Source organism: Elephas maximus, chromosome 7 (genome assembly GCF_024166365.1).
Source record: "Elephas maximus indicus isolate mEleMax1 chromosome 7, mEleMax1 primary haplotype, whole genome shotgun sequence".
Classification (NCBI taxonomy): domain Eukaryota; kingdom Metazoa; phylum Chordata; class Mammalia; order Proboscidea; family Elephantidae; genus Elephas; species Elephas maximus.
Genome location: NC_064825.1, coordinates 114637009 through 114709097, shown reverse-complemented (window position 1 = coordinate 114709097; position 72089 = coordinate 114637009). Strand labels below are relative to the sequence as shown.

The 72089-nt window shown below is 37.6% G+C and overlaps 2 protein-coding genes and 2 pseudogenes across 2 annotated transcripts; all 4 read right to left on the bottom strand.

Moving 5' to 3' along the window:
- Positions 1-6024: 6024 nt before the first annotated feature.
- Positions 6025-7013, bottom strand: LOC126080455 (olfactory receptor 1102-like; annotated as a pseudogene).
- Positions 7014-28002: 20989 nt separating this feature from the next.
- Positions 28003-28989, bottom strand: LOC126079459 (olfactory receptor 5T1-like). Its single transcript, XM_049890473.1, has one exon. The coding sequence runs from the start codon at positions 28987-28989 to the stop codon at positions 28003-28005; it is 987 nt and encodes a 328-aa protein (XP_049746430.1).
- A 13953-nt stretch (positions 28990-42942) lies between these two features.
- Positions 42943-43869, bottom strand: LOC126079882 (olfactory receptor 1102-like). Its single transcript, XM_049891241.1, has one exon. It carries the CDS (start codon positions 43867-43869, stop codon positions 42943-42945), a length of 927 nt encoding a protein of 308 aa, XP_049747198.1.
- A 9937-nt stretch (positions 43870-53806) lies between these two features.
- On the bottom strand, positions 53807-54789 carry LOC126080454 (olfactory receptor 1094-like; annotated as a pseudogene).
- Positions 54790-72089: the final 17300 nt, after the last annotated feature.

Genomic DNA, 72089 nt, shown 5'->3' with positions numbered 1-72089 from the left:
CTGACAGGGTGCATGCAGATGAGCCTCCATGCTGCCATTGAACAGAAAGAGGGTCTCCACATTGGGATAGTGACAACTTACTACACTGGGTGATGGGTGACACCAAAATTAGTGAAACCACTGCCGTGTCAGCCCCTCTTGATGAGGTGTCAGCCTGCTTACCACCTCTGCAGACCCTGGAGACATTTTGGAGTCACCCCCTCTGCCAGTGCCAGGGGGTGTGGTTCACACATCACCCACCCAGTTCCCTAGTGATGCTACTAATGTAGAAAATTTTAAAAGGATTTATTTGATTTCTCTAAGAGATTATTTAATGGGTTACCCATTTTTTTTTTTTTTTCTGGCATGAACCTTTTAAGAAGTATCTATTTCATCAAAATTATCAAATATATTAGCAAAAAGGTCATTTATAATATTTTCTTATCATTCCATTAATATGTATGAGGATATTGTGATATCCCTTCTTTCATTCCTGGTAATAGTAATTTGTGTCTTCTCTTTTTTCTTTTTCTTTTTGATCAACCTGATCAATCTATTAACTTCCTCATAGAGAGAAATTTTGGTTTCATTTTTTTCAAATTTATTGATTTCTGCTCTTATTTTCTTCCTTTTGTTTGCTTTTATTTTTAATTTATTATTATTATCTTCTTTTTTTGGTCAAAGCTTAGCCTGTTGATTAAAATCTTCCCTTGTTTTCTAAAATAAGTATTAATTCAATAAATTTTTTTTAAAACAGGAAGGTCAGCTCAACTGGACTGGACCAAAAGCAAAGAAGTTTCCAGGATAAACTGAATGCTTCAAAGGTCAGCAGAGCAAGGGTGGGGGTTTGGGGACTATGGCTTAAGGGGACTTCTAAGTCAATTGGCAAAATAACACTATTATGAAAACATTCTGCATCCCACTTTGAAATGTGGCATCTGGGGCTTAAATGCTAACAAGCGGCCATCTAAGATGCATCAATTGGTCTCAACCCACCTGGATCAAAGGAGAATGAAGAACACCAAGGTCACACGATATCTCTGAGCCCAAGAGACAGAAAGGGCCACATGAACCACAGACTTATATCATCTTGATACCAGAAGAACTAGATGGTATCTGGCCACAACCGATGACTGCCCTGACAGGGAGAACAACAGAGAACTCCTGAGGGAGCAGAAGAATAGTGGGATGCAGACCCCAAATTCTCATAAAAGGACCAGACTTAATGGTCTGACTGAGACTAGAGGAATCCCGGCGGGCATGGTCCCCAAACCTTCTGTAGGCCCAGGACAGGAACCATTCCCAAAGACAACTCATGAGACATGGAAGGGACTGGACAATGGGTAGGAGAGAGATGCTGACGAAGAGTGAGCTACTTGTATCAGGTGTACTCTTGAGACTGTGTTGGCATCTCCTGTCTGGAGGGGAAATAGGAGGGTAGAGAGGGTTAGAAACTGGGAAAATTGTCACGAAAGGAGAGACTGAAAGGAGGGAGCAGACTGACCCATTAGGGGGAGAGTAAGTGGGAGTATGGAGTAAGGTGTATATAAGCTTATATGTGACAGACTGACTTGATTTGTAAACTTTCACTTAAAGCACAACAAATATTATTAAAAAAAAAAAATACAATCAAAAAAAGAAAAAAAAAAAAAACAGGGACTTAACTACATCCCCCAGTTTGAGAAATGTTCTATTTTCATTTTCATTCAAATAAAAATATATTGTAATTTCCCTTAAGATTGCCTCCTTGACGCATGGATGATTTGGAAATGCACTGTTAGCATTAACCATTTGCCCCATCCAGGAACAAATTATAAAATATGCGAAGCAGATTTCAGTAGTGATTTCTTTTATCTGTGGAATTTATCAATTACTGAGAGAAGAATGTGCAAATCTCCAGTTATAGTCGTGTATTTGTATATTGCTCCTTTCCATTCTAACAATGTTTTCCGCATGCCTTCTGAACTTCCATTGTTAGATGTATACAAGTTTCAAAGTTTTAGGTCTTAGGGAAAAACTGAGGTTTTTTGGTCCCTCCCCCCCCACACACAGACACAATGTAACAACTGTGTTTATCCTTATAACATGCCTTTGTCTGGTCTACTTCACTGTTCTCACCAGTACAATATCTACTTGGGATTCTAGTTCTGCACTTTGAAAATGTTAAACAGCATCACCTCAATTGATGATAATCAAAATGTATATTTCAAGGTGCTGTGGCTTCTAATTGCATGATTTTTATAAGATAAAATGTTTCCCATATTGCATCTTTGAAAATTCGTGTTTCAGAGAATATCTTTGCTGTCCAGTGCTGCTATAACAGAAATACCACAAGTGGATGGCTTTAACAAAGAGAAATTTATTCTCTCACAGTCCAGGAGGCTAGAAGTCCAATTTCAGGGTGCCAGCTCTAGGGGAAGGCTTTCCCTCTCTATCGGCTCCGGGAAAGGCACTTGTCATCAGTCTTTCCCGGTGGAGGAGCTTCTCAGTGCACGGATCCCAAGTCCAAAGGACACGCTCTTCTCATGGCTCATGTTTCTTGGTGGTACGAGGTTCCCATGTTTCTCTGCTCTTTTCACTCTTTTATATCTCAAAAGTGATTGGCTTAAGACACAACCTAATCTTGTAGACTGAGTCCTGCCTCATCAACATAACTGCCACTAATTCCGTCTCATTAACATCATCAACATCATAGGGATAGGATTTACAACACACGGGAAAATCACATTAGGTGGCTAAATGGTGGATGATCACACAAAACTAGGAATCATGGACTAACCAAGTTAACACTTATTTTGGGGGACACGATTCAATCCATGACATTCCACACTTTGGTCTACAAAATTCATGTCCTCACCACATGTAAAATGCATTCACTCCATCATATCATAACAAAAGCCTTAAATCAACTCCAAGTCCAAAATCCAAACATTCCTATTCATCTGTGAAATCTAGAATACAAGTTATCTGTTTCCAAAGTACAATTATGGAACAGCCACAAGCTATACATTTCCATTACAAATGGGAGAAATTAGAGGGAAACAAGGGATAACAGGCACCAAGGAAGTCAGCAGAACATATTACATTAGCTCTCAAGGCTTGAAAATATCCTCTGTTCTCCGAGACCATTCACACAATGACCCTGCCCTCAAGACTCTAGGTATTGGCCACACTTTCTGGATTCTGAGTGGAGCCCCCTTGGCCCTGGGTTTCAACTCTGCCTTCCAGACCCACTGGAATGGAAACTGTAGTCCCTTGGCTTTGGGAGGCCCCATTCTCCTACTCCATCTGAGTGGCTACTCCACCCTTTGAGACCTCAGAATTCGTGGTCATACCCTTTGGGATAGAGGTATCTCTGCTTCCTGTGTTCCTTCTCTTTTCAGCATCTGCTTCCTGGTCTCTTGGCCTCTTGGCCCTTTGGGCCTCTCCTCCCAAGTTGCCGTTCTTGGGCAAGTGTTCCAAAGCTCTGTATATCCACCAGTAATCACCTGGAGGCACCCCACTTGGCCAATAAACTTAGTCTGGGAGGCACTCAGCTCTCTTGCTTCATGGATCAGCAAGCCTAGCTCCACCAATAAGTTCTTAGAGGCACCCCACTCCACCAGGAAACCTCCTTCGCAAAGGCACTCAGCACTCTCGCTCCCTGGGTCAGCTCCAGCACCATCACACCCTGGTGTGGTTGTGCCACTTCCAGTTCTCTGTTACGGCTGGTTCTCTACTGCTGCTGGTTTTCACCATCTACAGCTTTAAAACCACTTCCATATTTTAGGTATCTGTTAGAGCAGCACCCCACTGTCTAGGTACCACATTTCGTCTTAGTTATCCAGTGCTGCTATAACAGAAATACCCCAAGTGGATGGCTTTAACAAAGAGAAATTTATTCTCTCACAGTCTAGGAAGCTAGAAGCCCAAATTCAGGGTGTCACTTCTAGGGGAAGGTTTTTTCTCTCTGTTGGCTCTGGGGGAAAGTCTTTGTCATCAGTCTTCCAGTTCAAGTAGTTCTCAACGCAAGGACGCTGGGTCCAAAAGACATACTATTCTCCTGGTTCTTGTTTCTTGGTGTTATGAGGTCCCCAGTCTCTCTGCTCATTTTTCTCTTTTAAATCTCAAAAGAGATTGGCTTAATACACAACCTGATCTTAGTTCAGAACTCAACTTACACTTAAGAATTGACTCTTAAAGGAACATTGTTTTAATTATAATAGTCTGATGACTTTGTTGTGGTTGAGTCACATGTTAGGCACCACAGATGGGAAGAGAGTGACTTTCATTGAGAGAAAAAGAACTCTTCATTCTCAGTGACTCTCTAATAAAAAATCTTGGAACAAAAACCAATAAATAAATGGAACTTAGCATAAGCAGGACAGAGTTGCCGTGATGTGGGATCTATTTTAATTTCCTGGGCCTTGATCATTGGGCTTTTGAGGAACTTTGAGGAACAATGGCCAGTGCAAGACTGTTCTTCACATTTACTGAATAAAGGTAGAACTAAGAATCAACCCAATGGCAACTAACAACAACAACAGAAATTGAACTAAGATCACTAAAGAGTTTCCCAAAGGTGGGCTAGTTTTTCAGATCTTGGAGAAACCACACACAGTAGTCAGTTGTAGGTTATTCTCTAAGTTGTATCTTTGGTTATTCTCTAAGTTATATCTTTGTTTTTCCTGGGCTATAAGTATACTCTCAATAAATATTACTACCTGGTCTCAGTATCAATACAATAACTTGAATTGTGTTGTTGGCAAAGAATATTGAATATACAATGGAAATTCTGAAGAACAGACAAATCCATAATGAAGGAAGTACAGCCATTATGTTCCTTAGAAGTTAAGGTAGCTACACTTTGTCTTGCTTATGTTCGACACATCATAAGAAAAGATCAATCACTAGGAAGGGACAACATGTTCGGTAAAGTAGAGGGTCAGCAAAAACAAGGGAAAACCTTCAAGAGATAGACAAGACACAGTGGCTGCAACAATGGTTCAAACAGACCAAACTGTGAGGATGGCACAGGATCTGACAATATTTCTTTCTGTTATACATAAGGTCACCAAGAGTGGGAGCTGACTTCACAGCGACCTAACAAATAACAATAAAGTCTTAGGATGGGATTCCTGGAAGGTACAAATGTTTAATACACCCAGCTGATAATCAAAAGTTTGGATGTTGAGCTCACCCAGAGATGCCTCAAAAGAAAAGCCTGGTGATCTACTTCCATAAACTCAGCCATTGAATAACCTATGGAGTACAGTTCTACTGTAACATACTTGGGGTCACAAGAGTTGAAGTAGGCTCAATAGCTATTGGTTTGGTTTAGTCTCAGTATATATTTCATATTTTCAAAATGGATAGAGTCAATTGCTGAGACTGGGCAATGTCAATGAAAAACTTTAATAACGGATTAAAAGTTTATGGTATTGAGCCAAACAAGGCAAAAGACATGCTCAGAGGATGCGTGGATTTGAATGTGTGAGGGCACAGAGGGCAAGTAAAGTAACCTTTGGGAGATTCTTCACAGGGATTTCAGGGTGAGGAATTAAACTTCCAAAAAAGTGCTGAGTAATTGTTATAAAAAATGTGAGGGTAAGTTACGTCATAGAGTTTTGAGGGCATCACCATTATACCAAAACCTGTTGCGGTCGAGTCAATTTTGACTTGTAGCAACCCTGTGGGACAGAGTAGAACTGTCATGTAGAGCTTCCGAAGAGCACCGGGCAGATTTGAATTGCAGACCCTTTGGTTAGCAGCCGTTACACTTAGCCACTATGCCACCAGGGTTTCCATCATCATTATAGTAAGTGAAAATACAGTTATACAAATACTAATTCATCAATAAATGTTTAATATGGATCATTTTGAATACAGCCATAGGTATATAGAGGTAAAATTTATTTGCACTTGTAAAATTCTGCATTGAAAGATTAATTAATGGTTTATTTGAAAATGTTCTAGGACATAGGGACACTATTAACTACAAGCAAGACATTTTCTTCGATAGTTTTGAGTAGAAATATGGACTAACATCCAACATTCTTTTTGGTTTTACTCAATGCTAAAAATGTACTTTACAAACCAATTTCTCTCAAACACTTTTTTCATTGCTTCTTTTGCATCTTTGTTCCTCAAACTGTAAAGGATTGGATTCAGCATGGGAATCACAATGGTGTAGAATACAGACACTATCATGTCATGGTCTAAAGCATAGCTGGAACTTGGTCTCATACACATGAAGAGGATTGCTCCATGGTAAACTGACACTCCAGTTAAGTGAGAACCACAAGAGAAAAGACTTTTTGCCTCCCTTCAGGAGAGTGCATCCTCAGAATGGCCAACAAAATGAAGCCATAGAAGATCAGGACAATCACAATGGTGAATACCTCAATATAATCCACAAAGTAGAAGAGCAGAAGCTGGTTGATGTGAGTGTCAGAACAGGAGATAGCAAGGAGTGGAGGGATATCACAAAAGACATGTCTAATTTCATTGCATGCACAGAAGGAGAGGCTAAAAGTCGCAACTGTGTGTAAAGTACCATGCACAATACCACCAACATATGAAGCAGTGATGAGTGGCACATAGACTCTGGGTGACATGTTAACTGAATACAGAAGTGGGTTGTAGATTGCTACATAGCGATCATATGCCATTGCCACCAAGAGAAAGCATTCTGTGGTCCCAAAAGTGACAAAGAGCAGCATCTGTGTTGCACATCCAATGAATGAAATGGCTTTATTGTCTGTCAGGAAATTGACCAACATTTTTGGAGTGACAACTGAAGAATAGCAGGCATCCAAGATGGATAACACGCACAGAAAATAGTACATCGGATTGTGAAGTCGGGCATCTGCTGTGACTAATAAAACCAGCCCCAAATTTCCCAGCAGAGTAAAAACATAAATTGCAAAATATAGCAAAAAAAGGTAGACTTGAATCTCAAAGTCATCTGTGAAGCCCAGCAATGTAAACATGGTGACTTTGGTGATATTCTTCAACTCAGTCCTGTATGGCTCTACTGCTGACAACACCGACATTTCAGTGGCTATGTCTGGGTCCTAAATGCAACATTCGGACATCCTGTGGAAACAGAGTGTACCCAATTACATCTTCATCTTTGTTTTTTGAAGGGAGTAATAACATCCTATAGGCAGCGATGGGATGTTGTTGTTGTTAACAGCCTTTGAGTTGACCTCCAACTCATGGCAACCACATGCACAACAGGATCAGACCTTTGTGATCCACGGAGTTTCTATTAACCGATTTTCGGAAGTAGATCGCCAAGCCTTACTTCCTAGTCCATCCTAATCTGGAAGTTCTGCTGAAGCCTGTTCAGCATCACAGCAAATGCAAGTTCTACTGACAAATGGGCAGTGGCTGCACTTGAGGTGCTTTGGCCAGAGATCAAACCTGGGTTTCCCATATGAAAGGTCAGAATTCTACCATAGGACCACTACTGCCCCCTAGAGATGGGATAGGCAATGACAAAGTGATTGAGCCCCAAGAACACCAAACCCTTTGACATCCAGTACATTCTGAGTCATAGCAACGTTACAAGACAGGGCAGAACTGCTGCACAGTGTTTCCAAGGAGCGGCTGCTGAATTTGAACTGGCGACCTTTTGGTTAGCAGCTGACCTCTTAACCCCGGTACCACCAGGGCTCCATTTGGTCCCATATGGATGCAATTTTCTGATTATATATAAAAGAAATGGTTTCATTGCTTTGTTAGCCAAACCTGATATGTTAAAAGAAACAAACAAAAAAACAACCACAAAAAAAAACTTGACAACTTAAGTGGTTCTCAAAAATGCAAAATCCTGTTATTCTCAAAGACCAATGAATAGAAGAATTTAAAAATCCAAAAACCATACAATTGAAAGTACACACTAGGACACTAGTCCAGAATTTGCTGCAGTGTGCATCAGCACCTTTCCTTAACGTCCTTGATTATAAAATGAGAACAACAGCATTAACCACTTACAAGATTGCATTACATTTAAATGGGAAAAACTTTGTAAAAAAGACCTAATTTTGAAATTTTTTCAGATACTAGAGAATAGGATAATTTAGACTTACATTTCAAGTTGTTTTAAAAGGCAGTCTCTGATGATCCAACCATTTGGTGTGCCGTTTTCTCTTAATTACCCCATTCCATTGTCATTTCTAGAACAGTGGTGAGCAGGACAGCAGACTATTCTGGAGACAGATTCATCTTATATGCAAAGGAAAACAGGACATCATCTTTTTTTTTTTTTTAACTTTTATTGATCTTCAAGTGAACGTTTACAAATCAAGTCAGTCTGTCACATATAAGTGTATATACATCTTACTCCTTACTCCCACTTGCTCTCCCCCTAATGAGTCAGCCCTTCCAGTCTCTCCTTTCGTGACAATTTTGCCAGCTTCCATCTCTCTCTACCCTCCCATCCCCCCTCCAGACAGGAGATGCCAACACAGTCTCAAGTGTCCATCTGATATAATTAGCTCACTCTTCATCAGCATCTCTCTCCTACCCACTGTCCAGTCCCTTTCATGTCTGATGATGGCTCCTGTCCTGTGCCAACAGAAGGTTTGGGGACCATGCCCGCCGGGATTCCTCTAGTCTCAGTCAGACCATTAAGTATGGTCTTTTTATGAGAATTTGGGGTCTGCATCCCAATGATCTCCTGCTCCCTCAGGGGTTCTCTATTGTGCTCCCTGTCAGGGCAGTCATCGATTGTGGCCGGGCACCAACTAGTTCTTCTGGTCTCAGGATGATGTAGGTCTCTGGTTCATGTGGCCCTTTCTGTCTCTTGGGCTCTTAGTTGTCATGTGACCTTGGTGTTCTTCATTCTCCTTTGCTCCAGGTGGGTTGAGACCAATTGATGCATCTTAGATGGCCGCTTGTTAGCATTTAAGACCCCAGACGGCACATTTCAAAGTGGGATGCAGAATGTTTTCATAATAGAATTATTTTGCCAATTGACTTAGAAGTCCCCTTAAACCATGGTTCCCAAACCCCCGCCCTTGCTCCGCTGACCTTTGAAGCATTCATTTTATCCCGGAAACTTCTTTGCTTTTGGTCCAGTCCAATTGAGCTGACCTTCCATGTATTGAGTGTTGTCCTTCCCTTCACCTAAAGCAGTTCTTATCGACAAATTAATCAGTAAAAAACCCTCTCCCTCCCTCCCTCTCTCCCTCCCCGCCTCGTAACCACAAAAGTGTGTGTTCTTCTCAGTTTATACTATTTCTCAAGATCTTATACTTGTGGTCTTATACAATATTTGTCCTTTTGCCTCTGACTGATTTCACTCAACATAATGCCTTCCAGGTTCCTCCATGTTATGAAACGTTTCACAGATTCATCACTGTTCTTTATCGATGCGTAGTATTCCATTGTGTGAATATACCACAATTTATTTACCCATTCATCCGTTGATGGACACCTTGGTTGATTCCAGCTTTTTTGCTATTGTAAACAGAGCTGCAATAAACATGGGTGTGCATATATCTGTTTGTGTGAAGGCTCTTGTTTCTCTAGGGTATATTCCAAGGAGTGGGATATCTGGGTTGTATGGTAGTTCTATTTCTAACTGTTTAAGATAACGCCAGATAGATTTCCAAAGTGGTTGTACCATTTTACATTCCCACCAGCAGTGTATAAGAGTTCCAATCTCTCCGCAGCCTCTCCAACATTTATTATTTTGTGTTTTTTGGATTAATGCCAGCCTTGTTGGAGTGAGATGGAATCTCATCGTAGTTTTAGTTTGCATTTCTCTAATGGCTAATGATCGAGAACATTTTCTCATGTATCTGTTAGCTGCCTGAATATCTTCTTTAGTGAAGTGTGTGTTCATATCCTTTGCCCACTTCTTGATTGGGTTGTTTGTCTTTCTGTGGTTGAGTTTTGACAGAATCATGTAGATTTTAGAGATCAGGCGCTGGTCGGAGATGTCATAGCTGAAAATTCTTTCCCAGTCTGTAGGTGGTCTTTTTACTCTTTTGGTGAAGTCTTTAGATGAGCATAGGTGTTTGATTTTTAGGAGCTCCCAGTTACCTGGTTTCTCTCCGTCATTTTTAGTAATGTTTTGTATTCTGTTTATGCCTTGTATTAGGGCTCCTAGGGTTGTCCCTATTTTTTCTTCGATGATCTTTATCGTTTTAGTCTTTATGTTTAGGTCTTTGATCCACTTGGAGTTAGTTTTTGTGCATGGTGTGAGGTATGGGTCCTGTTTAATTTTTTTGCAAATGGATATCCAGTTATGCCAGCACCATTTGTTAAAAAGACTATCTCTTCCCCAGTTAACTGACACTGGGCCTTTGTCGAATATCAGCTGCTCATATGTGGATGGATTTATATCTGGATTCTCAATTCTGTTCCACTGGTCTATGTGTCTCTTGTACCAATACCAGGCTGTTTTGACTACTGTGGCTGTATAATAGCTTCCGAAATCAGGTAGAGTGAGACCTCCCACTTTCTTCTTCTTTTTCAGTAATGCTTTGCTTATCCGAGGCTTCTTTCCCTTCCATATGAAGTTGGTGATCTGTTTCTCTATCACCTTAAAAAATGACATTGGAATTTGGATCAGAAGTGCATTGTATGTATAGATGGCTTTTGGTAGAATAGACATTTTTACTATGTTAAGTCTTTCTATCCATGAGCAAGGTATGTTTTTCCACTTAAGTATGTCCTTTTTAATTTCTTGTAGTAGAGCTTTGTAGTTTTCTTTGTATAGGTCTTTTACATCTTTGATAAGATTTATTCCTAAGTATTTTATCTTCTTGGGGGCTACTGTGAATGGTATTGATTTGGTTATTTCCTGTTCGAAGTTCTTTTTGTTGATGTAGAGGAATCCAAGTGATTTTTGTATGTTTATCTTATAACCTGAGACTCTGCCAAACTCTTCTATCAGTTTCAGTAGTTTTCTGGAGGATTCCTTAGGGTTTTCTGTGTATCAGATCATGTCATCTGCAAATAGAGATAATTTTACTTCCTCTTTGCCAATCTGGATGCCCTTTATTTCTTTGTCTAGCCTAATTGCCCTGGCTAGGACTTCTAGCACGATGTTGAATAAGAGCGGTGATAAAGGGCATCCTTGTCTGGTTCCCGTTCTCAAGGGAAATGCTTTCAGGTTCTCTCCATTTAGAGTGATGTTGGCTGTTTGCTTTGCATAGATGCCCTTTATTATGTTGAGGAATTTTCCTTCAATTCCTATTTTGGTGAGAGTTTTTATCATAAAAGGGTGTTGGACTTTGTCAAATGCCTTTTCTGCATCAATTGATAAGATCATGTGTTTTTTGTCTTTTGTTTTATTTATGTGGTGGATTGCATTAATGGTTTTTCTGATATTAAACCAGCCTTGCATACTTGGTTTAAATCCCACTTGGTCGTGGTGAATTATTTTTTTATATGTTGTTGAATTCTATTGGCTAGAATTTTGTTGAGGATTTTTGCATCTATGTTCATGAGGGATATAGGTCTGTAATTTTCCTTTTTTGTGATGTCTTTACCGGGTTTTGGTATCAGGGATATGGTGGCTTCATAGAATGAGTTAGGTAGTATTCCGTCATTTTCTATGCTTTGAAATACCTTTAGTAGTAGTGGTGTTAACTCTTCTCTGAAAGTTTGGTAGAACTCTGCAGTGAAGCCGTCTGGGCTAGGGCTTTTTTTTTTGTTGTTGGGAGTTTTTTGATTACCGTTTCAATCTCTTTTTTTGTTATGGGTCTATTTAGTTGTTCTACTTCTGATTGTGTTAGTTTAGGTAGGTAGTGTTTTTCCAGGAATTCATCCATTTCTTCTAGGTTTGCAAATTTGTTAGAGTACAATTTTTCGTAATAATCTGATATGATTCTTTTAATTTCAGTTGGGTCTGTTCTCATGTGGCCCTTCTCATTTCTTATTCGGGTTATTTGTTTCCTTTCCTGTATTTCTTTAGTCAGTCTAGCCAATGGTTTATCAATTGTGTTAATTTTTTCAAAGAACCAGCTTTTGGCTTTGTTAATTCTTTCAATTGTTTTTCTGTTCTCTAATTCATTTAGTTCAGCTCTAATTTTTATTATTTGTTTTCTTCTGGTGCCTGATGGATTCTTTTGTTGCTCTCTTTCTATTTGTTCAAGTTTTAGGGATGGTTCTCTGCTTTTGGCTCTTTCTTCTTTTTGTATGTGTGCATTTATCGATATAAATTGGCCTCTGAGCACTGCTTTTGCTGTGTCCCAGAGGTTTTGATAGGAAGTCTTTTCATTCTCGTTGCATTCTATGAATTTCCTTATTCCCTCCTTGATGTCTTCTATAACCCAGTCTTTTTTGAGTAGGGTATTGTTCAGTTTCCAAGTATTTGATTTCTTTTCCCTAGTTTTTCTGTTATCAATCTCTAGTTTTATTGCCGTGTGGTCTGAGAAGTTGCTTTGTAATAGTTCGATGTTTTGGACTCTGCAAAGGTTTGTTTTATGACCTAATACGTGGTCTATTCTAGAGAATGTTCCATGTGCACTAGAAAAAATAGTATACTTTGCAGCAGTTGGGTGGAGAGTTCTGTATAAGTCAATGAGGTCAAGTTGGTTGATTGTTGTAATTAGGTCTTCTGTGCTATTGAGCTTCTTACTGAATGTCCTGTCCTCCGATAGTGGTGTGCTGAAGTCTCCTACTATAATTGTGGAGGTATCTATCTCACTTTTCAGTTCTGTTAAGATTTGATTTATGTATCTTGCAGCCCTGTCATTGGGTGCATAAATATTTAATATGGTTATGTCTTCCTGATCAATTGTCCCTTTTATCATTATGTAGTGTCCTTCTTTATCCTTTGTGGTGGATTTAAGTCTAAAGTCTATTTTGTCAGAAATTAATATTGCTACTCCTCTTCTTTTTTGCTTATTTTTTGCTTGATATATTTTTTTTCCATCCTTTGAGTTTTAGTTTGTTTGTGTCTCTAAGTCTAAGGTGTGTCTCTTGTAGGCAGCATATAGACGGATCGTGTTTCTTTATCCAGTCTGAGACTCTCTGTCTCTTTATTGGTGCATTTAGTCCATTTACATTCAGCGTAATTATAGATAAATAAGTGTTTAGTGTTGTCGTTTTGATGCCTTTTTATGCGTATTGTTGACAATTTCATTTTTCCACATACATTTTTGTACTGAGATGGTTTTCTTAGTAAATTGTGAGATGCTCATTTTCGTAGTGTTTGACTTTATGTTTGTTGAGTCGTTATGTTTTTCTTGGCTTTTATCTTGAGTTATGGAGTTGTTATACCTCTTTGTGGTTACCGTAATATTTACCCCTATTTTTCTAAGTAAAAATCTAACTTATATTGTTCTATATCGCCTTGTATCACTCTTCATATGGCAGTTCTATGCCACCTGTATTTAGTCCCTCTTTTTGATTATTGTGATCTTTTACATATTGACTTCAGTGATTCCCTGTTATGAGCATTTTTTTTTAATTAATCTTAATTTGTTTTTGTGATTTCCCTATTTGAGTTGATATCAGGATGTTCTGTTTTGTGACCTTGTGGTTTGCTGGTATCTGATATTATTGGTTTTCTGACCAAACAATATCCTTTACTATTTTTTGTAGCTTTGGTTTTGTTTTTGCAAATTCTCTAAACTTGTATTTATCTGTAAATATCTTAATTTCGCCTTCATATTTCAGAGAGAGTTTTGCTGGATATATGATCCTTGGCTGGCAGTTTTTCTCCTCCAATGCTCTGTATATGTCGTCCCATTCCCTTCTTGCCTGCACGGTTTCTGCTGAGTAGTCTGAACTTATTCTTATTGATTATCCCTTGAAGGAAACCTTTCTTTTCTTCCTGGCTGCTTTAAAATTTTCTCTTTATCTTTGGTTTTGGCAAGTTTGATGATAATATGTCTTGGTTTTTCTTTTTGGATCAATCCTAAATGGGGTTCGACGAGTATCTTGGATAGATATCCTTTCGTCATTCATAATATCAGGGAAGTTTTTTGTCAGGAGATCTTCAACTATTTTCTCTGTGTTTTCTGTCCTCCCTCCCTGTTTTGGGACTCCAATCACACGCAAGTTATCCTTCTTGATAGAGTCCCACATGATTCTTAGGGTTTCTTCATTTTTTTAAATTCTTTTATCTGATTTTTTTTCAGCTATGTTGATATTAATTCTCTGGTCCTCCAGATTTCCCAGTCTGCATGCTAATTGCTCGAGTCTGCTCCTCTGACTTCCTATTGCGTTGTCTAATTCTGTAATTTTATTGTTAATCTGTTGGATTTCTACATGCTGTCTCTCTATGGATTCTTGCAACTTATTAATTTTTCCACTATGTTCTTGAATAATCTTTTTGAGTTCTTCAACAGTTTTATCAGTGTGTTCCTTGGCTTTTTCTGCAGTTTGCCTTATTTCGTTTCTGATGTCTTGAAGCATTCTTTAAATTAGTTTTTTATATTCTGTATTTGATAATTCCAGGATTGTATCTTCATTTGGGAAAGATTTTGATTCTTTTTTTGGGGGGGTTGTAGAAGCTGTCATGGTCTGCTTCTTTATGTGGTTTGATATCGACTGCTGTCTCTGAGCCATCACTGGGAAACTTGTTTTTCCAGAAAATCCACTAAAAAAAATGCAGTCAGATCCCTATCAGAACTACCTTTGGATTATAACCGCCACCTTGTTCCCTGTAAGGATGAAAGTCTGAGATTTGGATCATATATGCTTGGCTGTAGCTGGTTCTGTGTTTTTAGTCCAATTAGGGATGGATTTTTGGTCCCTGGGTTTTTTGTAGTTCCTTCTGTCAGGCCAGAAGAACGGGTTAGGAAAAGACCAAAAGAAAAAAAAAAAGGGGGGGGAGCAAAGCCGCTGAGCCGGAGCTGTTCTCTCTCTGGCTCAGGAAATTCCAATGTTAATGAAGCCGCCTAGGAAGGGTGGGGGAGGGATCAGAGAGATAAGAGAGTAGCACCTTGGAATATAGCCAGAGTTGCTTGTCATGCTTGGAATGACTATTTTATCTGAGATTCCCGAGAGACGTGTCGCCTACGTGTGCTGGCTGGGTGGAGATTGCCCCCGGGGTCTGGCCCGCTGAAGCCACGGTCAGATCCTCCACTGCCAATCCAAAGCCCAGCGTCAAGGTTCCCCTGCTGGGACACTGCACTCCCGGCTCCAAAATCAGTTGCTGCCTCCCGGGGACTTCTTGTCCCGCCAGCCGTGTCGCCGCGCTGCCCCCGAGGACCAGCTGGGCCCCCTCCCAGGGTTAGTTCAGGGGAATAGAGCTGTGCCCCGTGCTCGGTCCGTGACAGTGCCCAGTCAAAAGCCCGGCACCAAGGTTTCCCGGCTGGGACGCTGCACTCCCGGCTCCAAAACCAGTCACTGCCTCCCAGGGACTTCTCCCAGCAGCCGCGTCGTCACGCCGCCCACGCTGACCGGCTGTGCCCCCTCCCGGGTTCAGTTCCGGGGGGTAGGGCTGTGCCCCTTTTTGCGCCATCACAAGATTTATGAGTTCAGCTCCCCTGGGCCCAATCCTAAGCCTGTCGCCAAGGTTACCTGACTGGGACTCTGGCTCCAGGCTCCGAAAACAGTCGCTGCTTCCCCGTATTTGTTCGTTTTCCATCTCTAAATCTGTGTTTGTTGTTCAGGGTTCCTAGATTGTTATGTATGTGATTGATTCTCTTGTTTTTCCGAGTCTTTTTTGCAAGAGGGATCCGAGGTAGCATTTACCTAGTCTGCCATCTTGGCCCCGCCTCCATTATCTTTTTTTTTTAAGTTTCTCTTTCAAACACTTATTATTAAGTTGTCCGTTTTTCCTTTGCAGCTTATTGTACCATTATTGCTGTTTTTCAAGTTTTAACTTAATGACTATTTTGAAACTTCTTTCTATTCGTAAGTAGTCCTGGTGGAACAGTGGTTGAGTGCTTGGCTTCTAATCTAAAGGTCAGCAGTTGGAACCACCAGCCACTACAGAGGAGAAAAATGTGGTAGGCTGCTTTGGCAAAGATTACAGCTTTGGAAAACCTATAAGATTTTCTGTCTAAGGCCACTGTAGAGTCACTATAAGTGACAATCAACTTGACTGCAATGGGTTTGGTTTCTGGTTTTTCTCTCGTTAGTCCTGCAAAGTCCTTGGGTGGATTTTAGAGACATATTTCTTCCCTTGCCCCGCCCCAAGAATAACATGGTCATTTCTTTAATATATTATAGTTGCTTATGGAGTCTTAGAATAACTATGAAATAAATGTCACCCAATAATTACTAATAAATTTATCGCTGTTATTGCTAAAAGACTAAAATCACTATTATTCCCACAAAGTAGTACTATTTATTTATTTATTTCCTGTATGCCATCAGGCTGTTTCTCATTTAATGGAGTATGAGTAAAGAAAAGTACATGGGAAAAAAAGAAAAAAAAAAAAAAACCAAAGAGGCATCCGTACCTCACGTGAAAGCCTCACCTGCTAAAACACCATTAAATACTGGATTCATCTTATTTAGGAGTGAGATTTCAGGACTTTCCTTTTTCCTTCATTGTGTCATAGACTGATGTGTTTCACCCATTGTTTTTCAGCATTTAAGGAAGTGGTTTGTGTGTTGCTATGATTCTGGAAGCTAAGCCACCAGTATTTCAAATGCCGAAGGGTCATTTGAGGTGAATAGGTTTGAGAGGAGCTTCCCGACTAAAACAGACCAGGAAGAAAGGCCTGGAGAATTACTTCTGAAAATTAGCTAATGAAAACTCCACGGATCATAACAGACTATTGCCAGATCTAGTGCTAAATATAAGCCACCAAGTTTTGACCAAATCAAACCAACTAATTGCCATGAATCCTTTCCGACTTATAAGAACCCCACAGCACAGAATAGAGCTGCCCCATAGGGCTTCGAAGGCTGTAATTTTTATGGAAGAAGACTGCCACATCTTTCTCTGGCAGAGCAACTGGTAGGTTAAAAGTGCTGACCTTTTGGTTAGCAGCCCAGGGCATAACCATTGCACCATCAGGACTCCCGTAGGTTGAAAGGCACTCAGAATACACAGTGGCCACAACAACAGATTGGAGCATGTCACTAGTCATGAAGAAAGCACAGGACCAGGAGACACTATGCATTTTTGTAAATGGAGCTGCCATTAATCAGAACTGATTTGAGGGCAACTAACAACAACGGGAAGTATAAAATCTGTCATGAATAGAGTGGGACTTCAATCAGCATTCTACAAATGATTTATATTCATCTCATGCCACTTATTACAGTTTTATCTTATTCAGACATCATTTTTAAAGAAGAGAATGAGCTAATCAGCTTTATTACCGTTGGAAGGAGAGGAAGGTACATGTCTCCTTTTTCTCTAAAATGCTCCTCACAGATCCATGTGGGAGGTTTTTCCAATACCTAGAATAAATAGCTTCATAAACTGGGGTCACAGAGCCAAAAATGGTCATTTGATCTTCAGAGAACTCTAGTATAAACAGATAAATTTAAATTAAATTGCTGTGAAATTAAATTGCTAGCGCTGTCTAAATCCAGGTAATTTGTATATAACTCTTGGGAGTATACACACTAATATCTTCTTATAATAAATTCTAATTGTATTTTAGGTTATATAAATCAGAACTAATAAAGGCATCCAATAAATAATAAAATATATATTAATGTGTTCTTCAAAATTCATAATTTCATTTCTGTTCAAATCGTCCTCGATTCTCTTTCTCTCTTTTTTTGCCTATCTCTTTCTTTTCCTTCCTCTCTTCTCTCTTTGCCTTTCAAGAATCCATGGAAGACGAAAAAAAAAAAAAAATTTACTGAAGAGAAAAACAAAACAAAACCCTTTTCAATCGAGTCAATTCTAACTAATAACAACATCATAGCACAGAGTAGAAATAGGAACTAGTAGTAGATAGGAAAAAGCACAGTGAAGGGAAATAAAAATATGCCAGCAAATTTTGAATAAGAGGCTAATTATTACTGTACTAAAGGAATACTTTACAAAATCTATTACAAAATATAACTTGACTAATACATGCAGGAAAAATGCCAGCTAGGTTGAAGTTCTAACAGTCTCTTCACGTACGAGTCTGAGATGAAGCAGCATAGTGGAAGATTAAGGACATTATATTTGGACTTGAAAAACCTCTATTAAAATCTCAGAAACAGCACCTATGACAGTGTGAGCTTGGAGAAATAACATCATCCTCTGTACCAAGCAATAGGTAAGATTGACAAAATATTTCAGACACATCCTGTTCAACCAGATGGACAAAGTATTCATGCGGAGTGCTTATTAATGCGATGTATCAACATAATTTACTAAATTAAATTTTTGATTATATGTGAAACATACATTAAATTTAAAAGTAACTTTCAAATTCTATTTATTAAAAAAAAGTTACAAATTCAATTTTTTTTCCATCAAAACACTGAACGATGACTGACCCTGAAGCCAGTAGCTAGGTGTTTTTTTTTAGTTATTCATATTTGTTAAATGAAACATACACACACACACAAAGTTGTCATGGAATTATTTCTGACTCACAGTGACCCTGTAAAACAGAGTAGAACTGCCCCATAGGATTTCTTAGGCTGCAGTCTTTACTGAAAAGTGCTGGTGGCATAGTGGTTAAGAGCTCGGATGCTAACCAAAAAGTCAGAAGTTCAAATTCACCAGCTGCTCCTTGGAAACACTATGGGGCTACTCTGTCCTATGGAGATGCTATGAGTTGGAATGGACTCAGTGAGAGTGGGTTTGGTTTTTTGCTTTTAAATCTTTACTGAAGCCGGCTGTTGCTTCTTTCTCCCACCGACAGCTGGTGGATTCAAAATGCCACCTTTTAGTTAGCAGCCTAGCACTTAACCACTGCATCACCTGGTCTCCTTTATGACACTAAATTTGTATTCAAATACCATTTTATTGAAATTACACCCAATGAATCCTAAGGTTCTATGCTGTAAAGGATCATGAAAAATGCACCTCTGCCAGTGCACTCTGCCTTTGTCTTGTCAGTGAAATAATTGTGTGTTTTGTTTAAGTTCTCCCGATACTCTCGCTGATGTAACTTTCAGGCACCGTTCATGGCTCTGAGCTTGTCTGTAGAACAAGAATGTGATTTATAAAGGAAGCTAGATTTTATACCATGTTAGCTCCCATTAAAGTAATTATCTACATCACTGTAGGGAACTGGAGACTTGATAGAGAAAAAAGTATGGGGTTTAAATGTTTCTTCAACCTTCTTCAAACAGACATTTCTCTTTACTAAGCTGTAAGGAAATTAGAGCTACTGTTTTTACAACTAGTTGATTTCATGTTAACAGGAGATAGAGACTAGAAAGACAAAAACAAATACCCTGAGATATTTAACAAAACCTGAACCATCAGGAAGAGTAAAATGAAATTAGTTCCTCAAGTCTCATACAGTCAGAAAATGTAAGGTATCAGAAGTTCCTGAGAACAATACCACAAATACTAAGGTTGAGAAGCTATGACAGTAGCTACTGTATATTATTGAGTGGATCAGTTGCTGGAGAAGGACATCATGCTTAGTAAAGCAGAGGGTCAGTGAAAAAGAGGAAGACCGTCAATGAGATGGATTGACAAGGCCGCAACAATGGGCTGAAGCATAACAAGGATCGTGAGGATGGCACAGGCCCAGCAGTGTTTCATTCTGTTTTACATAGGGTCACTATGAGTCAGAACTGACTTGCAGCACCTAATAATAGCAAGGAAACTAAATGAAAAAAGAAAAAAGCCCTGTTGTGGTCCAGTCTATTCCGACTCATAGCAACTCTATAAAACTGCCCCATGTGGTTCCCAAGAAGTGGCTGGTGGATTCTAACTGCTGATCTTTTGGTTAGCAGCAGAGCTCTTAACCACTGCATCACCAAGGCTCCAAGTGGATCCTAGCGGTTAGGAATTTTGTGTACATTATCATATGTAATCTACAGAGCAAACTTAAAACTATCTAAGTTAATGTCCTTTTATAGATGAAAGAATTGAGGCCCACCTAGACATGTAACTTGGGCAAAGTCATACAGATAGTGACTAGTGGAGCAAAAATTCCAACTCAGATTTCTCTGATTCCATAGTCTACACCGTTTCCAATTGACCATACTGCAATTCCATTATGCCATGCCATAATTCTGGTGTCATCATTCCCTAGAAAAAATGCATAATAATATCCTCACATATTTTAATTTTTTTTAATTAACCCAGCTTAAATAGACCAGGAAATTAAAAAAAAAAAAAAAATCAATGTTTTCTAGAACAAAATAATTTTAAAATTAATTTATATTTCTTCAAGTGAAAGCAATTATGAAATCTGGTTTTCTCTTCATTTAATTATTTCCTTGATTTTAAAATATAGCTTCTTAATTATACTGCTGCTATGATGAAATTAAAGCAAATTTTTGATTTACACATCTATTGACCTAACTATATAAGGAGCTCTTTCTGCTTTCTTTGCTATTTTCTCAGGAAGATACCAGATTCAATTTTTAATACAAGTCTGAATTAATGAGAATCACCTATTTCAAATTTAAATATTAAATCATGTACATTAGTTTGAGATTCAAGTATCTAGCTTCTGAAATATTTTGTAAGTGTGGAAAAAGGTTCCCTCTTACCTGTGGAACCAAACTGCTCACTCAGTCAATGTTTGCTATGACCTTTATGTGTATGGATTTTTATACCAGCTTTTTAAGGCCTTCTTGTAAAAAATAGGGGATTTCCCAAGGAGAAAACACACTAACTCTTTTCTGGAACAGAAAAGAAACAAGATCCCCCCCTCCCCCTGCAGTAAACAAGAGAATAAAGCTTGGGTAAAATAAGCCACCTGATAAAAATAATTCAATGAATCACCTTGACTTCCTAAAAAATGGTTCCTCAGTTGAAAAGCTTGAGTGGGGAACTCATATCACCAAGACAACAGTGCCAGGAGCAGAGCAGGTACTTTTGACCTGGGTTCTTGCATGGAAAAGGTCCTAATCCAGAAGATTGATGACAAGTGCCTTCCTCCAGAGTTGACAGAGAAAGCCTTGCCCTGGAGCTTATGATCTTAATTTGGACTTATAGACTACTCGACTGTGAGAGAATAAATTTCTCTTTGTTAAAGCCATCCACTTGTGGTATTTCTGTTACAACAGCACTAGACGACGAAGACAGAAATTTGGTGCCAAGAGTGGGATGCTCCTGTAACAGATACCTAAAATGTGGAAGTGGTTTTGAATATTGTGAAAGGATAGAGAAGCTGCAGCGGCAGGGGACCAGCAGCAGCAGAGAACATGAAGCAGTAGAGAAATGGCAGCGGCAAAGAAACAGCAGCAGCAGAACCAGGAAACCAGCACCAGACAGCACTGGAGCCAACCCACAAATGGAGCCAGAGAGCTGAGTGCCTGCAAGCCTGAGGCTTCCTGGTGGAGTGGGGTGCCTCTGGGCACTTATTGGTGGAGCTAGGCTTTCCAACCCACAGAGCAAGACGGCTGAGTTCCTGTGTGCAGGAGGCTTCCTGGTGGGGTGGGGTGCCTCCAGGCACTTATTGTTGAAGCTACAGAGCTTTGGAACACTTGCTGGAGCTGGGAAGATGAGGGCAGCGAGGCCTGAGATGCAGAGAGCCAAGGAACACTGCAAGCCAAGGTGACTCAGTCTCAAAAGTTATGGCCTCCACCTCTGGGATTTCAAAGGGTGGAGCCCTGGCCTCTGATGTTTCTAAGGGTGACATTGCTACTCAGATGAACTGGGAGAATGTTGTACCTGAAGCCGAGGGAGCAGAGTTACTGTTCCAATGGGTCTGGAAGGAGGAGCTGAAGCCCAGGGTCAAGCAACTCCACTCAGGGTCCTGACTGATGATATAGAGCTTTTCCATCATCTCTTTGCACAGTTGTAGTTGACTTGATTCCCGTGTATTTCTTCTGTAAAGGTCCATGTATATAGTCACCATTTATGTTGGCGAAAAATGGTACTTACAATGAAGTCGTTGGTCTTGCAAAATTCTGGCCAGTATCTAGAGTCTGGAAGGCAGAGCTACCGTGTTAATGGCCTCAGAGAACAGAGAATTGTTTCTAACTCCTACCGGCTAGTGTAATGTGTTGTGCTGAGTTGCTTTGTGCCTGTTATGCCTTCTTTCCCTCCAGTTTCTCCCATTTATAATGGAAATGTCTAGCTTGTGTCTGATTTGCCATTGTACTTTGGAAGCAGATAACTTGTATTCTAGATTTCACAGATGAAGAGGAATTTTTGAATTTTGGACTTGGAGCCAATTTTGCTATGTTGTGGTGGGGTGACTATGTTTTAAGTGTGGCAAGGACATGAATTTTGGGGAGTGAAAGGATGGAGTGTCATAGATTGAATTGTGTTCCCCCAAAATGTGTATCAAATTAGGCCATGACTCCCAGTATTGTGTGGTTGTCCTCCATTTTGTGATTGTAATTTTACATTAAAGAAGATTAGGGTGGGATTGTAACACCTTTATTGAGGTCACATCCTTGATTCAATGTAAAGCGAGTTTCCCCGACATGTGACGTGCACCTCCTTTTATCTTACAAGAGATAGAAGGAAACGGAAGCAAGCAGACCTCATATCACCAAGAAACCAGTGCCAAGAGCAGAGCACCTAGTTTGGGCCTGGAGTTCCTGCATGGAGAAGCTTCTAGTCCAGGGTAAGACTGATGACAAGGGCCTTCCTCCAGAGCTGACAGAGAAAGCCTTCCCCTGGAGCTGATGCCCTGAGTTTGTACTTCTAGCTTACTAAACTCTGAGGGAATAAATTTCTCTTTATTAAAGCCATCCACTTGTGGTATTTCTGTTACAGCAACAGTAAATGACTAAGACAAAATCTGACCAAACTTTCCCTGATTTTAGACTGCACAGTATCCCATTGTTCTCTTCATATGACTGACTCTTGATCTATGTACAGCTTCCTCATGAGCACAATTAAGTATTCTGTAATTCCCAGTCTTTACAAAGTTAGAAAAGTTATCCATAATTTGTTATGAGCCACGCAGTCCAATGCTTTTGCGTAGTCAACGCATCACAGGTAAACATCTTTCTGGTATTTTCTGCTTTCCACCAGGATGCATCTGACATCAGCAATGATATTCATGGTTCCACATCCTCTTCTGAATTCAGCTTGAATTTCTGGCAATTTCCATCGGTATAGTGCTGCAACCACTTTTGAATGATCTTTAGCAAAATTTTACTCGAGTGTCATATTAACAATATTGCTCAATAACTTCCACATTCAGTTGGATCACCTTTCTTGGGAATAGGCATAAATATGGACCTCTTCTAGTTGGTTGGCCAGATAGCTGTCTTCCAAATTTCTTGACATAGGTGAGTGAGCACTTCTAGTGCTGCATCAGTTTGTTGAAACATCTCAACTGGTATTCTGCCAATTCCTGGAGCCTTGTTTTTCTCCATTCCCTTCAGTGTAGCTTGGACCTCTTCCTTCAGTACCATCAGTTCCTGATCGTATGCTACCTCCTGAAATGGATGAAAGTCGACAAATTTTTTTTGGTATCATGACTCTGTGTATTCTTTCCATCTTTTTTTTGATGCTTCCTGAGTCGTTTAATATTTCCCCCTGTAGAATCCTTCAACATTGCAACCCAAGGCTTGAATTTTTTCTTCAGTCCTGTCAGCTTGAAAAATGTCTAGTGTGTTCTTCCCTTTTGGTTTTCTAACTACAGGTCTTTGAATGTGTCATTATAATACTTTACTTTGTCTTCTCGATCTGGCCTTTGAAATCTGTTCAGCTCTTTTACTTCATTATTTCTTCTGTTTGTTTTAGCTTCTCTATGTTCAAGATCAAGTTTCAGAATCTCTTCTGACATCCATTTTGGTCTTTTCTTTCTTTCCTATCTTTTTAATGACCTCTTGCTTTCTTCATGCATGATGTCATTTCACAACTCGGTCTGGTCATTAGTGTTCAAGACATCAAATCTATTCTAGAGATGGTTTCTAAATTGAGATGGGATATATCAAGGTTGTATTTTGGCTCTCGTAGACAGGTTCTGATTTTTTTCAGCCTCAACTTGAAATTGCATATGAGTAACTAATGGTCTGTTCTGCAGTCTGCCACTGGCCTTGTTCTGACTGATGATATTGAGCTTTTCCTTCATCTTTTTGCACAGTTGAGTTGACTTGATTCCTGTGTATTTCTTCTATAAAGGTCCGTGTATATAGTCACCATTTATGTTGGTGAAAAAAGGTATTTGCAATGAAGTCGTTGGTCTTGCAAAATTTTATCATGCCATCTCTGGTATTGTTCCTAAAACCAAGGCCATATATTCCAACTACCAATTCTTCTTTGTTTCCAACTTTCAAATTTCTATCACCAAAAATTTTCAATGTATCCTGATTGCATGTTTCATCACTTTCAGGCTAGTGTCTTAAAAAAATGAAATACATAGGAGTAAATCTAACAAAGGATATAAGAGATCTATACAAAGAAAACTTGAAAACATGGTTGTAAGAAACCAAAAGAGACCTATGTAAATAGGAAAACATACCAAGTACATGAATAGGAAGATACAACATTGTAAAAATGCCAATTCTATGCAAAGAAATCTACAAATACAATGCAATCCCAATCCAAATAATAACAGCATTCTTTAAGTAGATGGAAAAACTAATCGTTAAATTTGTATGAAAAGAAAAGAGGCCCTGATAAGTAAAGCAGAAATGAAGAAGAAGAATAGGTAGGAGGACTTACACTACCTTACCTCAGAACCTACTATGCAGCTATGGTAGTCAAAGCAGTCTGGTACTGGTTCAACAACAGACACATTGACCAATGGAACAGAGCTGAGAACCCAGATGTAAATCCATTCCAGTGTCCATGGAATGGGGAAAAGACAGTCTTTTTAACAAATGATGGTGGCAAAACTGGATATTCATCAGCAAAAAAATGAAACAGTACCTATACCTTACACCATACAAAACAACTAACTTAAAATACATCAAAAACTTAAATATAAAATCAAACTAAAAAGATCATGAAAGAAAATGTAAGGTCAATGCTAGAGTCACTAATGCATGGCATAAATAGGGTACAAAACATAGTTAACAATACACGAATAGCAGAAGATAAGCTATGTAACTAGGATCTTCTAAAACTTAAACACTTATGCTCATCAAAAGCCTTCACCAAAAGAGTAGAAAGAGAACCTACAGGCTAGGGAAAAAAAAAAAAGAAATTGGCTATGATCTATCCAAAAAGGCCATATCCCAAAAAATCTATAGGAAAATCCAACACCTCTATGACAAAAAGACAATCCATTTAAATCATGGACAAAGGATATGAGCAGACACTTCACCCAAAAAAAACAAAAAAAAAACACACTAAAGCAGCCAACAGAGCAAGAGGAAATGTTCACGATCACTAGCCATTAAAGAAATGCAAATCAAAACTACAATGAGATATCATCTCATGCTGCATTACTGGCACACACACACACAAAAAAAATAATAATCGTAAATAAAAAATGTTGAAGAGGCCCCAGGGAGATCGGAACTCTTATGCAGTGCTGATGGGAATGCCAAATGGTACAATCGTTTTGGAAAATAATAAGGTACTTCCTTAAAAAGCTACAAATAGAAATACCATATGATCCCTCCATCTCACTGCTAGGAATATATCCTAGAGAAGTAAGAGCTGTCACATAAATAGACATATATACACTCATGTTCATTGCAGCAATGTTCACAATAGCAAAAACATGGAAACAACTTAAGTGCCCATCAACAGATGAATGGATAAACAAACTATGGTACATACACACAAAATGAAGAACAGTGATGAATTTGAGAAACATCTGACAACATGTATGAATCTGGAAGACATTATGCTGAGTAAAATAAGTCAATCACAAAAGGACAAATACTGTATGACACCACTATTATAAAATTTCATGAAAAGATTTACACACAGAAAGCAACAGTCTTTGATGGTTATGAGGCAGGGAAGGGATGGAGAGGGAAAAACACTAACTAGACAATTGAAGGGTAAGATGGTACACAGTACTGGGGTAGTCAGCAAAACTTCAGCCAGGCAAAGTCATAGAAGGTTGGTTCATAGACACATCAAAACTCCCTGAAGGACCAAATTACTGGGCTGAAGGCTGGGGAACATGGCCTCGGGGGACACCTAGCTCAATCGGCACAACATAGTGTATAAATAAAAAGTTCTACATTATACTTTGCTGAGTAGCATTTGGCATCTTAAAAGCTTATGAGCAGCCATCTAAGAGACACCATTGGTTCTACCCAGTCTGGTTCAAGGAAAAATGAAGAAAAAACATAATGGAAAGATTAGTCCAAAAGACAAATGGACCCACAACTACCACAGCCTCCAACAGACTGAGTCCAGTACAACTAGATGGTGTCCAGCTACCGCCACTGACTGTGCTGAAAAGAATCACAATAGAGCGTCCTGGACAGAGCTGGAGAAAAATGTAGAACAAATTCTAACTCACAAAAAAAGATCAGATGTACTGGTCTGACAGAGACTGAAGAAACCTCAAGAGTATGGCTCCAAGAAACCCTTTTAACTCGGTACTGAATTCACTCCTGAGGTTCATTTTAAGCCAAAAGTTAGCCCTGAAACAAACAAACAAAAAAGTCATCGAATCCATTGCAAACCATACTGACCCTACAGGACAGAGTAGAACTGCCCCATGGGGTTTTCAAGGAGTGACTGGTTGATTCAAACTACCAACCTTTTGGTTAGCAACTGAGTTCTTAAGCACTGCATCATCAGAGCTCCTATAGGCCCATAAAAATAATAATAATACACATAGTTCAAACAAGTAAAAAAAAAAAATGTGCTTATATACTTCAACCAAGTATATAAGACTAAATGGGCACACCAGCCTAGAGGCAAGGGTGAGAAGGCAGGAGAGGACAGGAAAACTAAACGAATGGAAATGGGGAACCCAAGGTTGAGAAGGGGAGAGTGTTGACAACTTGCAGGGTTGCAAACTAATGTCACAAAACTATATGTATATTAGTTGGTCTGTAAACCTTCATCTAAAGCACAATAAGAAAAAAAAAAGAATTGTCTTTTGTAGGAACATTGTTTTGCTTGCTAGGTTCCAAAGATTTTGTTATGGTAGAGCCACAAGGTAACCAACACTGATAGAAAGAAAATGAGTTTTACTAAATGAAGCATAATTTTTACTTATAATGAATCTTAAAATAAATATTGAAATAAAAACAAATAATTAAATGAGGAGTCTGCATAATCAGGAGAGAGTTGAGGTAATGTAGAATCTTTTTCATTCCCTGAGCCATGCTCATCGGTCCATTAAGTTTTTTTTTGTTTTTTTTTTACATATTGACCAATGCAGGGTTGTTCTTCATAGAGAATAAAGGAAGAGCTAGTAATTGAACTAGAATCATTAAAATATTTACAATGATAGGATAGTTTTTTTTTTTTTCAGATTTTGAAGCAACCACACAGAGTAGCCAGTAGTAGATTATTATCCAAGCTATACATTCATTTTTACTGAGCCTTACATATACTCTCAATAAATGCTACCATCTAGTCCCTCAGTAGTTGCAGAATGAGTCTAATCAATTTTTGTGATTGGACGATAGCAAAGAAAAACTGTAATAATGGGTTCAACATTTATGGTGTTGAGCCAAATGGTGTAAAAAAAAATGGTACAGAAGACATATTCAAAGGCCTAGATAGACCTGAGTGTGTCAGGGCATAAGGGGCTAGTAATCTTTGGCAGGTCCTACCCAGGGGTTCCAGAATGGGAAATCAACTTCCAAATGTTTGCTGAAGAGTTACTATAAACAATGTGAGAATATGTGAAGTCATAGAGTTCTCAGGACATCATCATTATAAGTAAGTGAAGATCAACTTAAACAAATCCTAATCATACCAATATATATCCATCATTGAATGTTTAACATGGGTAAATTTGAAAATAATCCTATAGGCATATAAATGATGCAATTTATCTGAACTTATAAAATTCTGCCTTGGAAGGTTGATTAATGCTTTATTAGGAAATATTCTAGAACCTACAGACACTTTAACAGAAAAAACAAGACAGTTTCTTTTCTAGATTCATCTTTAGAAATATGGACTTTAGTTTTACAATGCTAAAAATGTACTTTGTTTATGAACCAATTTCTCTGAAACAATTTTTTCATTGCTTCTTTTACATCTTTGTTCCTCAAACTGTAGATGATGGGATTCAGCATGGGAATCACAATGGTGTAGAATACAGACACTATCATGTCATGGTCCAAAGCATAGCTGGAACTTGGTCTCAAGTACATGAAGAGGATTGTTCCATGGTAAATTGATACTCCAGTTAGGTGAGAGCCACAGGTGGAAAACACTTTTTGCCTTCCTTCAGCAGAATGCACCTTCAGAATGGCCAAAAAAATGAATCCATAAGATATCAAGACAATCAGAATATTGACCATCTCAATAGAACCCACAAAGTAGAAGAGTAGAAGTTGGTTGATAAGAGTGTCAGAACAGGAGATAGCAAGGAGTGGAGGGATATCACAAAAGATGTGTCTAATTTCATTGGATGCACAGAAGGAGAGGCTAAAAGTTGCTACTGTGTGTAAAGTAGCATGTGAAATACCACAAATATAAGAAGCAATGATGAGTGACACATAGACCCTGCGTGACATGTTAACTGAATAGAGAAGTGGGTTGTAGATTGCTACATAACGATCATATGCCATTGCTGCCAAAAGAAAGGATTCTGTGGTCCCAAAAGTGATAAAGAGCAGCATCTGTGTTGCACATCCAGTAAATGAAATGGCTTTATTCTCTGCCAGGAAATTGACTAACATTTTTGGGGTGACAACTGAAGAAGAGCAGGCATCTAAGAAAGATAACACACTCAGAAAATAGTACATGGGGTTGTGGAGCCGGGCATCTGCCATGACTGATAGAACCAGTCCCAAATTTCCCACCAGAGTAAAAATATAGATTGCAAGAAATAGTAAAAAGAGAGATACTTGTAGCTCAAAATCACCCGTAAAACCCAGCAAAGTAAATATGGTGACTTCAGTTATATTCCTCAACTGAATTTTGTATGGATCCAGTGTTGATAATAATATTGACATTTCCTAAATGCAATATCCTGATATTATGTGAAAAATAGATTGCACCCAATTACATCTTCATTTTTGTTTTTCAAAAGGTGGTAATAACATCCTAAGCAGCCAAGGGATGTGTTGTTAACTGCTTTTAGTTGACCTACAACTCATGGCAAGCCCACTCACAAGGGGATCAGAGCACTGTGATCTATAAGGTTTCCATTGACTGATTCTCAGAAGTAGATCACCTGGCCTTACTTCCTAATCTATCTTAATTTGGAAGCTTCCCTGAAACCTATTTGTTATCATAGCAGAACGCAAGCCTGCATTGACAAATAAGAATCAAACCTGGCATTCCCTCACGGAAGGTGAAAATTCTACCACTGAACCATGACTGCCCTCTAGAAAGTTGATAGGCAGTGACAAAATAGTTGGAATCATGTTGATGCAATTTCCTGTATAAAAAAAGAGAAAGAAATGATCATTCCTTTGTTAACTAAACTTTTCATGTTAAAAGAAACAAACAGAAAAAGAGAAAAAAAAAAACTTGCCAATGTAAGTGGTTCTTAAAAATACAATATTTTGTGATTCCCAAAGACCATTTGAAAATCCAAAATCATAGATACACGAGACGAAATGGGCAGTTGCTGTCCAGAGGTAAGATGAGAAGGCAGAAAGGGCTAGGAGCTGGTTGAATGGACACAGGAAATTCGGGGTGGAAGGGGGAAGTGTGCTGTCACATTACAGGAATAGCAACTAGGTTCACATAACAATGTGTGTATAAATTTTTGTATGAGAAACTAACTTGAGGGGTAAACTTTCACCTAAAAAAGTACAATTAAAAAAAAAATCCAAAAGCAATATAATTGATAGTACACACTAATACACTAGTCCTGAATTTGCTGCGGTGTGTATCAGCACCTTTCCTTAATATCCTCTGTTGTAAAGTGAGAACAACGTCACCTACCACTTAGAAGACTGGATTGAATTTAAATGAGGAAAACTATGCAGAAACGATTTAATTTTAAAATATTCTCAGCTGACTAGAGAAGAGGATAATTTAGACTTACATTTCATGTTGTCTTAGAAGGTAGCCTTCAATGGCCCAGCTATTTCATGTGCTCTTTTCTCTTAATTACTCCATTCCATTGACATTTCTGGAACAATGGTGAGCAGGACAGCAGGTGGTATTCTGGAGATAATGCACCTTGTATGCAAACAAAAACAGGATGTTATGTTTTAATTTTTTTTCAAACACTTATTATTAACTTGTCCATTTTTAGCTTTGCAGGTTATCATATCGTTATTATTGTCTTTTAAGTTTTAACTTAATGACAATTTTAAGATGTTTTTCTATTCGTAAGGAACCCTGATAGAGAAGTGGTTAAGTGCTTGTTGCTAACCTAAAGGTCAGCCATTTGAATCTACCAGCCACTCAGCAGGAGAAAGATGGGACAGGCTGCTTCTGTAAACATTACAGCCTACGGGGCTTTTCTATTCTGTCGTATAAGGTCACTACAGGGTCACTATGTGTCCAAATGAATGCAACTGCAAAGCATTTGTTTGTTTTTTCTCTCTATTTGTATGCTCGTTAGCCCTGCAAGTCCTTGTGTGAATTTGAGAGACTATGCCTGCCCAAAGAAACCATAACTGTTTCTTTAATATATTCTAGTTGCTTATGCAATCTTGGAATAACTATGAAATTAAATTAAAAAAAAAAAAAAACCTGTTGCCATCGAGTCAATTCTGACTCATTGAGACCCTATAGGACAGAGTAGGACTGTCCCATAGAGTTTCCAAGGAGTGCCTGGTAGATTCTAGCTGCTGGCCTTTGGGTTAGCAGCCATAGCATTTAACCACTACCCCACCCAGGTTTCCATGAAATAAATATTGCCCAATAATTACAAATCACATATTGCCCAATAATTACTAATAAAGCTATTGCAAAAAGAATAAAACCACTATTTTTGCCACAAAGTGGTATTTGTTTTTTATTTATGTATTTATTTCCTCTCTAACATCAGTAAACTCTGGTGGCCTGTGCTTAAGTGCTATGGCAGCTAACCTTGGAAACTCTATGGGCACTTCTATTCTGTCCTGTAGGGCCGCTAGGAGTCGGAATCTACTCGACAGCAATGGGTTTGTTTTTGTTTTTGTTTTTTGGTCTATGCCATCAGACTGCTTCTCATTATAGGAGTACGAATAAAGAAAAATGCATGGAAAAATAAAAAAAAGAAGAAAAAAAAAAATCAAAGAAGCACCAGAATCTCAACTGAAAGCCTCACTGATTAAAACACAATTGAAGAGTGGATTTAACTTATTTAGGAGCGAGATTTCAAGGCTTCCTTTTTTTTTTTTCATTGTGTCATAGACTGATGCGTTTGATTCATTAAGTGTTTGGCATCTGTATTTTCCAGTGATTAAGGGAGTGAAACCACCATTCATCTGTCAGTTTGTCATACTATTGTGGCCTGCTTGTTGCTATGATGCTGGAAGCTATGCCATCAGTATTTCAAATACCAGCAGGGTCATCCCTGGTCGATAGGTTTTTGAGACGAGCTTCCAGACTAAGACAGACTGGGAAGAAAGGCCTAGAGATCTATTTCCAAAAATTAGCCAATGAAAATACTAGGGATCCTAACAGAATATTGTCCAATATAGGGCTAAAGATAAGACATCAAGCTTGGAACAAACCAAACCTGTTGCCTTCTAGTGAATTCTGACTCATAACAGAGTAGAACTGTCCCATAGGTTTTCCAAGGCTGTAACCTTTATGGAAGCTGACTGACCCACCTTTCTCTGGCAGCGAAGCTAGTTAGTTAAAACTACTGACCTTTTGGTTGGCAGCCCAGAGCATAACCGTTGCACCACCAGGACTCCCCTAGGTTGGGAGACACTCAAAATACATGGTGGCCAAAACAGTGGACTGGACCATACCAATAGTCATGAAGATAGTGCAAAATCAGGCAACATTTTGTACTTTAGTAAATGGAGCTGCCATTAATGGGAGCTTAAAACAACAATAGGAAGTGAAAAATCTGTCATATACAGTGGGACTTCACTCGGTGTTTTACAATTGATTTATATTCATCCCATGCCACTTGCCACAGTTTTGTCTTATTCAGATGTAGTTTTAAAAGAAGAGAGCAAGCTAATCAGCTATATTACCATTGGAAGGAGGGGAAGGTACATGTCTTTGTTTTTCTAAAATGCTCCCTACAGATCCACGTGGGAGATTTTTCTAATACCTAGAAAAAATGGCTTCATAAATGTGGGGTTACAGAGCAAAAAATACTCATTTGATCTTTAGAGAACTCTAGTATAAAAAACATAATTAAATTAAGTTGTTAGTTCTGTGTAAATCCAGGTAATTTGTACATAACTCTTGGGAATACACACAATAATATCATATTATAATACCTTCTAATTGTATTTTAATAGTTATGTTAATAAGATAATAAAGGCCTCAAACAATTAATAAAATTTGTATTAATGTATTCTTTGGAATTCATAAAAATTTCATTTCTGTTCAAAAAATTCTCCATCCTCTTTCTCTCTCTTTTTGTCTATTTCTCTTTTCCCTTGCTCTCTTCTCCCTTTTCCTTTCCAGAATCCATGGAAGACAAACAAAATTTTTACTGAAGAGAGCCAGAGACAAAAGGGGAATGAGGTAGATAGGAAGAATCACAGTGAAAGGAAATAACAATATGCAATGAAAGTTTGAATAATGGACAAATGATTAGTCTATTAATGGAATCCATTACAAAATCTATTAGAAAACATGACTTGACTAACATATGCAGGAGAAATGTCGGCTAGGTTGCAATTCTAACAGTCTCTTCACATACAAGTCTGAGATAAAACAGCAGTAATGGAAGGTTAAGAACATTGTATATGGACTTGAAAAACATCTATTAAAGTCTCAGAAATAGCACCTAGTGACAGTGTGAGCGTGGAGAAGTAATGTCATCCTCTATGCCAAGCAATAGGTAAGACTGATAAAATGTTTCAGGCACATCCTGTTCAACTACATGAACATGGCATTCACGTGGAGTGCTTATTTATGTGAGGTATCAAAATATTTTATTAAATTAAATTTTTGATCATATGTGAAAAATGCACACAATTCAAATGTAATTTCTAAATTTTATTTGTCTAAAACAAAATAATAGGAAGTTACAAAATCTTTTTTTATCAAAACACTGAGTAATGACTGAGCCCCAAACCAGAAGCTAAAATGTTTTTCTTTTAGTTATACTTGTTTATTATATGACACACACAAACACACATACACACACACACAAAACTTGTCATTGAGTTGATTCCAGCTCATTGTGACCCTATAGAACAGAGTAGAACTGCCCCTATGTTTTCCCAGGCTGTAATCTTTATGGAAGCAGACTACCGCATCTTTCTCCCATGGAGCAGCTGGTGGGTTGAACTGCCAAGCTTTTGGTTAGCGGATGAGCACTTAACCACTGCACCACCAGGGCTGCTATATAACACTAAACACGTATTAAACTACCATTCTGTTGGAATTATACCAAATGAACCCTAAGAGTCTATGCTGTAAAGGATCATAAAAACTCACCACTATTACTGCATTATGCCTGTGAGCTTAAAAAAGCTTATCACTGAAATAATAGTGTGTTTTGCTTAGATTCTCCTGATATTCTTCCTGATATAGTTTTCAGGTACCCTTGATGGCTCTGATCCTATCTGTAGAGCAAGAATTTGATTCATGTATTTTATATCATATCAACTGCTATTAGAGCAATTATCTACTTCCCTATAGGGAACCAGAGACTTGACAAAAGAAAAAGTATGGGGTTTAACTACTTCTTCCAAGGTTCTTCAAACAGACATTTCTGTTAAGCAATCTTTAAGGAAATTAGAACTGGTTATGTTTACAACTAGCTGATTTCACATTAACAGGAGAAAGAGACTAGAAAGACAAGAACAAATACCCTGAAATTTCTAAGAAAACATGGACCATCTAGAAGAGTAAAACAAAATTAGTTCTTCAGCTCTGATACAGTCAGAAAATATGAAGTATCAGACATTCATGAGAACAATACCACAAATACTAAGTTTGAGAAGAGAGCTAGGTTTTTTTTTTTTTTTTATGACACCAGCTACCATGTATTAAGTGGATCTAAACCTTAAAAACAAACAAACAAACCTGTTGCTGTCAAGTCCATTCCAACTCACACCGAACCTATAGGACAGAGTAGAATTGCACCATAGGGTTTCCCAGGAGTTGCTGGTGGATTTGAACTGCTGACATTTTTGTTAGCGGCCAAACTCTTTATCACTGTGTCACCAGGGCTCTAAGCAGATCCTAGAGTTTAGGAATTTTGTGTACTTTATCAGATGCCATCTACAGAGCAACCTTAAAACTATCTAATTTAGTGTCGTTTTAGAGATAAGAGAATTGGGGCTCACCTCCATAGTCTAAAGTATTTCCGTTTGAGCATATTGCAATTCCACTATATCATGTCATAATTCTGGAATCAATATTCCCTAGAAAATTGCAAAATAATATCCTCACATATTTTAATTCTTTTTTAAATTCAACCAGCTTCAAGGGACCATTAATTAAAAAAAAAAAAAATCTAAAATGGCTTCTAAAGTAAATTAAATTTAAAATTAATTTGTATTTTTTCAAGAGAAAGCAAATCCTGAAGTAGCATATACCTAAATGCTGATTGAAGTGTCATTTTCTCTCCATTTAATGATTTCCTTGATTTTTAAATATAGCTTCTTAATTATAGTGCTTCTATTCGGATTATCATCTACTAAGAAAATTAAAGCAAATATCTGATTTGCACCTCTATCAAGCAAAATATGTAGAGTCCTATCTGTTTTCTTTGCTATTTTCTCAGGAAAAGGTGTGATTCAATTTCCAATACAAGACTGAATTAACTAGAATCACCTATTTCAGCTTTAAATATTAAGTCATATACTCTAGTGTGAGATTCAAGATTCTAGCTTCTAAAATGTTTGTAAGTGATAAAAAGCTTTTCCTCTTACCTGTGGAACTGCTTACTTAAAGTTTGCTATGCACTTTTTTTTTTATGCCTATTATAAGTATGGATTTTTATACCAGCTTCTGGAGGCCTTCTTATAGGCCATAGGGGATTCCCCAAGGAGAAAACACACTGACTCTCTTCTGGAACAGAAAAGAAATTAGTTTTTTTTTTTTTTTTTTCCCCAGGCAGTGAACAAGTGAATGGTCATGGCACAATAAATTACATGATAAAAATAATTAAATGAATCACGTTGGTCTTTAAAAAAATGATTCTTCAGTTGAAAAGCTTATGGCAAAGGATTGGAAATCTGATGATACAGGGCATAGTTCTTGCTCTGATGCTAATTAGGTATGGGCCATTGGATTATAAAATCAAATTCCCTAAAATCCAATTTATATACTTCACATCTTAATTATAACGTGCTAGGTATCAAAGAGGTGTGAGGGATAGATATAAGCTCATTGAGAGTTTGTGGTAGGAGAGATGGAGCAATATGCAGACAACTATATTATTCTATGGGACAGAACATTAGAATATTAAAAGTAAGGTGGAGTTAAAGGTCAAACTTTTTGTGTTGTAGAGGGTTTTTTCTGTCTTGGGAATCCTGTATACAAATTTATAGAAGAGTACATGAGGAGTTTTAGAAAGTCCTTAAGAATATGTACTTAAAGAACTCTTGGAAACATTGTAAAAAGTACATAGGTGTCTAGGCCCCATAGGAAGAGATTCTAAGTAGACAGTAATTATTGGTCATGGAATCTGAATTGAAAGAAGGAAGGAAGGAAGGATGATACATTGATACTGGTGGGCAACCCAGTTGGGATTAATCAATGTGTTCATTAAATGCAATCCCAAATTGATCTATAGATATAATGTAATTTCAATTAAAATGCAACATTTTTTGTAGCCCTTAACAAACTGACTCCACATTTTATATAAAAAAGCAAAAGAACTAAAACAGTAAAAATTATTTTGAAAAAGGAGAACAGTGTTTGAAGATTCCCATAATCTAATTTTTGGGTTTATCTTATGTTAAAATAATAAAAAAAAATGTGGTATATAGGCTAAAAAATAGACACATACGTCAATGAAACAGAATAGAATGTTCAGAAAGATATTCACGCATACATGGTCAACTGATTTTTTATAAAAATGCCAAGGAAAACCTATGGAGAAAGGACACACTTTTTAAACAATGGTGGTGAAAAAAACTGAATAGCCTTATGCCACAAAAAAAGGGAATTGATTAATTCTTTCATCATTTGTAAAATTTGTCCCAATATGAATCCTTCCCCCCAAAAAATGTACAAAGGACTTGATCAGTCAACTCACAGAAGAGCATATTCAAATGGTCAACAAGCACATGAAAATAATATAATTAGCCATTACCAAAAAAAAAAAAAACCAGTGCCTTCGAGTCGATTCCTACTCATAGCGACCCTATAGGACAGAGTAGAATGGCCCCATAGAGTTTCCAAGGAGCACCTGGCAGATTCCAACTGCCGACCTCTTGGTTAGCAGCCGTAGCACTTAACCACTGTGCCACCAGGGTTTCTAATTAGCCATTAGGGATATGCAAATCAAAACCATAATGAAATAACACCTCACCCCCATTAGAATGGCAATGATTAAAAAAATGTAAAACTAGCATTGGTGAGGTTGTGGAGAAATTGAAACCGAAATCCATTGCTGTTGGGAATGTAAAATGGTGGTGCTATTGTGGAGAACAGATTGATTCATAGTTCCTCAAAAAGTTGAACAGTGAATTACCACATGATTCAGTAATCCCAGTCTTAGGTAATGTACTCAGAAGAAGTGAAGGCAGGAACAGAAACAGAAAATTTTACACCAATGTTCATTGCAGCACTTTTCACAACAGCCAAATGGTGGAAACCACCAATATGCCTATCAACAGATAAATGGATAAACAAACAGGGTATAAACATACAATAGAGTATTATGGAGCTGTAAAAAGAAATGAAGTTCTGATGTATGTCACAACATGGATGAGCCTTAAAAACATTATGCTGAGTGAAATAAGTCAGTAAAAAAAGGACAAATATTGGAAGATGGAAGATGTCACTTATATAAAATGAGAAATATACGGACACCAAGGATTATTAATGGTGCCAAAAGTAAGAAGGAGGGAGAAAGGGGAAGTATTTGTATGGGGGAGCACTGAGTTTATGTTAATGGTGGTGAAGTATTTTGGAAAAAGCAATAATGATTGCACAATATGAAAAATGTAATCAATGTCATTGAATTGTAAATGTGGAAGTAGTGTGGGCAAATGTTTTGGTGGGTATATTTTCTGCATAATAATAATAATAATAATAAAGACCCACTCCACTTTGGACTTCTGAATTCCAGAACTGTAAGATAATATTATTTATTTATTTATTTAAAAAAAAAAAAACTTAAAAAAGGCCTTTTGCAGCAGACTTGCCCAATGCAATACACTGTTTGATTTCTTGACTGCTGTATCCATGGACATTGACTATTGATAAAAATAAACATGTGTATCAAATTTGGTACCAGGAGAGTGCAGAGCATCTCTAACAGATACCTAAAATGGGGAACTGGTTTTGAAACTGTGAATGGGTAGGAGTTAAAAGAGCTTTAAAGTGCTTAATAATAAAAGCGGAGATTGCTTTGAAAAGACTGTTGGTGGAATCATGGACATCAAAGCCAATTCTGATGAGGAGTCAGAAGAAGGTGAGCAGAGCTGTGACACTGGAGATGGCACAGATGGCAAGAGGCAGCACAGAGAACAGCAGCAGAGAAATGGCAGCAGCAGAACCAGGAGACCAGCATGAGACAGCACTGGAGCCAACCCACGAAGCAAGAAAGCTGAGTGTCTTCTGGTGGATGTTTACAGTGAATTGGGGTGCCTCCAGGCACTTCTTGTGGAGCTGAAAAATTTTGGAAGGCTTGCCCCAGCAGGGCAGATTTGGCTGGCCAGGCCCAAGGGGCCGAAAGGCCAATGAACCATGAAAACAGAAGCTGAAGAGACAAGAAACACAAGAAGCAAGTAGAGTTGCCATTCTGGTGGTCCTGGAAGGCAGAGTGGAAGCCCAGGGCCAAGGGGCCTCCACCCAGAATCCAAAAAGTGTGGCCAGCACCTGGTCTGGAGTACAGGGCCATTGCCCAAATGGTCTCAGGGAGCAGAGGATCACTTTGAAGACTTGAGGCCTAATGTAATGTGTTCTGCTGAGTTGTTTGGTGCCTATTATCCCTTCTTTCCCTTCAACTGCTTCCATTTGTAATGGAAATGTCTAGTTTGTGTCTATTCCACCATTGTACTTGGAAGCAGATAATTTGTTATTATAGACTTCACAGATGTAGAAGAATTTTTGAATTTTGGACTTGGAGTTGATTTAAGACTTTTGTTGTGATATGATGGGGTGAATATCTTTTACTGTGGCAAGGATATGAATTTTTGGAGACCAAAAAGTGGAATGTTATGGTTTGAATTGTGTTCCCCAAATATGTGTGTCAACTTGGCTGATTCCCAGTACTGTGTGATCCCCCGCCATTTTGTCATCTGGTATGATTTTCCTGTGTGTCATAAATCCTACCTCTAAATTGTTAACGAGGCATGTTTAGAGGCAGTTGTGTTAATGAAACAGGACTCAATCTACAAGGTTAGGTTGCATCTTGAATCAATTTCTTTTGATATATAAAAGAGAGATGTAACCTCCCACAGATTTAGAATTGTTCTATGATCATTTCAGTCAATTCAGAATATATTGTAATTTCCCTTGTGATATCCTTCTTGACTGATGGTTTATTTAGAAGTATGCTGTTGTTAGCATTAGCTGTTTGTACCATTCAGGGACAAATCATAAAACACATGAAATAAATAACACTACTGAATTCCTGTCTATTTCTTTTAGCAGTTACTGAGAGAAAAAAAAAAAAATGAAAGTGCAAACCTCCAATTATAATTGTGTATTTTGGGCTGGGTGGGCATTTTTTATTTGTTTATTGCTCCTTTCAATTCTGATAAAGTTTGTTTCATACATTTTGAAATTTTATTTTCACTGTGTATACTTTTCAAATTGTTAAGTCTTCTTGACAAATTGAGCTCTCTATCATGATGTTACGGCTCCCTTTATCCCTTATAATGTTTCCTTGTCTGGCCTACTTCACTGGTGTAGCCAGAGTGATATCTATCTGTGACTTTAGTTCTCTACCGTGAAAATGTTAAGAAACTTCAGAATCAGTATTGTTGTTGTTGTTGGTGCCATCAAGTTGGGTTCTACTCATAGCAACACTATGTAAAACAAAATGAAACACTGCCTGGTCCTATGTCACCCTCACAATCCTTGTTATGCTTGAGGCCACTGTTGCAGCCACTGTGTCAATCCATCTCATTGAGGGTTTTTGTTTTTTTTCTTTCTCACTAACCCTCTGTAGTATAGTATTTTGCAAAAAAAAAAAAAAAAAAAAAAAAAAAAAACCTCAGTGCCACAGAAACTATTCCAACAGGTAGCTACCCTGTAGGACAGGTTAGAACCGCCACGTAGGGTTCCAAGGCTATAAATCTTTAAAGAAGCAGACTGTCACATCTTTCTCCTGAAGAAAAGTTGTTGGCTTCTAATCAATGACCTTTCATTTAATAGCCAAGTACTTAACCACTGTACCACATGGCTTTCTTTCAGTATGGGTTTAATGATCACTCAGGCTCATGACCTGCAGCTTCCACATGTTTCAACCAAACCAATCACTAGTTAAATCCTGTGGAAACCACATCTCCAACACTCCTTACATACTTTTTTTTCTCTATTTTCTGTCATTGACTTTATAAAGGCCTTCAATACCTCATCAGATGTTGTCTGAAGGCCCAATAATGCAGTTGATAAAGGAAAAAGATCAGTATGTTCTTTTAGTCTATGTACCAAACTGTCTAAAAGTGAAGCCCCTGTAGCCAGGAAGCTTAACTTAGAATATGGCTATCACTCTTAGGAGCTATGTGGTCTTGAGCAAATTTATGTGTCTCTGTTTCCTCATCTGAGATAATAGTAGAACCACTTCTTAGAGTTGCTATGATGATGGCGAGACTTAATATACGGAAAGCACTTACATCATTGTGCAGTGCCTAATCAGCTGCATATGAGTTCTAACTATTGCTGTTAACTATCACTCATTCATTGACTCACCATTCATTCAATAAATATCTCCAGGTAAACTTATTGTTCCAAGTACAATGTTATGTCCTGGGGAGAAGAGACACAACTGTGAGGAGAGACACAATGACTGCCTTTATGCAATTTACAGTGTCAGCATAGTGATAGATCTACATGAAACCAGACCCACTGCTGTCTAGCTGATTCCTACTCATTGTGACCCTGTAGGACAGAGTATAGTTGCCTCATAAGGTTTCCATGGCTACCGTCCTTGTGGAAGCAGACTGCCACATCTTACTCCTGCGGAGTGCCTGGTAGGTTCAAACCACAGACCTTTTGGTGAACACCCAAAAGCTTTAACCTCTATACCACCAGAGCTCCCTTATTAGCCAAATATTGAAAACAACAAATACTTATATCTATTTTATTTAATATTTGTTATAATATTGAACAATGTGTTATATTAAAAAAAATGCTGAAAGAGGACAGGGAAGGTCAAATCTTTCTTAAAGGAAAGATATTTGAGGAGATTTATAAAGTGTAAAAGTTATTGATACTTAAATATACCATTTTTCCATGTTGACTTGAACAAATAACTCATTGGAGACTGTCTTATCCTCACAATTTGGTTTTTACTTTATTAGAAGAAAGAAAGGAAATATATTGGAATTTTCATATAGGTTAATTTGACATGAACTCTTGTCTACTTTGATGGCTGGATTATTAACCAAATATTTTTAGGCATAATTGGGTGCAAACTTGTTCCTTCAGTTCATCTCTTCCTTTCCCAAAAGATTATTATTATTATTTTTATTTGAAAGACTGATAAACCAAGAGACAATGTTGACTGAATCTTTGCCTTCATGATTTTGAAAGCCCGGTTTGAATAATAGAACATTTAAAAATGTTCTAGAAATGCGGCAAAAATACTGAGTTTTGTAAAACATGCATTTTTATGAGTACATTTGAAGCAAAATATTCCCTTCTTCTAGAAAGACCATCTCAATAGATCATAATAAGCAATAATATTAAGTTACTGGGGCTTCAAACTGTATAATTTTTAGAAGGTAAAATGTCTATATTGCATCTCTGAAAATTAGAACTTTTAAAGGAATTTCGAGTATATATGTAAACCACACTCTGTTGTCCAGTATTTCCTTCTTCCAATAGAAAAGTATTAGTTCTCTTTGCATTATTGACCAGAAGACATTAGAAATTGAGTCTCTTAAATTTACTGGAGTGTTTTTCAAACTCACACTTTAGCATTGGTGTCTCAGTCATCTAGTGTTGCTGTAACAGAAATACCACAAGTGGTTGGCTTTAACAAAGAGAAATTTATTTCCTCACACTCTAGTAGCTAGAAGTCCAAGTTCAGGCCATCAGCTCCAGGGGAAGGTTTTCTGTCTCTGTTGGCTCTGGAGGAAGATTCTTCTCATCAACCTTCCCCTGGACTAGGAGCTTCTTCACACAGGATCCCTAGATCTAAAGGATGCTTTCTGCTCCTAGTGGTACGAGGTGTCCCTCCTCTCTGCTTGTTTCCCTTTCCTTTTATCTCTTATAATGTAAAAGGTAGTGCAGGTCACACCCCAGGGAAATTCCCTTTACATTGGATCAGAGATGTGACCTTAATAAGAATGTTTCTGTTCTGCCCTAATCCTCTTTGACCTAAAATTACAATCACAAAATGGAGGGCAACCACACAATACTGGTAATCACTGCATCACCAAGTTGATACATATTTTTTGGGGGACACAGTTCAATCCATGACAATTGGTTTTTACAGGAACATTGTTTTGATTGCTATGTTATGATGATTTTATTGTGGTAGGGCCACAAGACAACCTCTGCTGGTAGGAAGAAAGTGGGTTTCATTGAATGAAACACACTTTTTGCTCTTAATTACTCAAAAAATAAACAAATATTGAAATAAAAACAAATAGTTCAAGAGCAGACGACATAAACAGGAAATAGCTGAGGTGATGTAGGGCTTTTTCCATTCTCTGGATCCTGATCATTGTTGAAAAATGTCATTCATGATGACCAGAGCAGGGTTGTCCTTGTGATTAGAGAACAAAGGCAGGATGAGGAAATAAACTAGAACCATTAAAGGATTGTCCAATGGCGTAATCATTTTTCAGAGCTTGAAACAATCACATATAGTGGCCACTTGTAGATTATTTTCTAAGCTGTATATTTATTTTTACTGAGCCTTAAGTGTACGCTCAACAAATATTACTGTGTAATCTCTCAGTAGTTTCAGAATGAGCCTAATCAATTTTTGTGATTAAACAATGGCAAAAATGTAATAATGGAATCGAGATATGATTTTGAGCCAAACAGTGCAGAAAGCATATCCAAAGGCCTAGGTGGTTCTCAGTATGTAAGGGCATAAGGGGCTGGTAATCTTCGGGAGGCCCTTCACAGGGATTCCAGAAAGGGAAATTAACTTCCAACTGTTTGCTGAAGACTTACTATAAACAATGTGAGGAAAAGTGAAGTCATGGAGTTCTCAGGGCATCACCTTTCCGGCAAGAGAAGGTCAAGTTAAACAAACAGTAATCAGGGATATAATCCATCACTGAATGTTTAATATGGGAACATTTGAAAATTGTCCTACAGCCATGTAAATGGGACGATTTCTCTGTGCTCATAAAGTTCTGCCTTGGAAGGTTTGTTAATGCTTTGTTTGGAAATATTCTAGGATATACACACACTGAAAAATAAAAGCAAGACACTTTCTTCTCTAGATTCAAACTTTAGCAGTATGAATTGATACTCGCCATTCTTTTCAGTTTTACAATGCTACAAATGTGCTTTATTTATGAACAAATTTCTCTGAAACATTTCTTCATTGCTTCTTTTACATCTTTGTTCCTCAAACTGTAGATGAGGGGATTCAGCACGGGAATCACAATGGTGTAGAATACAGACACTATGATGTCACGGTCCAAAACATAGCTGGAACTTGGTTTCAAGTACATGAAGAGGATTGTTCCATGGTAAATTGATACTCCAGTTAGGTGAGAGCCACAGGTGGAAAACACTTTTCGCCTTCCTTCAGCAGAATGCACCTTCAGAATGGCCATAAAAATGAATCCATAAGAGAACAATACAATCAGGATATTGCACAACTCAAGAAAACCCACCAAGTAGAAGAGTAGAAGTTGGTTGATGTGAGTGTCAGAGCAAGAGATAGCAAGGAGTGGAGAGATATCACAAAAGACATGTCTAATTTCATTGGATGCACAGAAGGAGAGGATAAAAGTTGCCACTGTGTGTAAAGTAGCATGTGAAATACCACCAACATATGAAGCAGAGATAAGTGACACATAGACTCTGGATGACATGTTAACCGAATAGAGAAGTGGGTTGTAAATTGCTGCATACCGATCGTATGCCATTGCTGCTAAGAGAAAACATTCTGTGGTTCCAAAAGTGACAATGAGTAGCATCTGTGTTGCACATCCAAGGAATGAAACAGTTTTATTCTCTGCCAGAAAATTGACCAATATTTTCGGGGTGACAACTGAAGAATAGCAGGCATCTAAGAAAGATAACACACTCAGAAAATAGTACATGGGAGTGTGGAGTCGGGCATCTGCCATGACTAATAAAACCAGTCCCAAATTTCCCACCAGAGTAAAAACATAGATTGCAAGAAATAGTAGAAAGAGAAAGACTTGCAGTTCAAAATTATCTGTGAAGCCCAGCAATGTAAACATGGTGACTTCAGTGAGGTTCTTCATCTGAAACCTATATGGATCCAGCGTTGGTAACAACACTGACATTTCAGTTCATATTTATAGTTCCCAACTGCAACTGTAATCACCGGGTGGTGCAAATGGTTCACATATTTGCTTCTAATTGAAAGTTTCATGGCTCATTTCCACACAGAGGCACCTCAGAAGAAAGGAATGAGATCTACTGCCAAATATCAGCCTTTGGAAACCTTAAGGAGCATAGTTGTACTCTGATAAATTTGGAATTGCCTTGAGTTGGAATTGACTAGATGACATTGTAAATGCAATATACTGGGAAACAGAGTGCACCCGATAACATCTTCATGTCTGTTTCCTAGGAGGGCATAATAATATCCTAGGTTATGATGGGATAGGCGGTGACAAAGTAGATGAGCCCATGTGCAAGCAATTTCCTATATAAAAAAAAGAAAAATGGTTTCATTCATTTGTTGGCTAAACTTGTCATGTTAAAAACAACCAAACAAGCAAACCTGCCAATTTATGCAGTTCTCAAATTACCAGATTTTAAAATGTAGAAAGAGGAATGAGTAGAGGAAATTTTAAATCTAAAATCATTGGACTTGTAAATACACACTAATCATTTTAAATTAGCTACAACATACATGAATGCCTTTCCTTAATGTCAACTAAGATAAAATGAGAGCAACAGCATGTATCTCACAAGATTGCATTAAATTTAAAGGATAAAAACTTATTAAAAATGATTTAATTTTAAAATGTTCTCAGGTGACTAGAAAATAGAGGAAATTAGACGTATCTTTCAACTTGTCTTAAAAGGTAGCTATTTTTGTGTAAATCCACAAATTTATCTACAATTCATCAGAACACATCTTCAAATATCTTATCATGTATTGTAATTTTGCTTGAATGGTATATTAAAAAAATAAAGTCATGAAATAATAAATACATATCCATATATTTTGGGGGCATCACAAAAAATACATTTTTGTTTCAAAAATCCCCCATTCTCTTTTTCTCTCTCTTCCTCCCACCCTTTTCTCTTTTCTCTCTTTCAAGACTTCATGGAACACAAACAAAAATATTTACTGGAGACAGTCAAGGATAAAATAGAAATCAGGTAGATAGGAAGAAGCTCAGTAAAACTAAATTAAAAATATGCAAGCAAATTTTGGAAAAAAAATGGCAATAGGTAGGGTACGAAAGAAATTCATTTCAAAATCTACTGCAAAATATAACTTGACTAAGAGAAACAAAAGAAATGTCAGCTAGACTGTGATTATAGCCATCATTTCATTGATGTTTCTGAGACAACAATGGTGGAAAGTTAAGAGCATTGTATTTGGACTTGATGAACTTTTATCAAAATCTCAGAAACAGCACCTAGTGCCAGTGTGAGCTAGGAAAATTAAAGTTTTCCTTCTTCTTTCTTGTACTAAAGAATAGATAAGATGGACAAAATGATTTCAATAAACATTGTTTCACTACATGAACGTGGTATCCCGGCAGAGTGCTCATTTATGAGACATGTTAATATTATTTTTTAAATTCAAGTTTTGATTATACGTGAAAAGTGCATATACTTTTTGTTTATCTAAAAAATAAATACGTCAAAATAAGCCCTCCACATTTTATTTATCTAAAACAAAATAAACAGGGATTTTAAACTCAACATTTTTTATCAAAGCATTGAGCAATGAATGAATCCCAAACCACAAGCTAAAATATTTTTCTTTTAGTTATGCATGTTTGTTAAAAGTTAATATGCAGATTAAAATATCATTTTATTGAAATTAAGCCCAATGAATCATAATATTCTAGACTGTAAACAAAAAACAGAAACAAACCCGTTGTCGTAGAGTCAATTCTGACCCACAGCCACCCTATAGGACAAAGTGGAAGTGCCTCATAGGGATTCCAAGGAGCAGCTGATGGATTTGAACTGCTGACCTTTGGGTTAGCAGCCTGAGCACTTAACTACTGTGCTGCCAGGCCTCCATATTTAATAACTTGTGAAGGATTATAAAAATGCATCTCTGTCACGGCATTCTGCTTTTGGACTTGTCAGTAAAATAACAGTGCGTTTGGCTGAAATTCTCCAAATACTCTTGATGACAATATTTTCAGGCACACTTGATGGTCTGATCTTCTCCATAGAGCAAGAATGTGGTTTATGAATGTAAGTATGTTTTATACCAAATCACGATCTGTTAGAGCAATTGCCTACTTCACAACAGGGAGCTGGAGACTTAACAGAGGAAAAAGTAGGAGGTTTAATCACTCACCCAAGCTTCTTCAAACAGGAATTATGGTTAGCTAATCTTTAAGGAAAGTAGAACTGTGTTTATGACAGAACGCATGCGTGGTGCAAACGATTAAGGCAATTGGCTGCTAACCGAAGGTATGGAGGTTGGAGCCTACCCAGGGGCACCTCAGAAGAAAGGCCTGGTAATCTACTTCTGAAAATCCACTGTTGAAAACCTCGTGGAACACAGTCATGAGTCAGAGTGGACTAGATGACAAATGATTGTGTTTATGACTAGTTGATTTCAGTTTAAGAGGCTATAGTGGCTAGGAACACAAAAATATAGATTCTGAATTCTCTTTTTTTTGTTTAACAAAACATGTTCCATCTTGAAGACTAAAAATATATCACTTCCTTAACTCTAATAGAGTCATTATCAGAAAACATAAAGTACGCGGTGCCCATCAGAGCAGTACTACAAAGACTAGGCTTGAGGCGAAAGAAAGCCGTGATAGCAGCTACCACAGATTAATAAGTGGACTCAAGGGGCTAGGAATTTTGTGCACATGACTGAACGTAATCTTCATAGCACCAGGAAAGCTAAATAATTTGGTGATCTTTTATAGACGAGAGAAAGAACTAAGGCCCAGCTAGACACAAAACTTGACCAAGGTCACACAGTAGTTACTAGCAGAGCAAGGATTCACCCCAGATTTTTCTGATCCCAGTCTAAGCTACTTCCACTTGACCATATTGCAATTCCCACCGTGCCAGGTCCTTATTCTGGAATCATTAGCCCCGAGAAATAATGCAAAATAACATCCTCACATATTTGAATTATTTTTTAAAGTAATCCAGCTTAAGTAGACCATGAAATTAAAATACATATATGTATGTAATTAAAATTACTTCTACAGAAAAATGTTTTAAAATAATTTATATCCCTCCATGAGGAAAAAAAAATTATATATATATGATCCCAAAGGAGCATATAGCCAAATGGTGGTTGAAAGCTCATTTCCTCTTCATTTAATAATTTCCCTGATTTTTGTATTTGTTGCTGTTTTTAGGTGCCATCAAGTCAGTTTGGACTCATAGTGACTACACATACAACAGAACACTGCCTGGCCCTACATCATCCTCACAATCTTTTTTTTTTTTTTTTTTTTAAATATAGTCCCTTATTTCTACTATTCCTATTCTGATTATCATCCATAAAGAAAATTAAAGCAAATTTCTGATTTACATCTCTATTGACATAAATATGTATGGAGTCCCTTCTGTTTTCTTTGCTGTGTTCTCAGGAAATCTTCAGTTTTTAATACAAATCTGAATTAACCAGAATCACCTAATTCAAATTTACTTTAAAACTAGGTGTATACTCTAGTTGAAAATTAATGGTTAAACTTCTAAAATATTTTGTAGTGTTGTAAATATTTCCTCTTACCTATGGAACTGAACTGCTCACTCAATTCAAGTATGCAATGATTGTGTTTGGATTCTTATATCCATTTCTGGAGCTCTTCTTGTAGTCCACAGGGGATGCACCAAGGAGAGAGAATGCTAACTCTCTTCTGGGACTGAAAAATAACAAGATTTTTTTCTCCCTGCAATAACAAGAGAACTGTCCTGGAACAATGAACTACTTGATAAAAATGATTAAATGAATTGCTGTGGCCTCTGGAAAACTGATGCTTTGCTGCAAAACTTTATGGTTTAGGATTGGAAAACAAATCTAATGATACAGAATATAGTCCTAGCTCTGATGCTAATTAGCTATGTAAAAAAAAAAAATTGCTATATAGCATTGGTTAACAAACTAAATTTCCTGTAAGCCAGTTCCCTCCTTCTGGGAATATAACCTGCATAACTCTTTCAAAACTCTGTAAACATGTATATTATCAAAGAATATGAAAGCATAACATATGTCAGAATTTGTAATTGTTTACTAAAAATAACAAAACTTCCCATCTGAACTACAAGGTCTTAGTTTCATAGTTCTATGAGGCATACATGTAAGCTTATTGAAAATTTAATACAAGAGATATTAATAGACATAATTTTACTTTCAACACATGGATAGAAACTTATAACAGGAGAGACAGGGTTTTATACAGAAAACTGTTAATATTCTATGTGATAGAATATTAGAATATCAGATATCCGGCAGATATCAAACAGTTTGAGTTGTATAGGATCTTTTCGGGCCATCTTCGGGCAGCAGAAACAGGTACAAAGTGAGTGAAGTCCGGACTCTGTGAACATCCAGGCCCTAGTGAAGGCACCACAGGCAGGGAAGCCTGAGCACAAAGAATAAAGAAAGGGCCCGCTGGTGCACCTCCACTCTGATACCATAAGTCTCAGGAGGAAGCATGTGTGGAGAACAGCGAGGCTCAGACTTTGTGAACAGCCAGGCCCTGGTGAAGTCATCATTGGTGGGGACACACCACAAGTGGGTAGCTTTAACAGAAAGAAAACTTATTCCCTCATAGTCTAGGAGGCTAGAAGTCCAAATTCAGGGTGCCAGTTCCAGGCATAGGCCTTCCTTCTCTGTCAGGTGCAGGAGAAGGATCTTGTCATCAATCTTTCCCTGGTCTAGGAGCTTCTCAGTGCAGGGACTCTGGGTGCAAAGAATGTGCTCTGTTTCAGGCTCTAATTTCTTGGTGGTAGAAGGTCTCCCTGTCTCTCTGCTCATTTCTCTCTTTTATATCTCAAAAGAGATTGACTGAAAATGCAATCTAATCTTGCAGATTGAGTCCTGCATCATTTATATAATTGCCTCTAATCCTGCCTCATGAACATCATAGAATTGGGATTTATAACGCATAGGAAAATCACATGAGATGACAAATTGATGAACAATCACACAAAACTGGAATTCATGGCCTAGCTTAGTTGACACACACTTTTGGAGGAAACAATTCAATCCATAACAAGTGGATTGTAAATGCTGGGCCAGAAAGCCACGTCAGAGAAACCATTTTTCCTCAAAGGAAATGTAGAAAGCAAGTCTATTTACAACATCTAAAAGAATAAAATACCTAGAAATAAATTTAACCAAGGAAGTTACAGGCTTATACACTGAAAGCTATAAAACATTACCGAAAGAAATTAAAGAACACCTAAATAACATATGACGGTTCTGTGCTAATGGATTGAAAAACTCGATATTATTAAAACGAGCTTCTTGCAATTACCACTGAAATTCCAACAGCCTTCTTTGCATAAATGGAAAAAAAACACAATCCTCAAATTTACATGGAAGGGCAAAGGACCTGGAATTGCTGAAGCAATCTTGAAGAATGAGACTAAAGCAGGAGGAATAACACATCCTAATATCATAATATACTAAAATTACAGTAATTAAAACCCTCTGGTACTGGTATAATAATAGAGGTATAAACCAAAGGAATGCAAATGAAAGTCCAGGGATAAATCCACACACCTATGGTCAACTATTCAATGGGGAAGGAAGAGTCTTTGCAAGAAATGGTGCTGGGAAAATTGAATTTCCACACGCAGAAGAATGAAACAGTATCCAGGCCTTATACCACACAAAAAAATCAATTCAAAATAGATCAAAGATCTGTGAAAACTAAAATTATTAAGAGAAAAGGTGAGAGTGAGGCTGTAGGATGTAGTGTGTCATGGATTGAATTGTGTCCCCCCAAAATATGTGTCAACTTGGCTAGGCCATGATTCCCAGCATTGTATGGTTGTCCTCCATTTTGTGATTCATGTCATTTTCCTATGGGTTGCAAATCCTAATCTCTGTCTGTGGTCAAAGAGCCAAGATTAGTTTATGTTAAAGAGGGTTAGGATGGGGTGTAACACCCTTACTCGGGTCACATCCTTGATACAAGGTAAAGGGAGTTTCCTTGAGGTGTGTTCTGCATCACGTTTCATCTTACAAGAGATGAAAGGGAAGTGAGCAGAGAGTGGAGGACCTCATACCACCATGAAAGCAGCTCTGGGAGTAGAGCACGTCCTTTGTAGCTAGGGTTCCTGTGCAGAGAAGTTCCCAGACCAGGGGAATACTGATGGCAAAGATATTCTTTTAGAGGAAAGAGAGAAAGCCTTTCCCTACATGTGACACCCTGAACTTGGATTTTAGCCTTCTAGACTGTGAGAGCATAAACGTCTGGTTGTGAAAACCATTCACTTGTGGTATTTCTGTTATAGCAGCACCAGAGAACTCAGTTAGAATTTGTTACGGGGAGTGAGGTCATGCTCTAACAGATACCTAAAATGTGGAAGTGATTTTGAAATTGTGAATGTATAGAGAACTCAGGAGGAAGGAGAGCTTTTATAATGGAGACACAGACTGTGAGAAGTAATGGCACAGACTGGAAGTGACAGAGAACTGGCAACAGCAGAAGCAGAAGGCCAGTGCAAGATGGTGTTAAAGCCCACCCATGGAGCTAAAGAACTGAGTGTCTTAGTGCAGGAAGCTTCCTTGAGGAGCGGGCTGACCCTGGGAATTTATTGGTGGAACTAGGCTTGCTGACCCACTGAACGAGAATGCTGAGTACCTCTCAGCCAGAGTTTACTGGTGGAGTGGGGTGCATACGTTCATTTGTCATTGGAGCTACAGAGCTTTGGAACACTTGCCACAGCAGGGCAGAGACAGTTGTTGAGGCCTGAGGGGATGAGAGGCCAAGGAACCAGGAAGCAGAAGCTGAAGAGAAAAGGAACACAAAAAGCAGAGTTGCCCCAGTCTCAAAAGGTATGACCACAACTTCTGGTGTCTCAAAGGGTGGAACCGTGACCTCTGGTGTTACTAAGGGTGGAATCACCCCTCAGGTGGGCTAGAAGAGTAGTGCGCCTAAAGCCTAGGGTGCAGAGTTCCCGTCCCAGTAGGCCTGGAAGGTGGATCTGGACTCCTCCGCTAAGAATCCAGACAGTATGGCCAATACCTAGAGTTTGGAGGGCAGAGTCATTGCCTAAATAGTTTCAGAGAACAGAGAATTATTTTCAAAGCCTTGAGTGCTAATGTAATATGTTCTGCTAACTTACTTGATGTCCCTTATCCCTTCTTTCCCTCCAATTACTTCCATTTGTAATGGAAATCTCTAGCTTGTACCTGTTCCACCGTTGCACTTTGGAAGTTAATAAATTATATTATATGTTTTACGTCTGGGGAAGAAATTTTGAATTTTGGACTTGGAGTTAATTTAAGACATTTGCTATGATATGACAGGGTAATGTGTTTTCGATGTGACAAGGTAATAAATTTCAGGGAGCCAAAGAGTGGAGTGTCACAGATTGAGCTATGTCTACCAAAAATATGTGTCAACTTGGTTAGGCCATGATTCCCAGTATTGTGTGGTTATCCTCAATTTTGTGATTGATGTAATTTTCCTATATGTTGTAAATCCTTATCTTTGCCTATGGTTAATGAGGCAAGATTAAATTATGTTAAAGAGGATTAGGGTGGGCTGTAACACCCTTACTCAGGTCACATCCCTGATGCAGTGTAAAGGGAGGTTCCCTAGTGTGTGGCTTGCACCACCTTTTATCTCACAAGAGAACAAAATCCTCACAACTGGGCAAATAAGCAATATCATGATGAAAGGAGAAAAGGTTGAAGTTATCAAAGGAAACTGGACCATGAATAAGGAAGACCAAAGAAGAATTGAAGCTTTTAAATTGTTAAATTGGCGAAGAATATTGAATATATCATGAATTGCCAAAGAAAGAACAAATTTGTCTTGGAAGAAGTACAACCAGAATGCTCCTTAGAAGCAAGGAAGGCGAGACTACATCTTACCTACTTTGAACATGTTATCAGAGGGTATCAATCCCTGGATAAGGCCATCATGCTTGGTAAAGAAGAGGGTCAGCCAAAAAGGGGAAGACTCTCAATGAGATGGATTGACACAGTGGCTGCAACAAGGGGCTTAAACCTTACAAATATTGTGATGATAACTCAGGACAGGGCAGTGTTTCATTCTTTTGTACACAGAGTCACTATGAGTCAGAGTCAACTCGGTGGTACCTAACAACAACAGACTGAGAGAATAAACTTCTCTTTGTGAAAGGCATCTGCTTGTGGTATTTCTGTTATAGCAGCACTAGATAACTAAGTCATAGCGTTTAACAATAGATCATCAGATATGACAAAAAAAAAAAAACTGGAACTGAAAAATCAAAGTAGATATGCAGACCTCATAAAAATTAAATAATTTTGTACATCAAAGGTCTTTATCTACAAACTAAAAAAGATAACCTACAAATCTGGAGAAAATTTTAGAGAACCATATATCAGATAAGGGTGTAATTTCCAAAATATATGCAGAACTTCTGCAATTTAACAACCAAAAGAAACCAAGCCCTGCACTGCCCTCCCACCAAAATAAATAAATAAATAGGGCAAAGGACTTGATTAGACAGTTCACCAAAGAGGATATTCAAATTTCCAGAAAGCACATGAAAATAATATCGTTAGTCACTGTAGTTTTTGTTCCATATTAATGAGTCAGTTCAGTCTCATTGCAACCCTATGTACAACACAACAAAACACTGCCAGGCCCTGCTTTGTTCTATTGTACACAGTTTTGCTATAAATCAGAACCAGCTCTCTGGAATTCAACGATAGCAAAAAAGAATTTTAGTGGTACCAGAGGTGAGATAGATGGAAAAAGGGGGATTTTTCATATGGGAGGCATTGAGTTTATATTAATGGTGGTGGAATATTTTGGGAAAAGAGAACAATAATGGTTGTACAACTGGAAACATGCAATCAAAGTTATGGAATTATAAATGTGAAAGTTGTGTTGGTGAATGGTTTGGTGGGTATATTATCAGCACAATAATAATAAAACTAAAATGACACACTCTGGACTCCTGACCTCTGAACTGTAAGATAAGACTATGTCATTAACAAAATAAATAAATAAATAAGACTTAAGAATGGCATTTTGCAGTAGATTTGCCCAATTCAATACACTGATTTCTTTACTGCTGCATCCTCGTACACTGATTACTGACACAAGGAGAATGAAATCCTTCACAACTTCAATTTCTTCATCATTTATCATGGTGCTGTTTTTGGAGCAACCACACGTAGTAGCCAGTTGTAGATTATTCTCTAAGCTATATGTTTGTTTTTACTGAGTCTTAAGTACACACTAAATAAATATTACCACCTAGACTCTCAGGAATTTCAGAATGAGTCCAATCAATTTCTGTGATTGGACAATAGCAAAGAAAAACTGTAATAATGGAATCAATGTTTCTGGTGCTGCACCTAACAGTGCAGAAGGCATACACAAGGCCTAGATGGATGTGACCGTGTGAAAGCATAAGGGGCTAGTAATCATTGAGATGTCCTTCAGAGGGATTCCAGAATGGGAAATGAACTTCCAAATGTTTCCTGAAGACTTACTTTAAACAGTGTGAGAATGTGTAAAGTCATAGAGTTCCCAAGACATCATCTTTATTCTAAGCAAAAGCAAGTTAAACAAAAAATTATCATAGTCACATAAACGTACCAATGAATGTTTAATGTCGGTAAATTTGAAAATAATCCTATAGGCATATAGATGATACAACTGATCTGCACGTGTAAACTGCCTTTGAAGGTTGATTAATGCATTTTTGAAAAAATTCTAGAACAAGAAAAATATTCCCTTTTAAATAAAAGCAAGACATTTCCTCTAGATTCAAACCACAGAAATATGGACTGACACCCAACATTCTTTTCAGTTTCATAATGTGCTAAAAATGTGCTTTATTTATGAACCAATTCTTCTGAAACAATTTTTTCATTGCTTTTTTTACATCTTTGTTCCTCAAACTGTAGACGATGGGATTCACCATGTGAATCACAATGGTGTAAAATGTAGACACTATCATGTCATGGTCCAAAGCATAGCTGGAATTTGGCCTCACATACATGAAGAGGATTGTTCCATGGTAAATGGATACTCCAGTTAGGTGACAGCCACAAGTTGAAAACACTTTTTGCCTCCCTTCAGCAGACTTCATCTTCAGAATGACCATAAAAATGAAACCATAAGAGAACAATACAATCAGGATATTGCACAACTCAAGAAAACCCACCAAGTAGAAGAGCAGAAGCTGGTTGATGTGAGTGTCAGAGCAGGAGATAGAAAGGAGTAGAGGGATATCACAAAAGACATGTCTAATTTCATTGGATGCACAGAAGGAGAGGCTAAAAGTTGCTACGGTGTGTAAAGTAGCATTTAAAAAACCACCAACATATGAAGCAGTGATGAGTGGCACGTAGACTCTGGGTGACATGTTAACTAAATATGAAAGTGGCTTGTAGATTGCTACATAGTCATTGCCATTGCTGCCAAAAGAAAGGATTCTGTGGTCCCAAAAGTGACAAAGAGCAGCATCTGTGTTGCACATCCAGTAAATGAAATGGCTTTATTCTCTGCCAGGAAATTGGCTAACATTTTTGGGGTGACAACTGAAGAATAACAGGCATCTAAGAAAGATAACACACTCAGAAAATAGTACATGGGGTTGTGGAGACGAGAATCTACCATGACTAGTAAAACCAGTCCCAAATTTGCCACCAGAGTGAAAACATAGATTCCTAGAAATAGTACAAAGAGAAAGACTTGCAGCTCAAAATCATTCGTGAAGCCCAGCAATATAAACATGGTGACTTCAGTGACGTTCTTCAACTGAAACCTGTAGGGATCCAGTCCTGATGACGACACTGACATTTCAGTTGATACTGGAAAGTCATAAATGGCAATATCCTGATATCCTGTGAAAACAGAGTGGACTCAACTACATTCTCATCTTCTTTTTCTTTAGAATGGGGTAATAACATACTAGGCAGCAATGGGTTGTTTTTGTCAACTGCTTTTGAATTGGCTTGCAACTGAATTGGACTGAACCTTGCTTCCTGAAAGTGAAGAGGGCTTGAAGCACTTACTGGTGATCAAGGACCACAGCCTTCAGTATGGATTACACCTCAACTGGAGAAAAACAAAAATCCTCACGACTGGACCAATAAGCAACATCATGATAAAGGGAGAAAAGATTGAGGTTGTCAAAGTGGTTTGTAGACGGCTACATTGCAATCCTACGCCATTGACACCAAGAGAAATGCACAAAGGGATCAGAGCATCGTGATATACAGAGTTTTTGTTGGCTAATTTTCAGAAGTTGATCACCAGGCCTTAGTTCCTAGGTCATCTTAATTTGCAAGCTTCACTGAAATCTATTCAGTATCATAGCAAAATGTAAGCTTCCACTGACAAATGGGAATCACATCTGGCATTCCAGCAGAGTAGGTGAGAATTCAACCACTGAACAACTTTTCTCCTCTAGAAGGGTGATAGGCAGTGACAATGTAGTTGGGCTCATGTGGATACAATTTACTGGATAAATATAAGAATGAAACAGTTTCAATCCTTAGTTAAACTTGTCATGTTAAAAGAAACAAACAAAAAACTTGCCAATTTATGTGGTTCTCAAAACTATAAAATCTTATAGTTTTGAGAACCACATAAATTAGACCAATGAATAGAGAAATTTCAAAATCCAGAAACAATAGGATTGAAAGTACACACTGATACACTAGTCCAGAATTTGCTGCAGTGTTCATCAGCACCTTTCCTTAATGTCCTCGATTGTCAGATGAGAACAACAGCGCTAACCACATACAAGACTGGATTGAATTTAAATGAGGAAAACTATGTGAAAATGATTTAATTTTAAAATATTCTCAATTGGCTACAGAATAGGGTAATTTAGACTTACATTTCAAGTTGTCTTAGAAGGCAGCCTTCAAGAGACCAATCATTTTATGTGCTCTTTTCTCTTAATTATTCCATTCCATTGACATTTCTAGAACAGTGGTGAGCAGAGTATCAGGTGGTATTCTGGAGATAAATGCACCTTGTATGCAGAGAAAAGCAGGATATTGATTCTTTTTTTATGTTTCTTTAAAAAAACAAACATATTATTAAGTTGTCCTTTTTACCTTTTCAGCTTATTATATCATTATTACTGTTTTTCAATGCTTACCTTAATGACAATTTTAAGATGTTCTCTATTCATAAGAAGCCCTGTTGGGTAGTGGTTAAGTGCTTGTCTGCTAACCTAGAGGTCAGAGGTTCAAATCTACCAACCACTCCTAAGAAGAAGGATGTGATGGCCTGCTTCTGCAAATATTACAGCCTACTCTGTCCTATAGGGTCATTATAGCGTCACTGTGAGTTGGAATCAACTCAACTGCAATGCATTTGGTATTTGTTTTTTTTCTCTGTTTGTATGCTCATTGGCCCTGCAAGTCCTTGGGTGGATTTGAGATTCATATTCCTGTCCAAAGAAACCATTTAATATGTTATTGTTGCTTATGGAGTCCTGGAATAAGTATGAAATAAATGTCACCCTAAATTACTAATGAAGATGTTTATTACAAGTTTTCCTAAAAGAATAAAAGCACTGTTTTTGCCACAAAGTAGTATTTGGTTATCATTTATTTATCTATTTCCTCTATGCCATGAAACCATTCCTCATTTAGTGGAGTACGAATAAAGAAAAGTACCTAAACAAACAACAACAATAACAACAACAAAAAGTAGAAGAAAGTATCCAAGAGGCACCTGTATATCAGTTGAAAGCCTCACTGATTAAAACACAATTAAATACGGAATTCGCCTTATTTAGGAGTGAGATTTCAGGACTTTCATTTTTTCTTCATTGTGTCACAGACTGATGTGTTTTATCCCTTAGGTATTTGGCATCTGCATTTTCCAGCATTTAAGGGAGTGAAAATGACCATCCGTCACTTGGCCTTACTTTGGTGGCTTCTTTGTTGCTACAATGCTGGAAGCTATGCCACGAGTATTTCAAATACCAACAGGATCACCTTTGATGGATGGGTTTGAGAGGAGCTTCCAGACTAAGACAGGCTAGGAAGAAAGGCCCAGAGACCTACTTACAAAAATTAGCTGATGAAAACCCTATGGATCCTAACAGAATACTGTCCAATACAATGCTAAAGATAAGCCACCAACTTTGGACCAAACCAAACCAAACGCATTGCCCTCTAGTGGATTCCAACTCATAACGACTTCATTGGACAGAGCAGAGCTGCCCCACAGCTTTCCAAGGCTGTAACACGCTGGTGGTGTAGTGGTTAAGTTCTATGGCTGTTAACGAAAGGGTCAGCAGTTCAAATCTGCCAGGCGCTCCTTGGAAACTCTATGGGGCAGTTCTACTCTGCCCTATAGGGTCGCTATGAGTTGGTATTGACTCGAAGGCACTGGGTTTGGTTTTGGTCTAATCTTTATGGAAGCCGACTGCCCCACCTGACTCTGGCAGAGCAGCTGGTGAGTTGAAACTGATGACCTTTTGCTTAGCAGCTCTGTACATAACCTTTGCTCTATGGGAACTCTCCAGGGTTGGAAGGCACTCAAAAAACACGTTGGCCACAGCAGTGGACTGGACCATACAAACAGTCATGAAGCCAGTGCAGGACCAGACAAGATTTTGTAATTTTGAAAATGGAGTTGCCATTAATTGGAACTGATTTGAGGGTAACTAACAATATCAATGAGAAGTGGAAAATTCTGTCACACGTAGAGTGGAACTTCACTCAGTGTTCTACAAATGATTTATATTCATCCTATGCCACTTGCTACAGTTTTATCTTATTCAGATGTCATTTTAAAAGAAAAGAACAAGCTAATTTGGAAGGAGAGGAAAGTACACGTCTTTGTTTTCCCTAAAATGTTTTCACAGATCCATGTGGGAGATTTTTCTAATACCTAGAATAAGTAGCTTCCTAAATGTTGGGATAAAAATGTTGGGATACAGAGCAAAAAATGGTGATTTGAGCATTAAAGAACTCTAGTATAAAAAAATAAATTAAATTGCTAGTTCTGTGTAAATTCAGGTATATTGTGTATAACTTTTGGGAATACCCACACAAATACCTTATTAGAATAACTTCTAATTGTATTTTAATAATTATATTAATAAGATAATTGAAAAAGGCATCATATAATTAATATCTGTCAAATAATAAAATATGCATTAATGTATTCTTTGGAATTCACAAAAATTTCATTTCTGTTAAGAAAATCCTCCATCCTCTTTCTCTCTCTTTTTGTCTATCTCTCTCTTTCCCTTCCTCTCTTCTCTCTTTACCTTTCAAGAGCCCGTGGAAGACCGACAAAATATTTACTGAAGAGAGTCAGAAACAAAAGAGGAACGAGGTAGATGGGAAGAAGCACAGTGAAAGAAAATAAAAACTTGCACTGAAGTTTTGAATAATGGACAAATGATTAGTCTACTAAAGGAATCCATTACAAAATCTGTTAGATAGAAAACATGACTAACATACACAGGACAAATGTCAGCTAGGTTGCAATTCTAACGGTCCTTTCACACACGAGTCTGAGATAAAACAGCAGTGGTAGAAGGTTAAGAACATTATATTTGGACTTGAAAAACCTCTATTAAAATCTCAGAAATAGCATCTAATGGCAGTGTGAGCTTGGAGACGTAATGTCATCCTCTGTACCAAAAAATAGGTAGGATTGACAAAATATTTCAGACACATCTTGTTCAACGACATGGACAAGGTATTCATGCAGACTGTTTATGTGAGACATTAAAATATTTTATTAAATAAAATTTTTGAATATATGTGAAAAATGCACACAGTTTAAATGTAACTTCTAAATTTTAATTATAAAAATAAAATAGAGTTACAAAATCACTCTTTTATCAAAACATTGAGCAATGACTGAACCCCAAACCAGAAGCTAAAGTATCTGCCTTATTCATGTTTGTTATATAACGCACATACACGCACCCTCACAAACACACACACACAAAGTTGTCATTGAGTTGATTCCAATTCACACCAACCCTACAGGACAGAGCAAAGCTGCCGCATAGAGTTTCCTAGGCTGTAATCTTTACTGAAGCAGACTGCTTCATCTTTCCCCCATGGGGCAACTGGCGGGTTCAAACAACCAACCTTTTGGTTAGCAGTCAAGCGCTTAACCGCTGCACCACCAGGGATCGTTTATGACACTAAATGTGTATTAAAATGCCATTCTGCTGGATTTGCACTCAATGAACCCTAAGATCCTATGCTGTAAATGATCATAAAAAATACATCTCTATTAGTGCATGCTGCCTTTGGGTTTGTCACTGAAATTTTAGTGTGTTTTGCTTAAATTCTCCTGATACTCTTGCTGATATAATTTTCAGGTACCCTTGATGGCTCTGATATTTCCTGTAGAGCGAGAATATCAGTTAAGAAAGAAATGATATTTTATACCATATCAGCTTCTATTAGAGCAATTCTCTGCTTTGATCCAGGGAACCGGAAACTCGGCAGAGGACAAAGTATGGGCTTTAACTACCGCTTCCAAGTTTCTTCAAACAGGCACTTCTGTTAACAAAGCTTAAAGGAAATGAAAACTGGTGGTGTGTACAACTGGTTGATTTCACATTAACAGGAGACAGAGACTAGGAAGACAAAATCAAATACCCTGAAATATTTAACAAAACATGAACCCTCTAGAAGAGTAAAATAAGATTAATTCCTCAATTCTTATACACTCAGAAAATGTAAATTATGACATGTGAATGAGAACAACACTTCAAAGACTAAGGTTGAGAGAAAAGCTATGACACCAGCAACCATATATTAATAAGTGAATTGAAACCTAAAAAAAAAGAGGCAAAAAACCTGCTGCTGCTGTCAAGCCGATTCTGACTCATAGTGAACATATAGGACAGAGTAAAACTGTCCCATCGTGTTTCCAGGAGAATCTGGTGGTTTCAAACTGCTCATTTTTTGGTTAGCAGCCAAACTCTTAACCACTCTGCTACCGGGGCTCCAAATAGAACCTAGGGGTTTGGAACTTTGTGTACATTATCATATGTAATCTACAGAGCAAATGTATAACTAATTTAGTGTCCTTTTACGGATGAGAGAATTGAGGCCACCTAGTTTTTTTTTTTTTTTTTTTTTAGACATATACTTTAAGCAAAGTCAAGCAGATAGTTACTAGTAGAGCGAGAATTCAGGCTCACATTTTTCTGATTCCATAATCTAAATATTTCCATTTGACCATTTTGCAATTCCATTATATCATGCCATAATTCTGAAATCAATGTTCCCTAGAAAAATGAAAAATAATATCTTCGCTTATTTAAATTCCTTTTTCTATATTCATCCAGTTTAAACAGACCATGAAATTAAAAAAAAAAAGTCTATAATGGCTTCATTAGTAAAATAAAATTAAAATTAATATTTAATTCTCCCAGAGAAAGCAATTATGATCCTAAAGTAGTACATACTCAAATGCAGGTTGAAATCTCATTTGCTCTTCATTTCATAACTTCCTTGATTTTTAAATATACCTTAATAACTGTACTGTTCCTATTCTGATCATCATCCATCAAGAAAATTAAGACATTTCTGATTTACACATCTATTGATCTAAATATGGAAGGAGTGCTTTCTGCTTTCTTTGCTATGTTCTCAGGAAGATGTGTGATACAATTTCTAATATAAGACCGAATTAACTAGAATCACCTCTTTCAGGTTTAAATTTTAAGTTGTATATTCTAGTGTGAGGTTCAAGGTTCTCATTTCTAAAATATTTTTCAGGTGATGAAAAACTTTTCCTCTTACCTGCGGAACTGAACCGTTCACTCAAAGTTCGCTATGACTATTATGTGTATGGATTTTTATATAAGTTTCTTAATGGCTTCTTGTAGGCCATAGGGAATTCTCAAGGAGAAAACACATTAACTCTCTTCTAGAAAAGAAAGCAACAAGATTTTTTTTTTCCTTTTTTCCTTTCAGTGAACAAGCAAATGGTTCTGGCACAATAAACTGCATGATAAAAATAGTAAAATGGATCGTGTTGGCCTCTTAGAAAAGATGCCTCGATGGAAAAGCTTATAACATAAGATTGAAAATCTAATGCTGCAGAACTTTGTTCTTGCTCTGATGTTAATAACTATTGATATTGGGTTAAAAAATCAAATTCCCTAAAATTTAGTTTCTTTTTTCCAGTAGTATAACCTGTTTAATATTCTGTAAATATATATAGAGATAATATGAAGTAATAACATGTTAGAATTTATAATAGTTTAATAAAATTAACTATACTCCTCATCTTAGTTATAAGGTGCTAGGCATCAAATTGGTATGAGAGATAGATGTAAGCTCATTGAGAGTTTAGGCCAGGAGAGATGGGACAATATATAGGCAACTCTATTGTTCTATGGGACAGAACACTAGAATACTAGAAGTATTGCAGAGTTAAAGGTCAAACTTTGAGTTGTACAGGGTCTTTTCCTGTCTTGAGAACTCTTTATACAAATATAAAGAGATATACCTAAGAAATCTAAGAATATACTTAATATGTTCTTAGAGAATTCTTGGAAACATTGTAAAAAACATATGGTTGTCTAGGCTCCATAGAAAAAGATGCTAAGTAGATAGTAAATGTTGGTCATGGAATCTGAGTTGAAAGAAAGAGGGAAAGAAAGGAAAGAAGGAAGACAGAAAGGAGGGAAGGAAGGTACACTGATACTGGTAGGCACCCAGTTGGGATCGATCAATGTATTAACTAAATGCAATCCCAAATTGACCTATAAATATAATGTAATTTTAATTCAAATCAAATATTTTTGCAGATCTTAACAAACTTATTCCACAATTCATACAGAAAAAGCAAAAGAAATAAAATAATAAAAATAATTTCAAAAAAGGAGAATAGCGTTTGAAGATTTACCTAATCTAATTTTAGGACTTACCTTAAGCCAAAATAATCAAGACAGTGTGGTATTGGTTAAGAAATAGTGGCCTACATCAATGAAACAGAACACACATATGTGGCCAACAGATTTTTGACAAAGATGCTAAAGAAAATCCATGGAGAAAGGGTATGCTTCTTTAAAAATGGTGCTGAAAGAACTGAACAGCTTTGTACCACAAAAAAGGGAATTGGTTAATTCTTTCACCGTTTTAAAAATTTGTCTCAGTATGAACCCCTCCCCCCAAAACATGGACAAATGACTTATCAGACAATTCACCAAAGAGGATATTCAAACGGCCAACAGCACATGAAAATAATGCCATTCACCATTAGAGAAATGCAAATCAAAACCATAATGAAATATCACCTCACCCCCATTAGAATGGCAATGATGAAAAAAATGAGAAACAAATATTGATGAGGTTGTGGAGAATTTGAAACCTGCATTCATTGCAGCCGGGAATGTAAAATGCTGCAAACACTGTGTAAAGCAGTTTCAGGGTTCCTCAAAAAGTTGAACATAGAATTACCATATGACCTGTAATCCCAATCTTAGTTTTGCACCCAGAAGAAGTGAAGGCAGGAATACAAGCAGAAAATTGTACAGCAGTGCTGATTGCAGCACTTTTTATAATGCCCAAATGGTGGAAACAACGAAAATGTCCCTCAACAGATGAACGGATAAACAAATGTGGTATATATGCACAATAGAACATTATACAGCTGTACAAAGAAATGAAGCTCTGATGCATCCAATATAGATGAACCTTGAAAACATTATGCTGAGTAAAATAAGTCAGCCACAAGAGGACAAATACTGAATGATCTCACTTATGTAAAAAAGTAAATATATGGACACCAAAGATTATTAATGGTACCAGAAGTGAGAGGGAGGGAAAAAGGGGCAGTTTTTGTATGGGGGGCATTGAGTTTATGTTAATGGTGGTGGAGTATTTTGGAAAAAACAATAATGGTTGCACAATATGAAAAATGTAATCAATGACATTGAATTGAAAATGTGGAGGTTGTATGGGCAAGTGTTTTGGTGGGTATATTTTCTGCACACACACATACACACAAAAGACCCCTTGCACTGTGGACTTCTGTCCTCCAAAACTGTAAGATAATATTATATTGTTTAAAAAAAACTTTAAAAAGGCCTTTTGTCACAGATGTGCCCAGCGCAATGCACTGTTGATTTCTTGACTGCTGCATCTGTGGGCAGTGACTATTGATACAAATAACCATGTGTATTAAATTTGGTACCAGTAGACTGGGGTGCTGCTCTAACAGATAACTAAAATCTGGAAGTGGTTTTGAATCTGTGAATAGGTAGAGGATGAAAGACTTTTAAATTGCCTGATAGTAAAAGCCTGGGTTGCCTTGAAGAGACTGTTGGTGGAATTACAGACAGACATCAGAGACAATTCTGATGGGGACTCAGAAGAAAGTGAGGAGAGCTGTCACACTGGAGGTGCAACAGATGGCAAGAGGCAGCAGCAGAGAGTAACAGCAGCAGAGAGATGGTAGCAGCAGAACCAGGAGACCAGCACGAGACAGGCCTGGAGCTGACCCACGGAGCAAGAACGTTGAGTGTCTTCCAGCAGAAGTTACAGGCGGAGTGGGGTGCCTCCAGGCACTTATCGGTGGAGCTAAAGAGTTTTGGAACACTTGCCCCAGCAGGGCAGACTGGCAGCGAGGCCTAAGAAGTCAAAAACCAGGGAACCAGGATGAAGAAGTTGAAGAGACAAGAAACACAGGAAACAAGCACAGTTGCCATCCAGTGAGCCTGAGAGGCAGAACTGAAGCCCAGAGTAGATGGGCCTCCACCCAGAATCCCGAGAGTGCGGCCAATACCCAGAGTCTGGAGGGCAGGGTCATTGCCTAAATGTCCTCAGAAAATAGATGATTATTTTCAAGCCTTGACAACTAATGTAATGTGTTCTGTCGACTTCCTTGGTATGTATTATCCCTTCTTTTCCATTAATTTCTTCCATTTGTAATGGAAATATCTAGTTTCTGCCTGTTCCACCATTGTAGTTAGAAGCAGATAACTTGTATTCTAGATTTCACAGATGAAGAGGAAGTTTTGGATTTTGGACTTTGAATTTTAAGACTTTTGCTGTGATATGATGGGGGTGAATGTGTTTTACATGTGCAAGGGTACGAGCTTTGGGGAGCCAAATGGTGGAACGGACTGAATTATGTTCCCCCAAAATGTTTGCCAAATTGGCAAGGTTATGGGTACCAGTATTGTGTGACTGTCCATCATTTTGTCATCTGATGTGATTTTCCTTTGATCTCTAAGTCCTACCTCTATGTTGTTATGAGGCAGGATTATAAGCAGTTATGTTAGTGAGGCAGAATTCAATCCACAAGGTGAGGTTTTATCCTGAGTCAATCTCGTTTGAGATATAAAAGGGGGATGGACTTCCCAGAGATTTAGAATTGTTCTAGGCTCATTTTCATTTTGCACTATTTATTTATTTACATTTTCATCCAGTTCAAAATATATTGTATTTTCCTGTGTGATGTCCTCCTTGACTGATGGTTTATTTAGAAGTATGCTGTTTGCATAGCTATTTCTACCATCCAGCACCAAATTATAAAATACATGTTTCTATTTATTTTTTCAATTACTGAGAGAGGAATGTGTAAATCTCCAGTTATAATTCTATATTTGTATACTAATTTCAATTCTAATAATGTTTGCTTCATGCATTTTGAAATTTTATTTTAGACATATACACTTTTCAAATTGTTAAGTCTTATTGATGAATTCAGCTCTTTATCATGATGTAACTGATCCCTTTATCCCTTGTAATATTCCTCTGTTTGGTCTACTTCGCTAGTCTAACCAGAGTGATATCTACCTGGAATTTTAGTTCTCATCCTTGAAAATGGTATAAAACCTCAGAATCAGTATGTTGTTGTTGTTAGGTGCCATCGAGTCAGTTCCGACTCATAGTGACCCTATGCACAACAGAACGAAACACTGCCGGGTCCTGCGCCATCCTTACAATCGTTGTTATGCTTGAGCTCATTGTTGCTGCCACTGTGTCAATCCACCTTGTTGAGGGTTTTCCTCTTTTCTGCTGACCCTGTACTCTGCCAAGCATGATGTCCTTCTCCAGGGACTCATCCCTCCTGACAACATGTCCGAAGTATGTAAGACACAGTCTCGCCATCCTTGTTTCTAAGGAGCCTTCTGGCTGTACTTCTTCCAAGACAGATTTGTTCGTTCTTTTGGCAGTCCGTGGTATATTCAATATTCTTCGCCGACACAGCAATTCAAAGGCATCAACTCTTCTTCGGTCTTCCTTATTCATTGCCCTGATTTCACACGCATATGATGCGATCAAAAATATCATAGCTTGGGTCAGGCACACCTTAGTCTTCAGGGTGACATCTTTGCTCTTCAACACTTTGAAGAGGTCCTTTGCAGCAGATTTGCCCAATGCAATGCGTCTTTTGATTTCTTGACTACTGCTTCCATGGCTGTTGATTGTGAATCCAAGTAAAATGAAATTCTTGACAACTTCAATCTTTTCAATCTCAGTATAGGTATGCCAAAATAAATAAAAAAACCTTACTGCCTTGGAGATGATTCTGACGGATAGCTACCCTGTAGGACAGAGCAGAACTGTCCCATAGGGTTTCCAAGGCTCAAAACCTTTACAGAAGCAGGCTCTTGCATGTTTTTCCCAAAGAGCAGCTCTGGCTTCTAACCACTGAAGTTTCATTTAGCAGCCTGGTGCTTAACCTCTGTGCTACATGGCTTCCTTTCAGTATAGGTATAATTGGTCTAATTTACTCCACTTTTACAATCTTCTTTTAATATCTTCGGTTTAATGATCACTCAGGCTCATGACCTGCAGCTTCCACATGTTTCAACCAAACCAATCACTAGTTAAATCCTATGGAAACCACACCTCCAACACTCCTTGCATTCATTCCTTCATCATTGACTTAATGAAGGCCTTCAATACTTCATATGGTGTTGTCTAAAGGCCAAATAATGCAGTTGATAAAGGAAAAAGATTGGCATGTTCTTTTATTCTACATACCAAAATGTCTAAAAGCGAGGCCTTTGTATCCAGGAAGCTTAAATGAGAATATAGTTATCACTCTTAAGAACTATGTGGTTTTGAGCAAACTTATGTACCTCTCTTTCCTCAATAAGAGATAATTGTAGAACCACTCACAGGAGAAGGTATGATGATTACATAACTTAATACGTAAAAGGCACTTATGTAATTGTTCAGTGCCTAATCAGCTGCGTATGAGCTCTAACCATGGCTATTAGCTATTACTCATTCATTGACTTACCATTCATTTAATAAATATCTATAGTATTATGTTCCAAGTACCATGTTATGCCCTGAGGATCAGTAGTGAGGACAGACACAATGACTGCCTTTATGCAATTTACAGTATCAGCATACTGTTAGATCTACATAAAACCAAACCCACTGCTGTCTAGTCAATTCCAACTCATAGCCACCCTACAGGACACAGTAATGTCACCTCATAGAGTTTCCATGGCTATAATCTTTGAGGAAGCTGACTACTACATTTTTTTCCTACCGACTGGTTGGTAGGCACAAACCTCAGACCTTTTGGTTAGCAGCTAAGGGCTTTAACCACTGCAGCACCAGGGTTCCTTAATACCTATATAGGAACTAAATATTCAAAACAATGAATATTAGTTTCAATATTTATTTTATGTAATATTGACCAATGTGTTAACTTATATTAAATGAATAAATAAAAGGGGTCCATGGGGACAGGAAGGTCAAACAATTATTTCTTAATGGAAAGATGCTTGAGGTAATTTATAAAGAATAGAACTATTTAACTTGAGACTTAAGTATACCATTTTTCCATGTTGACTTGAACAAATAAAAAATCATTGAAGACTGTTTTATCTCAAAATTTGGTTTCTACTTTATTAAGAGAAAAATAGGAGACAGTATGGGAATTTCCAAACAGGTTCATTTGACATGAATTCTTGTCTAATTTGATGGCTGGATTATTAACCAAATATTTTTAGGCACAATTGGGTGCAACCTTATTCCTTCAGTTCATCTCTTCCTTTCCCATAAGATTATGTTGTTTCTTTTTTTCACTTGGAAGACTGGTAACAAAGGAGACAACCTTGACTGAATCCTTTCCTTTACAACTTTGAAACCCTGATTTGAATAATAGAAGCTTCAAATATGATCTATGAATGCTGCAAAAATTCTGAGTTTTGTAAAAGTCACCTATTTAGGAGTACTTTTGAAGCAGGCTATTCCTATCTTCTAGAGAGACCATCTGAATAGATCATAATCAGAAAGGATTTTTTGTTACTAGGGCTTCAAATCATATAATTTTTAAAAGATAAAATGCCTATATTGCATCTGTGAAAATTAGTACTTTTTTAAAGGAATTTTGAGCATATATTTAAACCTCACTCTGATGTCAAATATCCCTTCTTCCAACAGAAATGTATTAGTTTTCTTTGCATATTTGATCAGAAGAGATTAGAAATTGAGGCTCTGAAACTTACTGGTGTGCTTTTCAAACTCATAATTAAGAACTGGCTTTTACAGGAACATTGTTTTGATTGCTAGTTTCTGGTAATTTCATTGTGGTTGGGTCACAAGATAACCACCACTGATAGGAAGAAAATAGGTTTTATTGAGCAAAACATACTTTTTACTCTTAATGACTTGTAAAATAAACAAACATTGAAGTAAAAGCAAATAATTCAGTAAGGAGTTAGCATAAACAGGAGAGACTTGGGGTGATGTAGACCATTTTTTTCCTTCTCTGGGCCATATTCATTGGTGTAAAGTTTCATTTGTAATGACCAATGTAGAGTTTTTCTTCATAGTTAGAGAACAAAGGTAGAATTAGGAAATGAACTAGAATTATTAAAGGATTTCTGAATGGTGAAATAATTTTTCTGATTTTGGAGCAAACACATATAGTAGCCAATTGTAGCTTATTCTCTAAGCTTTATGTTTGTTTTTACTGAACCTTAAGTATACTCTCATTAAGTATACTCTCTGGTCTCTTAGTAGTTTCAGAAAGAGTCTAATAAATTTCTGTGATTGGACAATGGCAAAAAAAAAAAACAAACTAATAGTGGAATCAATGTTTATGGTGTTCAGTGAAGCAGTGCAGAAGGCATATCCAGAGGCCGAGATGGATCTGAGTGTATGACAGCATAAGGGGCTAGTAATCTTTGGGAGGTCCATCACAGGGATTTCAGAATGGGAAATTAACTTCCAAATGTTTGCTGAAGACGTACTATAAACAATGTGAGAATATGTGAAGCTATAGAGTTCTCAGGACAGCATCATTATAGTAAGAGAAAGAGGAAGTTAAATACTAATCATAGTAATATAACCTGCCACTGAATGTTTAATATGGGTACATTTGAATGTAATCCCATAAGTATGTATATGATACAACTTACCTGCACTTGTAAAGCTCTGCCTTGGAAGGTTGATTAATGCTTCATTTGGAAATATTCTAGGAGAAAAAAGTACTTTAAACTAAAAGCAAGGCACTTTCTTCTCTAGATTCAAATCTTAGAACTATGGACTGACACCCAACATTCTTTTCAGTATTACAATGCTAAAAATGTACTTTATTTATGAACCAATTTCTCTCAAACATTTTTTCATTGCTTCTTTTACATCTTTGTTCCTCAAACTGTAGATAAAGGGATTCAGCATGGGAATCACAATGGTGTAGAATACAGACACTATCATGTCATGGTCCAAAGCATAGCTGGAACTTGGCCTCACATACACGAAGAGGATTGTTCCATGGTAAATTGACACTCCAGTTAAGTGAGAGCCACAGGTTGAAAACACTTTTCGCCTCCCTTCAGCAGAATGCACCTTCAGAATGACCATTAAAATGAAACCATAAGAGTTCAAGACAATCAGGATGGTGAATATTTCAACTGAACATACCGCGTAGAAGAGTAGAAGCTGGTTGATGTGAGTGTCAGAACAGGAGATAGCAAGGAGTAGAGGGGTATCACAAAAGACGTGTCTAACTTCATTGGATGCACAGAAGGACAGGCTAAAAGTTGCTATGTGTGTAAAGTAGCATGTGAAACACCACAAACATAAGAAGCAATGATGAGTGGCACATAGACTCTGGATGACAAGTTAACTGAATACAGAAGTGGGTTATAGATCGCTACGGAGCAACCACATGCCATTGCCGCCAAGAGAAATGATTCTGTGGTCCCAAAAGTGACAAAGACCAGCATCTGTGTCGCACATCCAAGGAATGAATGGTTTTATTTTCTGCCAGGAAATTGACCAACATTTTTGGGGTGACAACTGAAGAATAGCAGGCATCCAAGAATGATAATGCACTCAGAAAATAGTACATGGGATTGTGGAGTCGGGAATCTATCATGACTAATAAAACCAGTCCCAAATTTCCCACCAGAGTAAAAATATAGATTGCAAGAAATAGTGAAAAGAGATAGACTTCCAGCTCAAAGTTGTCTGTAAAACCCCGCAATACAAACATGGTGACTTCAGCGGTGTTCTTCAACCGAATCCTGTGTGCATTCAGTCCTGATGGCAACACTGACATTTTAGTTGATATTTATGGGTCCTAAACGCAGTTGGACTCTCGGCGTGGTACAAATGATAAGTGTACTTGCTGCTAACTCAAAGTTTGGTGGTTCAGCTCCATCCAGAGGCACGTCAGAAGAAAGGACTGATAATCTACTACCAAAAATGAGTCTTGAAAATCCTATGGAGCACAGTTCTACTCTGACACCCTCAGGATTGCTTTGAGTTGGAAAGGACTAGATGACAACTCATAAATGCAATATCCTGTGAAACAGAGAGCATTCAATTCCATCTTCATGTTTGTTTCTTAGAAGGACGTGATAATATCCTAGACAGTGATGGAAGAGGCAGTGACTGGCTGGGCCCATCTGGATGTAATTTCCTGTTTAAATAAAATAAATAAATGGCTTCATACATTTGTTGGCTGAGCTTCTCATGTTAACAGCAAACAAACAAACCTGCTAATTTATGTGGTTCTCAAATTGCCATATTTTAAAATTGACAAGGAAGAATGAGTAGAGGGATTTTTAAATCCAAACACTTTTTCCATGTAAGTAAACCCTAGAGTACTCAAATTATCTACAGTGTTTATGAATGCCTTTCCTTAACACCCACTAGGATAAAATGAGAACACCACCATGTATCTCACAATATTGGATTAAATTTAAATGAGAAAAAACTTATTAAAATTATTTAATTTTAAAATGTTCTCATATGACTAGAAAATCGATGAAGTTAGACTAACCTTTCAAGTTGTCTTAACAGGCACCTTTTTCTATGTAAATCCATGAAGTTCATATACAACTTTGAGAACACACATGCATATATCTTATAATATTTTAATTGTTTGAATGGTTATAATAGTAGTTAATAAAGTCATGAAATAATAGATAAATATATATTCATATATTTTGGGGACATCACAAAAATACATTTATATTTCAAAAATCCCCTATCCTCTTTCTCTCTCTCTCTCTCCCTCTGCACTTCTCCCATCTTTCTCTTTCAAGAATCCATGGAACACAAACAAAATATTTACTGGTGAGAGACAGAAATAAAATAGAAATCAGGTAGAATGGAAGAAGCACAGTGAAGGGAAATTAAAAATATGCAACCAAATTTTGAAAAAAAAAATGCCAGTAGGTTGTCTGCTAAAGAAATTCATTGCAAAATCAACTGCAAAATATAGCTTGACTAACAGAAACAGAAGAAATGTCAGCTAGCCTGTGATTCTAACCATCACTTCACTGATGGCTCTGACACAAGACAGCAATGGTGGAAAGTTAAGAGCACTGTATTTAGACTCAAAAACTTTTACTAAAATCTCAGAAATAGCACCCAGTGCCAGTGTCAGCTGGGATAATAAAGCCATCCTTCTTCCTTCCCAGTGCCAGTGTCAGCTGGAAAAATAAAGCCATCCTTCTTCCTTCCTGTATGAAAGAATGGGTAAGTTCAACAAAATGATTGAGGTATATGCTGATAAACTACATGAACATGGTACTCATGCAGAGTGCTTATTCGTGAAACATATTAATATAATTTTTTAATTTAATTGTTTTTATTATATATAAAAAGCACATAGTACTTAAATAAGCCTTCCACACTTTACCTAAAAAAAAAAAAATTGGGAATTCTAAAATTAATTTTTTTTGTCAAACCTTTGAGAAATGAATGAATCCCAAACCAGAATCTGAAGTGTTTTTGTTATACTTGTTTGTTATATGACCTAAGTAGGTATTAAAATATCAATTTATTGAAATTAAGCTCAATAAATCCTAATATTCTATGATGTAAAAAACAAAAAAAAAAAACTTTTGCCATCAAGTAGATTCCGACCCACAGTAACCCTATAGGACAAAGTACAACTGTCCCACAGAGCTTCCAAGGAGTGGCTGGTGGATTCAAACTGCTAAACGTTTGGTTAACTGCCGTAGTACTTAACCACTGTGTCATCAGGACTCCATATTTTGTAATCTGTAAAGGATTGTAAAAATGTGTCTCCATCACTGCGTTCTGCCTTTGGGCTTGTCAGTGAAATAATAGTGTCTTTTGCTTAAATTCTCTGGATACTGTTTGTGATTTAATTTTGGGACACCCGTGATGGTCTGATCTTGTCTGTAGAGCAAGAAAATGATTTAAGAATGAAAGTATGGTTTATACCAAGTCAGGTTCTACTAGAGTAATTATCTACTTCACTATAGGGAACGGAGACTCGACAGAGGAAAAAGTATGAGTTTTATCTACTTCCCCCCAAACTTCTTCAGAGAGGCATTTCCGTTAGCTAATCTTTTAAGAAGTCAGAACTGTTGGTGTTTAAGTCAAAGTCCATGGGTGGTGCAAAAGGTTGAGACACTAGGCTGCTAACCAAAATTTTGGAGATTAGAATCCACTCGGAGGGACCTCAAAAGAAAGACCAACCATCTACTTCTGAAAAATCAGCTACTGAAAACCTTACAGAGCACAGTTCTACTCTCACACACATGGCGTTGCCATGAGTCAGAGTCAACAAGATGACAAATGGTTGGTTGTATTTATGACTAGCTGATTTCACTCAAAGAGGCTGTAGTGGCAAGGAACACAAAAACATAGATTCTGAATTTTTTTTAAACAAAACATGTTCCA

Excerpts from the sequence above, each read along its gene's own strand:
- LOC126079459 (XM_049890473.1), bottom strand. The coding sequence starts at position 28,989 with ATGTCAATATTATTATCAACACTGGATCCATACAAAATTCAGTTGAGG.
- LOC126079882 (XM_049891241.1), bottom strand. The coding sequence starts at position 43,869 with ATGAAGAACCTCACTGAAGTCACCATGTTTACATTGCTGGGCTTCACA.